The sequence below is a fragment of the Colletes gigas genome, unplaced genomic scaffold (assembly GCF_013123115.1).
Source record: "Colletes gigas isolate AHSC1104 unplaced genomic scaffold, ASM1312311v1 Colletes_gigas_Sc00077, whole genome shotgun sequence".
In the NCBI taxonomy this organism is placed as follows: Eukaryota; Metazoa; Arthropoda; class Insecta; order Hymenoptera; family Colletidae; genus Colletes; species Colletes gigas.
Genome location: NW_025106706.1, coordinates 120,566 through 192,654, shown reverse-complemented (window position 1 = coordinate 192,654; position 72,089 = coordinate 120,566). Strand labels below are relative to the sequence as shown.

General features: G+C 42.1%; 1 protein-coding gene across 1 annotated transcript; it reads left to right on the top strand.

Moving 5' to 3' along the window:
• Nucleotides 1–31,645: 31,645 nt before the first annotated feature.
• On the top strand, nt 31,646–33,961 carry LOC122403828. Its single transcript, XM_043407581.1, has one exon. It carries the CDS (start codon nt 31,724–31,726, stop codon nt 33,959–33,961), a length of 2,238 nt encoding a protein of 745 aa, XP_043263516.1. The 5' UTR covers nt 31,646–31,723.
• Nucleotides 33,962–72,089: the final 38,128 nt, after the last annotated feature.

The following is a 72,089-nucleotide window of genomic DNA, read 5'->3' as shown; positions in this document are numbered from 1 at the left end:
CGCTGAAAGCTGCCAAGCAGAAAGGCCCAGCCTCAACGAGTCAACGCAGCGGCATCACCAGCTGCAGTAGCAGATCTTCCTGGGAAAACAACGGAACGGTAACGTACGCTCAATTTTACTACGATCAAGTGCGTCGTCCTTTCGTTCCATTCCCAAATAATATATAGCTTCATGGCTCCAACCGCGGAAGAACGCATGCGGGCATTAAAATTAAAACGCGCAGCGTTTAGACTCGAACTGCTAATGTTTAAAGAAGCCCTTGACAACTGCCAACCCGAAAGCCACGACGTGGAAATTAAAAATAGATTAGCTGATCTGGCAACGGAATTCGCGTCATTTTCTAAAAACCAAGGCGAATTAGATGCCGCGGATGAAACGGGAGAATCAATGAAAGAGCGTCTCGAGATAAAAAACGCGTATGTGACATACATTTCTCGGGCGCAAAAATTATTGCAAGCGGCACAAGCATCCGCCGCACAACATTTAGGCCATGAACGCGGTATTAACAATACGCCAGCCAGCTTAGAAGCGCTGGAAAACGAGATTAGTTTGCCAAAATTGCATCTTCCACAATTCAGTGGACAATATGAAGAATGGCCCGGATTCGCCGATCAATTCAAATCCGCCGTGCACGAAAACCTCCGTTTGAGTGAATGCAAAAAATTAATGTATTTACGGTCATGTTTGCGTGGTGAGGCGTCGCGCGTTATAGACTCACTAGAAAATTCAGCAACGAACTATCAGCCGGCATGGTCTCTACTAGAGGACCGTTACAATAAGCCCGCGGTAATCGTAACCAATCACGTACGCGCCTTGTTCAATTTACCGCACCTTACGAGAGTAACGCATAGCAATCTGCGACCATTCTTAACAGATTTGGAATCGCATTATCGAGCGCTCAAAACATTAAAACAGCCGTCTGCCGACACGCTTTTAATTTTCATGTGCCTATCGCGTTTAGATCAGGAAACGAACCTGAGATGGAAGGAGCACACGCGCGACAACTCGTTCCCTAGCCTCGACGTGCTATGTAAATTTTTGCACAATCGATGCCAAGATATCGAGCCGTCGGGTCCGGCGTTTAGTACGCGTCAGGCGGACGTTTTCAAAGCATGACCACCACAGCATCAATTCGCGCCGCGGCCCACCCAAAACGTACAACACCAATTCGCGTCGCGGCCCGTAAACAATAATAATTACACGACCCAAAAGGTGCATGTGACGACACAAGTCAGCTGTCCCTTGTGCACCGGACCTCACGCGATTTTCGCGTGCGACGCATTCTGCGCGGCTCCGGTATCCCAGCGGATAAAAATTGCTTCAGATAAACGGCTTTGTTCCAATTGTTTAAAGAAGGGGCATACTGCAGCTACATGCAACAGCAGTGGTTGTAAGGTATGCCACAAAAAACATAACACCTTCTTACACACCGACACACCGGTAGAACCTCAGCCTTCTGCAAGTCGCGTCAATGTCGCTTGCTTAAATCACGCGATAGAAAGTCGCGTCATATTATCCACTGCCGTCATCGAAATTATAGATGAGAATCGACAACCGCATCGCTACCGAGTTCTCCTGGACTTCTGCGCACAATCAAATTTTATAACGCGACAATTTGCCAAGAGACTCAATCTGCCCTTCTCTCAAACTCAAATTCCCGTCACCGGTATGAATAACATGCAATCGGAAATAACGGAATACATAACAGCTCGTATACAGTCGCGCACTACTAATTTCAACGCCCAGATAAAATTCTTAATTGCTAAGCAAATTACCCTACCGTTACCACACGACGCCATAAATATACAAGCACTAGAACTGCCCGAAAACATACCGCTGGCCGATCCGAGTTTCCATAAACCCACAACCGTCGATGGCCTATTAGGGGCACAATTATTCAGGCACCTACTTAGCGTAGGCCAAATTAAATTGGCACAACCAACAGTCATGCTACGTAAAACATTACTAGGGTGGCTAGTTGTTGGTGAAACCCCTAGCCATAAAAATTCTAAGGCGGTAGTTTGTAATCTGGCAATAAACTCGCTAGATGAACAATTGGCCAGATTTTGGGAGCTCGAGGAAACTCCTCGAGAAAAATTACTTTCGAAAGAAGAACAAGCATGCCAAGAGCATTATTCCGTTAACACGCGTCGCGACTCGGCATCTGGACGATACATCGTCAGATTGCCGTGTAACACCAAAATCGAGCAATTGGGTGAATCCTATGCCACAGCTATGAAGCGATTTTTATCCCTGGAAAAGGCCCTTCAGCGTAACCCCGTAGCACGCGAGCAATACGTTAACTTCATGCGCGAATACGTGAGCTTGGGACACATGACTCCGCTTAAATTCTGTTCTAAATCTAATGGCTACTATCTTCCGCATCACGCGGTGCACAAGGAAGATAGCGTGACTTCTAAAATTAGAGTGGTGTTCGATGCATCCGCGAAATCGTCCACGGGTGTATCCTTAAACGACGCGCTAATGATCGGTCCCACCATACAAGAAGACCTATTCGCAATAGTTACCAGATTCCGAGTACATAAGTACGTTTTAACCGCCGACATAGCCAAAATGTACCGCCAAATAAAATTAGCTCCGGAAGATCGGCATTTCCACAAGATACTTTGGCGCGAGAATCCAAATGCCCCCATGTCCACCTACGTGCTAAATACGGTAACCTACGGCACCGCGTCTGCATCCTACCTGGCCATCAAATCATTTCACCAATTAGCGGATGATGCAGGCGCCCAGTTTCCCCGCGCAGCAACTGTACTGAAATCTGATTTTTACGTGGACGACCTTTTAACGGGAGCAGACACGGTAGAGGAGGCTACGCTAGTTCGCGACCAGCTAATCGGTTTAACAAAAAAGGGTGGCTTCGAATTAAGACAATGGTCGTCAAACAATGTAAAACTGCTACAATCCGTAACTGCTTACAATGAAAGCGACTGCACAAACATAATTGCGGACGAATTTAGAAAAACGCTTGGTCTGTACTGGAGCCAGGTACACGACACGCTCGGTTACACGGTGAAAAGGCATGAGCCCCTTAGGCAAGTAACAAAGCGCGCCATACTGTCACGCGTGGCTCAACTTTTCGACCCGTTAGGTTTGTTGGGGCCCATTATCGTCAAGGCCAAAATATTGATGCAAAGGCTCTGGCAAGTAGGCGTGAACTGGGATGAATCCATTCCAGAAACGTTACATACCGAATGGAAAGTTTTTGAATCGCAATTGAAAAACATTCGGGAATTGTCAATACCGCGCAGAATCATCTGCGATAAGCACATCGAGTTGGAACTACACGGGTTCTGCGATGCCAGTGAGAAAGCGTACGGGGCCTGTATATACATGCGTTCCACTAACACATCCGGACATCACTTCGCGTATTTAGTCTGCTCAAAAAGTAGAGTCGCGCCCCTAAAGGTACAATCTTTACCGCGCCTAGAATTATGCGCCGCGGTACTACTTGCAAAGTTATTTAGCGCCGCGGAAAAATCCCTCAAAATAAGAACAAAACAGAAAATTTTTTGGACAGATTCAATGATTGTGTTGTACTGGCTAAAAACCCCTCCTCACACCTTAAAGGTATTCGTAGCGAATCGTGTGAGCGAAATCCAGCAATCAACGGATGAGGGTCAATGGCGTCATGTTCCGTCGCAGGACAATCCAGCTGATTGCTTATCGCGGGGTGTAGAGCCGTCGGAATTAAGAAATATCAATAATTGGTTTTCCGGTCCTCAATGGTTGCGACAAGCAGAGGACAAATGGCCGTTTAACGCGTTGCTACCTGCCGAGGTGCCGGAGCGCCGTACCATAGTGTCCCTGGCTACAGCCACTCCTACCATTACAATCATAAACAGATTTTCGGCCTTGGGGCGATTAGAACGTACCTTTGCATATTGCCTTCGATTTCACCATATTTTAAAGACTAAACAAAGGCAAACGGGACCCCTTAGCTTAGACGAGTTGAAACTCGCGCGGCAAAGAATCCTAAAATCCGTTCAACAAACAGAATTTGCCGATGATATCAAATCACTAATCAAAACACCACATTCATACAAGGGTAAACTTCGAACATTAAACCCGTTTTTGGACGAAAAGGGAATTTTGCGCGTGGGGGGTCGCATCATCAAATCCGATGCTACGTACGATGCAAAGCATCCAATCCTCATACCGGCAAAACACCATCTCACGGCCCTGATCATTCGCCACGAGCACCTGCGGCACTTCCATGCAAGCGTCTTAGGCACCTTAAACGCGGTTCGGCAGAACTATTGGCCAATTAATGGCATACAAGCGGTGAAACGGTGCATTCGTACCTGCGTACCATGCTATCGGGCAAACCCGAAAATAACAAACTACCAAATGGGCAACCTACCCAAAGACCGCATTACGTTTAACCGTCCATTTTCAAGGGCTGGTATCGATTACTGCGGCCCAGTTTTTATAAAGGAAAAGCGCGTACGCAACACCAAAACCGTAAAGGCATACATAGCAGTATTCGTGTGCTTCTCGACGAAGGCGGTACACCTTGAATTGGTCGGCGATCTGTCCACAGATGCATTTTTGGCGGCCCTCAAAAGGTTTTTCGCGAGACGGGGAAAGTCGTCCGATATTTATTCGGACAATACGAAGACGTTCGTCGGTGCTGATCGCGAATTACGCGAAGTGCACAGCTCCTTCAGAGCCTCAAACACCGACAGCGTCATACAACACTACGCTATCAATAATAACATCACGTGGCATTTCATTCCCCCGCGCGCGCCCAACTTTGGTGGATTATGGGAGGCAGCGGTCAAGCAGGTAAAACGCCACTTACTCAGATCCGTCGGGAAAACCCTGCTAACATACGAGACCATGACCACACATCTCGCAGAAATTGAAGCCATACTAAATTCTCGCCCACTCATACCACTAACATCCGATCCGAACGATTTTACCGCCTTTACGCCCGGTCACTTCCTTATCGGCGACTTGATCACCAGTATCAATGAGTCGAACGTTACGGGTGTTCCAACATCCAGACTCACAATGTGGCAGCACGTCCAGCAGATGAAGCAGCATTTCTGGACGCGCTGGCATAAAGATTATCTGCACCACTTGACAGTCCGCAGGAAATGGCACACCAACACCCCCACCGAGGTCAAGGAAGGCACGCTGGTTATCGTGCACGAAGACAATGTGCCGCCTATGTGCTGGCCCCTGGGACCCGTCATCGCAGTCCACCCTGGTGACGACAGCATCACCCGCGTCGCAACGGTAAAAACCATAGCAGGCGAATATAAAAGATCTGTCAAAAGGTTATCGCCGTTGCCGGTGGACTAGTTCATCAACTCCAGAATACCTTCGGCTTAATACAACACCGAAACAATGTATATATATGTATAAAACACAAAAATATAATTAGAATAGTCGAGTCACTAGATGTTAAGTTACATTCACAAGACACTCTGTAAATAGTTACAACTACACACTAAACTTTAAGCTACACTCAGCAATATTATAACACACCTTCTAAACATTTATAAAATATTCACAGACCTCAGCAGTCACACACACGCGTACATACACGCACTTACACAGTGAGACATGCAGACTTACAACCTGCCTCATACAAATTTTGTACAGTATATAGATAAGTTAAATTTTAAGGTTCATCATGTAAAATAATCTTCTGCAAAATCTTTACTTGTTGACCGTAATCGGTCAAGGGGGCCGGTATGTTGCGACGCGAGCAGGACCTCACAATTTAGCCTTTACGGCAGGGTTAGTTGGCGACAGTCAAGGCCCTCGGTCGAGCCGTTGGCCGGGCCTGCAAACGACCCTCAGCCATTTGTTACTCAAGGGTAACCAAGACGGAGTTTTCTAGACAGCTGAAATGCACGTGCGCGCACTTTCACTTGGCTAGCTTTCTCTTAATTATTACTAATATTCAAATTACTAGAAAACTCCGTCCCAACCCCGGAAAGGGCTTCCTCACCAGAGCCTGCCCTTTCCGCCAGTACAGTCAAACCACACCCACACAGAACAACTACACCAATCATTCAGAACCAACGACACTCCTACAACACGACACATTAGTCAATAAGAACATTCCACCATCCATGTAAATACCGACATCAGACCTGAAATAGACATTCCACGTTACACAGTCAAAAAGGTCAACTTCGCTCGTCCAGTACTACATTCATTTCTTCCAACTACTCCGATAGTAATAACTTACTCTTCGGAAAGCGTTCCTTTCGCGGCACTCCAATTTTACCGGTCGCGAGAGTACACGCAACAGGAAGGATGGGTTTGTATATAGATTATGTGAAGCAAGGCTGGGTTTCATCAAACGATGGCAACACAGCTCGTCGTTTTTTTTCAAATTCTCAAGTTGCAGCTGAAATTACAGGAATTGACGTAGAATTAATTAAAAAATTTCACATTATATTACAGGTAATACTCTTTCTAATAAATAGATATTGAAACTTTATAGTTAATTATATGACGTATTCTGCAAGTATATACTTGCTTTTAGTATCAAATAAATTTTAAGAGGCCACAATTATTGTAAGCAAATTTAAAAAAATTCCATTCTTTACTACAGGTCATTTCATCTCCTTACAAAATACACATTGAAAAATTCGAACAATACGCAAAAGATACAGCAAGACATTATATACAATGTTATGGGTGGTATTATATGCCGGCTTCGGTACATAAATTATTAATACATGGGGTAGAAATAATACAAAGGGCAGTATTGCCAATTGGGCAGCTTTCTAAGGAAACTCAAGAAGCCCGACATAAAGATTTTAAAGCAATTAGATATAAAAATACCCGAAAATGTTCACGAACGTTAGCAAATGAAGATATATTGCTTAGACTACTCCTAACGTCCGATCCTTATATATCTAATATACGGATAAAATCACGTACAAAGAAAATTAGAAATTTAGATCAAGAAGCTAAAGAATTAATAATTATGTAACATGAAGTATGTAATAATAAATACAAAGTAAATATTACTAAAATAATTTTTTATGATTTTTTCTTTCACCTATTTGTAACATAATGTTAATATAGAGGCAGCAGAATGTGGAGGCTCCTCTCGGGGGAGTTCGAGACATTTCAGATAGACAGGCACGAGTTCGACAAGGCGCACAACAACGGGTGGATGGTGTTAAAGGTCAACTAGGCACTCGCTGTAATGGGGTCGAGCCTGCGGTGGCAGGTACCGAGTTTAAATCGACAACAAGGACTTTAATGGGCACGGTAAGGACAACGCGTCATGGCACTGTGAAGAAGTAGCCACTGTGAGTGTGATGGACTCACACCACGATGAGAATTGACAGCTGCTGGAGGGCACTGTCTGGGATTTGCTAGAAGTGATAAAACTGGTTTTTCATTTCTGGAAAGTATTTGGCCATTGTGTGCGTGGTGGAGGTCACACCATGACGACCATTAACAGATACTAAGGTCAGTGCCTGGAGGCTGACAGAAGTGACAGAGATGGTTTGTCATTTCTGGAGTGGCTGACACGGGGAACCTTATCTGGAATTTAGCGGAAATGACAAGAGCGGCTTATCATTTCTGGGGAGAATTGGCACAAACGGGACAAGATACAAGGACACCACGCTGACCTCTGGCGGACGCTGAAGGCAGTGTCTGGAGTTCGATGGGAGTGACGGAGAGGGTTCGTCATTTCTAGAGTGGCGACACGGGGAACCGTGTCTAGAATCTAGCGGAGTCGAGAGCAGCTGATCGTTTCTGGGGAAAGTCGACACCAATGGCTAATATACAGGGACGGTATCCGTGAGGGCTCTACACAACCATAGAGTACAGGTAGACTGCCATTCGGCCTCAGGACTGCTGAGGGTGGGCCCAGTGGGGGGACGATGCGTCCGGAGATCGCCCGCATGCGGTACACTGCAACGAGGCTGAAGGAACATATCCCTGATATATATATTAGATATTATTATAGAAACTTTAAAGGTTAGGCTGTGAAGACTGATAAGTCTGTACTTAATGGTATGTGTCCTCCTATGTTTTAGAAACCCACGTAGGTTACCTGCTCAGGGACGAGCAGAGATGCAGGATGGCCGAGTGTAAGGCATCGGGAAAAGGCGAGGTCCCAAGCCGAGGCGATCGTTAAGGGACCGCGTCTGGCCTTCGTCTGTCAGCACTCCCACCCCTACCGATGGGGGAGAAGACTGACGACAAAGGCGAAGGACTAGGCCTAGGACGAGGACATTCGTTTTTCCGACGCTGAAAGAACGGGAATAAAGCATACATACGAATACCCTACGTATTTCTTAATTCCTAATTCCATTCTACGCGTCTGTCTTACATAATAAAGTATTAAATAATCAATAAACGACATTGTTTCATCATTTCAACAGTTTCAAGCTTAGCAAAACTGCGACAGAAACGCTTCAAATGTTACAACAAGCTTATGGCAGTAATTGTTTGTGTCGTAGTGAAGTGTTTAATACGCTCCGGCCAGCCGAGGACGCCAAACACAGCAGAACACCAATTAACTCGATTTGATAAAATAGAAGACAATCTAATCATACAACTGTGTACTTTCCTGGATCTAAGATTTAAACATACCCTTTTTTTACATCACACAATAGAATTAATAAAAACAGAAGTAATAAACAGATTAAATGAATACAGACCCCCTGAAATACAATCTGAAACAAGCATATGTACAGAATCTAACGAGTTATCAATTTGGTACATATTAGATGAAAATATTAGAAAAAATAATTCTCTATTTTTATAATAAAAATGGAGATTCTCTAATCTGGTGGAAGGAACACCAATTTCAGTTTCCATTGTTAATAAAATTAATACATCAACTACTTTGTATAGTTGCGACTTCAGTACCTTGCGAAAGGATATTTTCAAAAGCCGGACTAATTTTAAACGAAAGAAGAAATCGACTAAAACCAACGAAACTATCTACGTTGCTATTTTTAAATAATAGTTTATAATATTAATTCATACACTGTGTATATGTACATATACAGGGTGTTAAAAAAAACCATTTAATATTTATGTGGTATATAGGATACATTGTACTAAGTAAAAAAGCTTTAGTAAACATAGGTCGAAAGGTCAACCGTTTCCGAGATATAAACATTTTTGTTTGCTATTATCATAATTGACTTACTACTGTATTTTCGATGTTTGCAGAAGATTTTCCACGTGTCCACCTTCCATTTCTACACACACTTGGCATCTTCTTTTTACAGAGTCGCGAACTCTCTCGAAAATTCCACATATCTGTCGAATTGTTTGAAAAGCATGGTGGATTCGGTTACGTAATTCTTCTAAGTCATTTATCGGCGAAGAATACACTAGGCTTTTTAAATGTCCCGATAAAATGAAGTCCAAAGGGTTTAAATCAGGGGATTGAGGAGGCCATGCAACTGGTCCACCACGTCCAATCCACCTTTGACCGAACACCATGTTTAAATGGTCTCTCACATTACGCACAAAATGAGGTGGTGCCCCATCATGCATGTACCACATCGATAATCTTTCTGCCAAAGGCATATCACCCAAGTACTGAGGTAATGTATTCACCAAGAAGTTGAAGTAAGCAAGTAAGTCAATCATGATACTAGCAAACAAAAATGTTTATATCTCAGAAACGGTTGACCTTTCGACTTATGTTTACTAAACCCTTTTTATTTAGTACAGTGTATCCAAATACCATATAAATATTAAATGGTTTTTTTTTGAACAGCCTGTATATGTATGTCACTGCCAATTCATCTAATATTTCCTACTTTGCATATTTAAATATATGGCAGGTTTTTACTTATAATAGCTGCTTTAGCTATAATTGGCTCTATTAATAATATAAATCTATCATGTGATATACTCATACGCAAACACAATGATTTTGACTAATTTTTTTTTATATTCTGTTATTCTTACATTATTATAAATATATTTATTATATGTGTAGGGTGTGAACGACTTGTGGTGCGTGCGAGCGGTCGGTGTCATCCCGCGACGGGATGGCACCAGTATGTTTGTGGATTTGAGTGCCTGGGTCTTGAAAACTTTCGTGAGGTATGAATTGGTCATTGTTGCGTGCGTGCGGTCGGTGTCGTCTTGCGTCTGGACGGCGCCGGGATGTTTGGAAAATAGGGTGACTGCGTTTGGAAAATGTCGAGTGGCTGAAAGAATGCGAGGAAGAGTGTTTGGAACTGAGCGACTGGACCGTGAGAATGGAACGATTAGCAAAGCGTGTACGTGACTGCGTGAACCTGGACCATGGATGCGAGGATTTTGGGTGTGAGTGAAAAGGGATGATTGCGTGAGAAAGATAGAGCGACTGAGGGTGAATGCTATAAGTGCGTGAATGTTCGGCGGCGCGGCAGTTGATAGGCGACATTGAATAAGCGAGAGTGCGTTATAGCGAGAGAAGCGATTTGGGTTTTATTATTGTTCTGTTATCGTATTTTTAATAAACTATTGTTATTTGTTTGACGAATCCTCGTCCAAACTTTATTTGCGAACGACCTCTCCTAGCCAACACACTAGTTTCCTACAAACTTGGGGGCTCAGCCGTGATTTGAAAAGAGCCAGTGTAAGTGTTTGAAAATCGTGAGTGCAAAGTACGTGTGAAATTTTATTTGCGAAGAAGTACGATGAACACGCTAACGAAGACCTTGCACGACTTCTCTGCGACGGAGCTGCGAGACAATCTGCGGTCACGAGGACTATCAACAGCTGGGGCGAAAGCGGAACTGTATAATCGGTTGTTGGAGAACGATCCTACGGGCGAATGGATGAGGGAAGCCGAAGTCCCGAAGGATGCGAACCCGCGAGCAACGGAGGCAGCAAACCTGCCGTGCGACATATATAGCGAGAGCATGCGGATGCAGAAGGCGCTGGAACTTCTGCAGCGGGAAAAACTCCTGATGGAGCGCGAGCTCGCGTTGGCGCAGCGCAAGATCGAAACGCTGCGTATCAGTCGATCTGCAGCTAGCGATGGCGATCAAGAAGGGAGTGTGTTGGTGAACGCGAAGTTGTCCATCAAGCAGCTGACGGAACTGCTGGACCACTTCGACGGAAACGATAGTGCCTGCGAAGATTGGGTTGCCAAGGTGACGTACCTGCGCGGGACCCACAAATTAGCGGACGAAGCAGTGAGGGTAATGCTGATTCAGCGAATGCGAGGAAAGGCAGCGGAATGGTTTCACTCGCGGCGTGAACACCTGTCCATGCCGATAGACGAATTATTGGGCGATTTGCGGAAGATGTTCCAGTGCCACACGAGCAAGATGGAACGGAGGAGGCAATTCGAGGAACGACAGTGGAAGCGGGACGAGAAGGTTGCAGATTACTTTCACCATAAGGTAATCCTGGCAAACAGGATAAAAATCGACGAGGATGAACTGGTGGACTATATTATTGCGGGGATTCCTGACCCAACTCTGAGGAACCAGGCGCGGATCCACGGGCACGCGTCTAGGACAACCTTACTGGCGGCGTTCGAGCAGGTGTCGTTACAGGGAAGACACCAGACGAGCGGACCTGCGAGGCCATTCAACGGGGAAGCAAAGGGCAGTAGCAGCAGTTACCCGAAGGTGACAAGCGAGAAGAGAAGCCTAGCTACGCAGCGGAGGTATGACCGGTGCTTTTATTGCGGGGGTCGCGGACACGACGGGTTGAGTTGTCCGTCGAAAGGAAAAGGCAGGAAATGTTTCGAATGCCAACAATTCGGACATATTTCGGCCGAATGCCCCACTAAAAGATCGAGCGTTTCGAAATCGAATTACATAGCGAAAACCCAATATTTTAAGAACTGCAAAATTGTTAGCATCCACGGTATAGCTATGTCGGCGCTAATCGATACCGGAAGCGATATTTCAATAATGCCGTACAAACAGTATAAAATAATCGGTTCACCCAGATTGACACCTACCGAAATGCGATTCCGGGGTGTGGGTGCTCAAGAAAACAGATCTCTGGGGAATTTCACCACGCGTTTAGAAATCGACAATTCCCTGTATAGCATAAGCGTCCATGTAGTACCCGATAACTTAATAGATCACGACGTATTGATCGGCAACGATTTCCTGGACACTGTCTCGGTAAACATAACGAATGGGCATATCAAAATTATAAAAACAGATAAAAGCATGTACACGGAAACGGACGACAAAGACATCCCGGAGGTATACAAAATTGATTGTATATGCGAGCGCGACGAATTAGATTTATCAAATATAGAACAAGCCAAATACCGGAATACAGTGCAAACGTTAATAGAAAACTACGAACCGAAAAAACTCCACGACTCTCCGGTGACGATGAAACTAGTAGTCAAGGACGATGACCCGATTTACCAGCAACCTCGACGTTTGTCTCCTCGCGATCGCGAAGAAGTGAACAGGCACATTGACCAGTGGTTGCGCGAAGGGATAATACAACCATCCCTTTCCGACTACACAAATCCCGTTGTTCTCGTGCAAAAGGAGAACGGTGACACGAGACTCTGCATCGACTACCGTAAACTAAATTGCAAAATAGTAAGGGACCGATACCCCCTCCCGCTAATCGACGATCAAATAGATGCACTTCAAGGCGCGAGTATTTTCAGCACATTAGATCTAAAGAACGAATTTTTTCATGTCCCACTAGATTCAGGAAGCTGGAAGTACACTTCATTTATCATCCCCGACGGTTAATATGAATTTTTAGACGTTCCATTTGGACTATGCAATTCGCCCGCGGTATTCCAAACATTTATTAACGCCATATTTAGAAAATTGATAGACGAAAAAATAGTATTGACTTATATGGACGATCTAGTCATAATTGCGACGTGTTACAATTCTGCAATCGCGCGATTAAAGCAAGTATTACAACTCAGCGCCGAGTTCGGGTTGAACATCAACTGGCAGAAAAGTAGCTTCCTCCAAACGCGTATTGAATTTTTGGGTCACATTGTAGAGAACGGCACAACCCGACCAACGGAAAAGAAAATCGACGCAGTAATAAAATTTCCTCAACCGCGAAATCTTAAAGATATTCAAAGTTTTCTTGGACTTTCGGGATATTTTAGGAAATTTGTTCACAATTATTCACGAATCGCACGACCATTAAGTGACCTTCTAAAAGCGAATACCCCGTTTGCGTTCGGCGAACCGCAAAAATTTGCATTCGAGCAATTAAAAGCAATCCTTTCCACGAGACCGGTACTGAACCTATATCGAGAAAATGCGGACACGGAGTTACACACCGATGCCTCGACACACGGTTACGGTGCGATCCTAATGCAGCGCGACGAAAACCTGAAGTGGCACCCGGTTTATTATGCGAGCGGTAAAACAACCCCGGCCGAAGCGAAGTACTCCAGCTACGAACTCGAGGTCCTGGCGATCGTACGAGCGTTGCGTCGTTTTCGCGTGTACCTGTTAGGCATCCAATTTAGAATTATAACAGACTGCAAAGCGTTTACCCTCACGATGCAGAAAAAAGACCTGTGCGTACGTGTAGCTCGGTGGGCATTGTTGCTAGAAGAATTCCAGTACGAGATCCAACATCGCTCCGCGAAAAGCATGCAACATGTAGACGCCCTTAGCCGTTACCCCCTCCCCACGTGTCTAATCATAGACGAATGCGAAGCCAGCCTTAACGCCCGAATAACCAACGCACAACATAAGGACGCGGAACTAGCGAAAATTATTCCACTGGTCGCGGAAAGAAAATACGACGGCTACGTTATGCGAGGCCGTATATTGTTTAAGGACGATGCCGACGGTATTAAATTAGTTGTACCCCGGTCGATGCAAGCCCAGGTAATACGTAGAGTCCACGATAAGGGGCACTTCGCGGCAGGTAAAACCGAAACCTTACTAAAGAGAGAATATCACTTCAATAATATGCGCCCTAAAATAGAGAAATTAATTTAAAATTGTTTGAGTTGCATTTTGGCGGAAAGAAAAATGGGAAAACAAGAGGGTTGGTTGAAACCCCTCGAAAAGGGCAATACCCCCCTCGATGTCTACCACATCGACCATTTAGGACCGCTCCCATCAACAAAGAAAAACTTTAAACATATCCTGGTGATAGTCGATGCGTTTAGCAAGTTTGTATGGCTGTATGCCACGCGATCGACTACCACCGCGGAGGTCGTGACCATTCTGCGCAAGCAAGCGACATTATTCGGTAACCCTAGGAAAATTATTTCGGATCGCGGAACGGCGTTTACATCGAACGACTTCAACGCATATTGTAAAGGCGAAGGGATCGAGCATTCCCTGATCACTACGGGAATTCCGCGAGGTAATGGCCAAGTTGAACGAATCAATCGCACGTTGATACCAGTTGTGACTAAATTAGCTGCGCCAAAAAGTGAAGAGTGGTACCGTTTCTTGTCGGTGGCTCAGCAATGTTTAAACAGCGTACCGAATCGAAGCATAGGCGTCACACCTTTCCAAATTTTGTTTGGAACATGTATGCGATTAAAAGAAAATTTAGAAGTGCGCGAGCTGATCGAGAAGGAATGGATATTGCTTTTCCAAGAAAATCGCGAAGAACTGCGAGAAAGCGCGAGACAAAATATTGCGAAGGTCCAGCAAGAAAATTCGAAAACATTTAACAAAAAACGGAAAGCGCCTACCTTGTATCGCGAGCGTGACCTTGTAGCTATAAGAAGGACTCAGGTAAGCCCCGGTTCGAAGCTAGCCGCAAAGTACCTAGGGCCTTATGAGGTCACTAAAGTCCTACGGGGCGACCGTTATTTAGTGCGGAAGGTCGGTGACCACGAAGGCCCGACCGAGACATCGTCTGCAGCGGATTTCATGAAGCCCTGGTTACAAAATTATGGCGACCTTGCAGACTGGGACAGCGAGAGCCCAGCTGAGGACAGCTGCTAGTCAGGACGGCCGAGTGTAGGGTGTGAACGATTTGTGGTGCGTGCGAACGGTTGGTGTCATCCCGCGACGGGATGGCACCAGTATGTTTGTGGATTTGAGTGCCTGGGTCTTGAAAACTTTCGTGAGGTATGAATTGGTCATTGTTGCGTGCGTGCGGTCGGTGTCGTCTTGCGTCTGGACGGCGCCGGGATGTTTGGGAAATAGGGTGACTGCGTTTAGAAAATGTCGAGTGGCTGAAAGAATGCGAGGAAGAGTGTTTGGAACTGAGCGACTGAACCGTGAGAATGAAACGATTAGCAAGGCGTGTACGTGACTGCGTGAACCTGGACCATGGATGCGAGGATTTTGGGTGTGAGTGAAAAGGGATGATTGCGTGAGAAAGATAGAGCGACTGAGGGTGAATGCTATAAGTGCGTGAATGTTCGGCGGCGCGGCAGTTGATAGGCGACATTGAATAAGCGAGAGTGCGTTATAGCGAGAGAAGCGATTTGGGTTTTATTATTGTTCTGTTATCCTATTTTTAATAAACTATTGTTATTTGTTTGACGAATCCTCGTCCAAACTTTATTTGCGAACGACCTCTCCTAGCCAACACACTAGTTTCCTACAGTACATAAAAGTGATGGATAAAAATAAATGGTATATGATACTTATTATAATAATGCGCAAGCCTTAAGTACTACCGCGTAATTTGAAATCGCTCGGGAAAACGTACGCGTCTACCTGAACGCGTAACACGTTGCTGTATAACCGGCGCATTGTCAGGTACGTTTGTTTGTGTGACCGGCTGATTTTCTATGCTCACGGGATCCGGTCAGTTTTCTGCTAGCATATAAGCAGGCTTTAGCCTTTCAATTGATATATTTATTTCCTTACCTCTAATGTTTATTGTAAATGTTTTTTCGCCTCGGCGCACTACGGCGTATGGACCTTCATAAGCGGGTTGTAAAATAGTTTTGGCTGAATCTGTTCGGATGAAAACATGTGTTGAACTGCTAAGATCTTTGAAAACGAATGTACGATTAACGGAATGGCGTGATGCATTAGAGGGACTCAATTTAGAAAAATGGTTGCGTAGTCTATTAGTAAAATCGGAAGCATTTTCTGTGCCTTCCGCTGAATGCGAAGACAAGAACTCTCCCGGTAATCTTAATAGCTCGCCATAAACTAATTCCGCTGAGGTAGCGCCGAGGTCTTCTTTCCAGGCGGAACGAATACCGAGTAGAACCGTCGGAAGTATTTCTGCCCACTTGTCGGATCCGTGGCACCTTATAGCCGACTTGAGCTGTCGGTGAAAACGCTCTACCATCCCATTGGCCGCTGGGTGATACGCCGTTGTGCGAAGGCGTGTGGATCCAATTAAATTGTTCAGCGCAAAAAATAATTTGGATTCGAACTGCCTACCCTGATCGGTGGTAATCCGTACGGGAGCACCAAACCGCGCTACCCAACCGTCATAAAAGGTTCGAGCTACGGTTTGGGCCTCCTGATCGACCATGGGGAAGGCTTCCGGCCACCGCGTATATCTGTCTACACAGGTCAGACAATACCTGAAACCTTCGGACACCGGTAAAATTACTATGTCTAAATGAATATGTTCGAATCGCGCAGAAGGTTTAACAAATGTAGCCAATGGTGCAGTCACATGACGGGAAATTTTTATCTTTGGCACGGTATACAGCAACGTGTCCACGTGCGAACATCTCTTTTAATCGACGGCCAAACATAACGTTGCGTTATGAGCTTGATCGTCGCGTTAATACCTGGATGTGATAATACATGTAACATATTAAAAACTGCACGTCGGAAAGGAGGGGTGACATAAGGCCTTACATTCTTAGTCGAAATATCGCAAAAAATTTCGGAAGACGTGCCAGGCAACGAGACTTTGCGTAATTGCAGGCTAGATTCGCTATTCAACAACCGCTGCAACTCCTCATCCTGGGCTTGCGATTTTGCCAATTCTTCGAAATTAATCGAGTGGTTAACCGTTTCCACTCTGGACAGTGCATCGGCAACGACGTTGTCTTTACCGGAAATATGTTGAATATCTGTAGAGAATTGCGCAATGTAATCTAGGTATCGGAATTGTCGAGGAGAGCATTTATCTAATTTCTGTTTGAAAGCGAAAGTTATGGGTTTATGGTCTGTAAAAATCGTGAAATGTCTGCCTTCGAGCATATGTTTGAAATATTTTATTGCTAAATAGATAGAAAGTAGTTCCCGGTCGTAAGCTGAATACTTCTTTTCGGCAGATCCTAATTTCTTAGAAAAGAATGCTAATGGTTGTCGTTCGTTGCCGACGCACTGATGTAAAACAGCTCCTACGGTGTAATCAGAAGCATCGCAGGTAACCGACAATGGAGCGTTGACCGCAGGATGAGAAAGCATTTGCTAAACTATTTTTGGTATTTTCGAAAGCCTGACGCGCTTCCGAAGTCCAGGCTATCGAGGTCTTGCCCTTTAAATTGCCGGCTAGAAGGTCGTTCAAGGGTGCTTGAACGCGAGCGGCATCTGGGATAAAACGGCGGTAAAAATTAAGCATTCCCAAGTACTGCCTCAAATCCTTCGCGTTTTTCGGAAGGGGAAATGACTTTATGGCTTGTACCTTGCCGGGCAAAGGTTGAGTGCCGCTTTCATTTACCCGATAGCCTAGAAATTTAACTTCTTCCTGTCCGAACGTGCATTTATTCGGATTAACAACAATGCCATAATCTTTTAATCGTTTAAATAATAATTCTAAATGGCGCAGGTGATCGGCTTAGGATTCTGAGGCGACCAAAATGTCGTCTATATACGCGTAACAAAAATCGAAACCGCGTAAAATTTCGTCGATAAAGCGCTGAAATGTTTGCGCGGCATTTCGTAACCCGAACGACATGTACGGGAATTCAAAAAGCCCGAACGGCGTTGTAATGGCCGTTTTTCCGACGTCTTCCGACGCAACCGGAATCTGATTATAAGCTCGGACGAGATCTATTGTGGAAAATACCTTTTTGCCACTCAGTTGTTGCGCAAAATCCTCAATGTGACGCACGGGGTATCGGTCGGGAATTGTCCGTGCGTTTAACGCTCTATAGTCACCGCAAGGCCTCCAAGCTTCTTCGCCCTTCTTCGGAACCATATGAAGGGGTGATGACCACGCGCTCTTCGAAGGACAAGCGATGCCCATCTTCACCATCGCGTCGAACTCCTTCTGGGCAGCCCTGAGCCGGTCCGGTGCAAGCCGCCGAGGCTTGCTGGAAACGGGTGGTCCAGGGGTTGTCTCGATGTAATGCACCGTTTGGTGCGTAGTCCTCATCGGGGTGCCGCTAGGCCGTGTAAGTTCCGGCATCTGCATCAGGAGGTGGTGGTAAACGGTAGTCCCTGCTACTGTCTTCACCGACGGCGTTTCATCCTCGGCTCGTGTTCCGCGGACCGTTAACGACGTGGTCCGATCGACGAGGCGACGATTGCGGATGTCCACCATAAGATCGAAGTGATCGAGAAAGTCTACCCCGATTATGGGTTTTGTAACATCCGCAACCACGAATCGCCACACGAAATCCCGTCGTAGGCCGAGGTGCAGGTTTAACGACACTGTCCCGTAGGTGTTAATTACACTCCCAATCGCCGCCGCCAGCTGGTACTCCGATCTTTCTCGCAATCCGCCTAGCAGGCGGCGCGGAAAAACGCACATATCGGCCCCGGTATCCACTAAAAATTCCGTCTTCGAGCTGTTGTCTAAGATGAAGAGGCGGCGTGATGCTGGATTTGTGTCGCTGGCCGCCATCAACGACTCCCCAGGTCGTTTCCCTGATCCGTGGCGTTCCAATTGCACGGTGCAACGCACCTCTGCGCGGCCGGACCGAACCGCCAATGGTACCAGCATTTCCCTTGATGGTCCATTTGTCCTCCCGCGGGCCGCTCTCGCGATCGCGATAGAGATCGTCTGCGGTAGCGCGAGTTTGGATGATTTCGGTGGGTCGACCTGCGACGGGAAGATTGCCCCTGGTCCGCCAAGGATTCACGGATGGCAGAAATTTCCTGCCTCAAGGAAAGAGCCAATTGTGACATCTTAATGTTTAACATGGCCTCGATGCTCGGGCCCGGCGGGGGTATTTGGCAGGATGCAGATACGCCCGTAATCGCGGCCTCCGTGACGTGTACCCGCGGTGTCATCGCATCCGCAACAGCGTCTGCCAACTCTGCCACCTTATCCAGCGGGGTGTCCCGCTGCGTGGCTAAAATCACCTGCATATTAGCAGGTAGTCGGCTCATCCAAAGCGTCCGCAATACACCGTCCGAAAAAGCCATACCGGCCAATCCGCGTAGGTGACGAAGAAATTGGGACGGTTTTCTGTCCCCGATTTCCTCGTGTTCCAATAACCGCCGCGTTTTCTGTTCCTGCGACGCACTAAGCCGGCGAATGAACTCATTTTTTAGCGTCGTGTACGGATCCGCGGCCGGGGAATTCATGATAATGTCTCTTACTTCCGCGGCGTGTCGCGCACTTAACGCGCCGAGAATGTACCCGAATTTCGTGGTCTCCGACGTTACATTGGATACCTCAAAACTTCTCTCTACCATTGAAAACCACATCTCCGGGTCTCCCGGACAAAACTCGAGTATCCGTACAGCGACGCGATCAACTGCCAACGGCACACCCGCGGATGTCCCTGCGTTAACGTTAGGGTCAGTCATTTTACCAGTCTTGGTCACAAAAAAAAATAGTTTCACCGCACACACACACCGCGCTTACTATTTGTCAGACCGTGTCCTTTTCTTATGTCCTTAACACTATACACTTATTTCTCTACCCTAACTAATATTGTCCGTATACGAAAAATGTCCAAATTTTCTTAAAAAAACTTTACTTGCGCGGCGAGATCACGTTGGGGTCACCAATGTGGGATCGGGAAGATAATGACTCCGCTCTGTTCCGTTCCGCACAATTGTATTGTTGCTGTCGTACAACGACGTGACTCGTGGTGCGGGTTACGCTCGACTCTCTGGTACGATCATCGCCACCGTACCAAGAGGCCTTCAAAAACAAAAGACGGTCAGAGACGACGACAACGGCTTTTCGGCTCACGCGGCTCTGGTCGTCTCGTGTGCAACCATCGTCTCGTGTGCAACCATACATTGTAGCGGCTTCGAACGGCTAAGGCGTATGTGGTGCCTTGGCCGCCACGAAAGAAAGCGCGATTGCGCTGTTCGGGATTCTTCGACAGTGTTTTTTTAATACCCGCTGGGACTCAAACGGTTAAGAAATGTCAAAGATTTGTGTAGAGTGCAGAAAAGTCCTTAATAAAGTGCCACGCAGTAATTACCACAAATGTTGCGATGTGTGGTACTGTAAATCATGCTATCAAAGGATGAAGCATGTAGAAGAAGCTACTGCCCCTATAAATGTAGCCGCTCTTTCTAGAGCAGGCGCAAATGTAGTTAGAAATGATACTCATGGTACTTTGGAAAATAACTCTAGAGGAGAGGTCATTCTAGATATTAATCGATCTATTATATCATCGAAATGTGTATTTGGGTGTGAAGCGCAGCGCAGTTTAAGGAGACTAAGCAAAGAAGAATGCCTAAATATATACATTACAACAAATACATTTGTTCACTATGGATCACGTGCATGTTACGTACATGGGATGAGTGATGCCTTTGAAATCCCAAAAGAATTTGCAGGATATAGTAAGGGCATATCATTAAGCGCCGAAGAAGTGGTGGCAGTATTCAATACCTTCAAGTCCATGATTCTGACAGAGAGACATCAGAGATCTTATGTAATACCGTTTTCGGAAATGACAGAAGACCAATTATTATTCGAAACTGGCTTAAATCGTGTAACATTTAATGATATTCTAAAAAACCTACGGGATCTGCTACATATTCATAACACTGAACTAGCGTTAGGAATTTACTTGGCAAGACTACGACGTAATTATTCTTACGAACAATTGGCAATTCGTTGGGACATTACAAGGCAAACAGCAAGCCATTATTGTAAACTAGTCAGGCAGTGTCTTCTCAGTAACTTGTGCAAAGAATACCTTTTGCCACTTCATACTCGCACACTATTATTAAATCATACTACTGAAAATGCAAAACGCCTTCACGCACCCACAGGAGGCCGCGTAATCCTTGTATTCGATGGAACTTATCTTTTTATAGAAAAAAGCAACAACTTTCAATTTCAGCGATCCTCATATTCAGGACACAAACATCGTAACTTAATAAAGCCTATGATGGCTGTCTGCACAAATGGCTACATTGCAGGCGTATGGGGACCTTATCCAGGAAATAAAAATGATGCATCTATATTAAATGAGCTATTACAGACTAACGAATGTGTTCAAACCGATCAACGGTTCTCCCGTGATAAAGTGAGAGAAGTGTCAGTGATTTGCGTTTCGCGAGAGTGTTCTCTCTCCTCCAAGTGCGTCAGAGCTGCCGGCTCTGGTGGGGAGAGAGGCGATCGGCCCCGAGGAGGCTAGCGGCGAAATGTTCCCCCGTATGTGACCGCGCATGCGCTGTGACAGGCACCGAGCCGACCTGCGACGGGAGCGAGCGGACTGATCAGTCCTGTTCTGTGCGTTATTCCAAACGGGGCTCAAACTCAGCTACCTGTTACAGTGAAAACTCGATAAATGTCCTCAAGAGCTGTTCCATAAATGATACATTTTTATCCCCACCACTAGGGGGATCCCCCTTGAACCAGTGAGGCGAAGTGTAACCGGAGACGTAGCGGCTTTCTTTAAAAATCTTTATTGCCTTCGTCATCTTAGTTTAAATGTCCCTGTCAGTGTGACCACACTACTGTACAAGAAGAAAGGTTTTTATTTTTTACTTTTTTTTAATAAAAATTTTACTATCATGTGGGGAAGATTTTTCTAATTAAAATGAGACTAAACACGATATATATCGGCCAATATTTGTTACCATAATATTGAATTAAATATTGTGTACTCGTATCTTCGCAAGGTCAGTGGATTGGTACATTTATCGAACAGTGGTAGCTAACGAAACCCCCTATTTCATAAGTGTTGCAGTTTTTGATCACTTACGAAACGGTGGAACCGTTCCGTTTGAAAATAGCTACCTCCCGTTCGATAAATGTAGCCAGCACCTCGATGCGTCGTTCTTTGATATTTCCGAACATAGAAAAGGACAGCACAAGAAGGATAAATAAAGAGAGAAAGACTCGCAAGTACAATATTTAATTCAATATTATGCTACCAAATATTGACCGATTTATATCGTGTTTAGCCTCATTTTAATCAGAGAAATCTCCCCAACATGATAGTGAAATTTTTATTAACAAAAAGTAAAAAATAAAAAACTTTCTTCTGTGCAGTAGTGTGGTCACACTGACGCGGATATTTAAACTGGGGCGATAAATCCGAGTTTCAGTCCCTCTTTCTTCTTTAGCTACTGACTCTTTCTACGTTCGAAGCGTCGGCAAACTACAATCAAATTCGAAAGACGATTCTCCTATTCCGTAAGTGTTGCTGACCGGACCCGGAGTAGCGACATTTATCGAGTTTTCACTGTAGCTCCTTCTGTTCTGCAGCCTCCTTTTTGGCCTAATCTGAATTTGTCTCGTGGCATTCCGAGGCCAATTCGGACGTCGCTCTTCCTTTTCCTCTCGTGAGTCCGGTGCTTCTGTGTTCCTTTTAGGGATTAGTCTCGTGGTATCCGAGGCCCCCGTTCGAAGGAACACCGAATTTCTTACCAAAGAATCCCGAGCACGTGTGTTCCGTCTCGGGATTTCTCCGCATTTGGGAATTCTTTCCCGTTCTATCGAGGCTGCCTCCCGTCTCTTGTCGGCTCCCTGTAGCGCGGCTCTGATTTGTACGCGAAATTGATTTGTTAATTTACCATATGGCCGTTTTGAGTTTACGCTATTTTGTATTTTCATTGGTACTGCGTGACTGTATGTATGCCGGCGACTATACGCTTCGCAGCTGCTTTCCTTTAAATAAAAGCTGTACCCACTTGCCGGGTACTCTGTGTGTTTGTAAAACCAACAGGTCTCGCGTGATTTTCCCGACTTCACGACTATCCTTCCCCAGCATTCTGTGTGCCACGCCCTGCACGGCACAGAATGGAATCAGTTGATATCAGAGGACGTTTTCCTTGTGGATCGCGCCTTTCGGGATTCACTAGATTGCATTTCACAAAAAGGTTTCATAGCCAAAATGCCATCATTTCCGACTGAAAATAGAAAAACATTGACGACACAGGAAGCAAATCAATCGCGATTAGTCACAAAAAGTAGATACATTGTTGAAGTTATTAATGGTCGGATAAAAAAACGATTTAAGTTTTTTGACAGTACAATTCACAATATTACACTGCCCACGTTATTTGATGATTTCAGAATTGCGTGTACTTTGTTAAATGCTACCTTCAAACCAATAGTTACAACTCAATTAGACCAGCTCATGATTGATAAAATGCTGCAGCAATCAAACGAGCCTAATCGCCTATCTGAATTAGTACGTCGAGAAAACTTAAATGCACGCAGATCACAATTTATACGTATCGAAGTTTGTTAGTAAGACATAAAACGGACACATATGGGACTGTAAGGAAGAATAGAAAACATGTACCAAAATTTATTCAAAACAAAAAATTGAAAAAGTGTGAAATAGTAGCTGCTCGACGTGGACAAGTGATGATAATGAAGTGGCAAGATAAAAGAGATATCTGTTTGCTATCTACAGTAAATAACATCGAAAAGGCAACTACAAACAAAACGGATAAAGACGGTAATGTTATATCTGTTAGCGACAAAATGCTTTTTGAAGCTAAGACACGTGTCGGGCTCGTACACGTGTCTCAGAGGTCACTTGATGTAAGGAATAGCTTTAGGAAATTAGAGAGGATGGCCGATGCAGTTAAGATCGGTGACACCTACGAGTCGCGGATGTTATGATTACGAATCGATAACTAAGAGTCCGATAACCAACCGCCGAATTAGACGCGTGTGGCCGATGACCTAAAGTCATGGCACGTGTATTGAGATAAGGATGTTCGAGAAGGATCTGGCCACGGAGTGGGGAAGGCTTCGCCTTTTGGTATGAGGATTGTGATGAACCCCACGACACTTACCCCAGAACCTTGATCGAACGAACGTCTCGAAATTCTTAAAGTCTTTTCAATTTCTAATATACTCGTCATGGAGAAGTGGCAGGATTTTGTGCCATGACGAGTATATCCGTCATACATAAAAAATAGTGACCATTGGCTATTTAAATTATAATTTTTGTTGAATAATAAAACTTATTTTCCAATTTCAAGATGTTTAGAATATTTTGAGGCCAGTGTTGGAAATTCCGCGCTTTCTCCTTTGAACAAAGGGCACGACGAGAGGCAAGGCGTCGCGTAGAGGAGCGGGTTCCGGCGACGGGCGCCAGGCCCGGTCGTAAACCACCCCCAAAGGCCCTTGAAAGGCCTTCGTCAAGAGAACTGCGTGGGGGCTTTCCGCCAGCATCGACAGGAACATTTTCCGAGGCCGGGAAAGACACTTCCGTCTGAACGACTGACTGCGTCGCATCGTTCGGCGCATAACGGCCACGGATCATCCTTGATTAGTCTAGTTTTCATTGTTTCTCACAAGTCAGAAGTGGGATAAACCACATGTTTTCCCTTATTTCTCGGCATTCGCTCGTGATATCGCGGGTCTACGCTGGTACACAATTGTTAGACGTTTTCACGCGATTGTGACAGTGTATATCCGAGTGGAGTGATTGGTGATTGTGTCCAGTTAAACACCAAACAATGGGCCGACCGAATGGAAAGCAACAGCGCTCGTGTGATTGTTCACGGGGACGTTCGCGCGAACGGGAACAATCAAGGAATCGAGTGAGCGAGAAGTTCAGAGGAAAGGTGCGCGACCGCTCGCAGGATTGTTCGCGAGATCGTTCGCGAGACTATTCGCGGAATCGTTCGCGAGACTATTCGCGGGATCGTTCACGAGACTATTCGCGGGATCGTTCGCGAGACTACTCACGAGATCGTTCGCGAAATCGTTCGCGTGACCGCTCTCGGCGTGAACAGTGCGAAACGGAGAAGGGTCGATTGCGAGACCGACACCGCGGATCGAGCCGGAGCCGCTCTCGTGACCGCGTGCAGGATCGCTCGCACCGACGGGACAGTTCTTCGTCCGAGGACCTGCGCGTCACGGTGAAACGCCTCCAGCGAGTTAGAGATCGTGCGTCATAGATCGCTGGGAGACGATTTTGCGGTTCCGAAATTTGATCCGTCGCGGGACAACGCCGATATCGAACAATGTGTGTGTCAGGTCGACCGACTCGCGCGACGGTACCTACGGAGTGATGAGCACACGGTCATTACCGTTGCCCGTGAACTGAAGGGACACGCGCGTCGCGTATACGACGTAGAGATGAGGGACAACCAGTCGTGGACGATGTTGAAGCGAACCCTGATGCGGCGCTTTAAACGACCACTGCCGTTCGCGCGCTTGTTGAAGGAAGCGGCGAACTACACAGCGAGCCCCGGATAGAAGCTGGGGGATTATTGTTTCGAGAAGCTGTCCAAACTGCAAGCCCTGAAATTGAGCATCCCGGACGCGTGTTTGGAGAACGCCATCATCAACGGTATCGGGGACGAAGCAATCGAGCGGACGATTCGGTCCAACCGATATGACGATGTGAACGAGCTGTACGCTGTCATACAGGAAATGGGATTGATGCTGTGGCAGCCGGTGCAACGGGCACGGCGCCACATAATATAAACACTGGCGCAGAGACGTAAACCTTAAACCGACTCTCTGTCGTCAGCGATACGTGACGCCCTTAAACAACGGCCGTCCTAGGAAAGGAATCTCAAGTGTGATTCCTAGGACGGTCGAACGGCGTACAAGGAGACCCACGACGGGGCCCGACTTGGGCAGTCCGACGCCAACGCCCGAACGACTCGGTCGAATAAAGTTATACCTACAATCACGTCTACGTCTTTCTCCTTCACCCACAATGCCACCAGCGACGGCCCAGAAAGCGGCGGCGTCACGACCGGCGATGCTCCACCGTGGGTTCATGACTAACCCGTCCGAGCCGACAGCTTCTACATCGGCAGGGAAGCCGACAACGCCTTCAACAGGGGAGCCCTCTCAACAGCAGGCAATCACCTGCTTTAATTGCGGGGATGGCGGCCACTACTCCTTCAGTTGCACTAAAGAGGCGACTACCTGTCGACAATGCGGCAAATGAGGACGCCTGGAGCGGTTCTGCGCGCGAGTTAAGCGGGTGAACATGACACGGGTGAGTCCAAATATTATGTATTTATTACCGGCCACGATCAACGGCCATAAAATCATGTGTCTCGTGGACGCGGGAAGCACGTGCACGCTTATTCAACGACCGGTAGCGATTCGGCTAAACGTTGAGATCATTAAAGACGGCGAATTGGAATTGCGAGGTTTCTCCGGATCGGGGGCTGTTAGCGATTCATTCGCTAACGTTATTATTCGAATAATGGAAGCCTCAGCGAAGGTGCGAGCCATCGTTATCGACTCAGAAGCGATGTACTACGAGGCGATTATTGGCCGGGACTTCTTAGATCAGACGCACGTGATGCTGATCAAGAACCGAGACGGCGTCACGATACGGGAGCTGCCGCGAATTGAAAGCATCCAGCGGGATACTGTGGATGTCCACGCGACGGAAGCCGACGGAAAACAAAAACTCAGAGACGTCGGCGAGGACGGAAAGCGACAATGCGAAAAGTTAATAAGGAGGTATGCGGACCAAGTTTCAACGTCGATGCGAACACTTGGAAAAACTAACACCGTACAGATGGAGATTCGTTGCACAACAGATATTCCGGTCTGTTACAACCCGTACCGTATGGCGAAGATCGAACGCGGAATTGCGCGAAACATTATCACGGAATTGATGGACAACGATATCGTGCGGGAATCCGTATCACCATACGCGAGCCCGATTACCCTGATCAAGAAGAAGACGGGCGATTATCGGTTATGCGTGGATTACCGACGCTTGAACGCGGTAACTTTCAGGGATCGGTATCCATTACCCTTAATACCGGACCAGATCGACCGGTTAGGAGGTAATAAATATTTCACCGCGTTGGACTTGGCGTCCGGGTACTATCAGGTACCGATGAGCGCCGAATCGGTAGAGAAAAACGGCCTTTATTACATCGGATGGGCATTACGAATTTCTACGGATGCCGTTCGGGCTCACGAAGGCCCCTGCCGTTTTCCAACGACTGATCAACGCAGTGCTGGGGCCGTTGAGGAATTCTGTAGCCTTCCCATATATCGATGATATCATCATACCGTCGACCACCATCACGGAAGGATTGCAGCGGCAACAATTGACCTACCTGAACCTGGCGCCCGACTTTCAAAAAGTTGATATTTTTCAATTGCATCTAATTCTACGTCGTTTGTACCCGTTTGTACCACCCTTATTTTTGTTTGTACCTTAAGGGATGAAAAGATATTGAGGGGTGAAAAAAGCCCAGAACCCCACTTTAATATTTTTTAATTTTCTCGACGCCATCAGAAACAGAATCGTTTGTACCCGTTTGTACCACCCTTGTTTTCGTTTGTACCCCAAAGGGTTCGGTTGGGCCATGCTTTGAAAAATCGTCAAGAGGTAACTTTCTCATTTTTGAATATTTTTCGAATCTTCTTGCGGGAGCAGTTTCCTTGACGTTTGTACCCGTTTGTACCACCCTTGTTTTCGTTTGTACCCCAAAGGGTTAGGTTCGGCGATGCTTTGAAAAATCGTCAAGAGGTAACTTTCTCATTTTTGAATATTTTTCGAATCTTCTTGCGGGAGCAGTTTCCTTGACGTTTGTACCCGTTTGTACCACCTTTGTTTTCGTTTGTACCCTAAAGGGTTCAATTGAGCCACGTTTTGAAAAATCGTCAAGGGGTAACTTTGTCATTTTTGAATATTTTTCGAATCTTCTTGTGGGAGCAGTTTCCTTGACGTTTGTACCCGTTTGTACCACCCTTGTTTTCGTTTGTACCCCAAAGGGTTAGGTTCGGCGATGCTTTGAAAAATCGTCAAGGGGTAACTTTGCCATTTTTGAATATTTTTCGAATCTTCTTGCGGGAGCAGTTTCCTTGACGTTTGTACCCGTTTGTACCACCCTTGTTTTCGTTTGTACCCTAAAGGGTTCAATTGAGCCACGCTTTGAAAAATCGTCAAGGAGTAACTTTGTCATTTTTGAATATTTTTCGAATCTTCTTGCGAGAGCAGTTTCCTTGACGATTGTACCCGTTTGTACCCGAATATGTTAATTGGTATCAAATTATGTGTTTGAAAAAATGCAGCATCGACATGCATATTTGGTAAGCAGAATATAGCTTTTATTTAATAATAGATTGTATGTATGTAGTACAGTTTTGGTGGTTAAAAAATTGTACTCAAATTTTTGATTATACAAGGTGTTCGGTGGCTTGTGGTGCAAGCGGAAAGGGGGTGATTCTAGATGAAATAATAAGTCTAAGTTATAGAATAAACATGTTTCATGTGAGGCTTTGTTTTCGAGAATACGGCTTTGTATTTTCGTCGGATACGCGTGTTCTTGATCATGTCTTGTTATAACGGACCTCGCTGTAGAGCATTGTCTCGATTGACGTTTATGTTGATAAACACTTCCAGTGTTACGGAATTGTTTATTGTACCTATCAGCTTACTATCTTACCTTTACCGCTAAACGCTATGTTGAGGCCCAACACAGGTAGACAGGGAGTGGTCGTAGGGACCGTCGCATGTTTAGGCAATTAAGAATTTTCGCGACCAGAACCGTCCCCATAAAACTCGATTTCCGTGTGCCTAATTTTCCGTTACGATAAAAACAAATTTAAACTGCAATAATACCCATTGTTGCCGCCACGTGAAGGGTTTCCGCTGCAGTCGACAATGAACAGTGCCGTTTTTGAGGAAGTCACAATTTTTCACGGACAGCATGCAATTTCTAAAGGACTAGGTCTGGCCGGATGCCGGTTTCAGATTTCTCTGGAAACGGTTCCCGGTTAGACCACCCTCAACGGCCATTGATGTATCGCAGACCCTCACGTGCTCGCCACCAGGACTTAGGACAGTCACTAGGACTTTAAGAATAGGATAAAGAATTAGGGTAATAAATTAACCCAGGGATTGTGCAACGTCCTGCAGACCTTGATTTGCAAAATGAAACAAACCAGGCTGTGGGCGTTGCACAATTCAAAAACTAAACAAATTTCGGATTGGGCAGGACAAGGCCCAATCTGGAACATCGACGCCTCCAAGGAGGCACTAAAAGGAAGGTTTTTATATAGGATATGTTTTAAAGAACCGAAAAATAAGATACACGTATTTTTTTATATCGGCCCGTTTTCATATTTAGGGGGTGCACGACTCCCTAAAGTTTCAGCTACAATAGGCTATCTCAAAAACTATCATAGATAAAAGAAAATTTCTTAAGGAAAAGTTTCATGGTTTGTTATATACATATAAATGCTGGTCATCAATTTTGTAACAAATACTTTGTTTATAACATTATTTTGAAAGAAATCACAATTTACATAATAACAAAAAAGAACACAATTTCTTTTCTGAATCCATTGATATATCACATAGTATGTTTGCCTCTTACAATTTCGTGTATTTCAATATTATATATGTGTTGCGCACAAACATCGGATGACGGTCATACCAGATATAACGTATGGTTAATGTTCATTATAATATCTGGTGTTTACTATGTATACTAGGCACTAGTAAAGTTATTTATAGCTTACTATATTAATAAAAATTACTTTAGTTACATATTAATATGCGATACATACATATGGTAAGGAATATAATTAATATAAATTAATTTCCGGTACTACTAACATGATTGGTGCAATTATATTTCAAATGTATGTATACATATGTAGCGACCAGTCGTGCGCACATGGGAAAGTTTTTCTCTCGTGCAAACGGCCCACGTAATTTACGACTCTCGTTCGTCGAAGCTGTTTTTGAGGAAGATATTTTCCAGACTCGCGTATCGAATGCGTTTAGTAAATTCTTTTCCTAAGTCCCTCAACAGCAAATAGAGACCGTCGTAAATTAGGGATTTCCAGAGGACACTCGACGCGTACCCATCGGAGTTTCGCCAAGTGGGCCCAGCGCGGGTGGTCCGAAGGAAATCTTGCAGTGAGGACGCAACGTCGTCCCCCTCAATCACCACGCCGTTTCGAAAACAAGCACGCCGTGGGCGTAAGAAATAGGCGGTGATTTGGGAAAAATAAACGGCCCTGATTGGAAAGGCCCAACGCGTGGGGTTAACCAATCAGGGTTGTTTAACAATTTTGCCAGTGCAACCGAGGGGTCGACATGGAGACGAGCGAAGAAGAACGACACTTGGTTTTGCGCGCTCTAACCGAAAACATCGAAAAATAAAGAAAGATTTGTCACCCCACAAGAAGTGTAGTTCCTACAACAACCTATCCCAACACATAGTATAAATTTATCACCTGAATTTTTTACATAATGTATGAAGTTTATAAAATGATTCACTTAATATTCAAATTTGTTGCAGAAGTGATATTTATGAAAAAAAAGGTTTTAAACAAAATGCTTTTTTACACCAAGAACATCTAACTATCGGTGTTTCATCACAAAGTGCACATTTCATTTGTGCGTTCTGTTCGAAAGCAAAGTCTACAGGATTCACAAAATCTGATTTTTCTTCTGTATACCCACTTTTGTACCAAGCATACTGGATTAGATTTTTATATCTTGGTGAAGACAGTTGATTATGTACAACTGATAGTAATTTAATTACATTATTCCTTAAATGAACTTTAAACCTCGTAATCATGTAACAGTACATCATCGAAAAAACGTCGAACATAATTTTTCCACACCTTAAATCCATAAACATCTAGAGGTTGAATTCGTCCAGTGGTACCCTTTGGTATCGTCTTATAATTTCTTTACCCGTTGGTTTCGCATTACGTACATCTTGCTCACAGTGTCCACTCCAAGAGTTTAATAGCAACACAGACGTTGTTTTAGTATTGGTGAAAAAGACCTCTTCCAACCAGATTTTAAAATGAGCTGTAATATTATATTAAAATCTTTAGTAATTATGCACATGTGTACCGGTAATTTTCAATCAAAGATAATTTTTAGATATTGGTTACCAGAAGTGAGTTTCCCAGTTTTGATGCAGTCACGTATACGTTAGTCGGTTTAAATTGTAAGGAGTGTATGTGTGTGGTTCGGAGAACCGTTGTCGTTGGCGTCGATAGGAGTGTTTAGTCTAAGCTAGAGTAGGTATCGAGTGAGGTGTTTAGGTTTAAGCTAAAATACGTTTTAGGGACTGCGTCTCGAACGCGCTTTTGTTTAGATCATTATTATAAGATAGGAATAAGGAAGGGTCGACTTTGACTGCAGGAACGTCACTCTGTATCGAACGTTAGTCGAGAGCAGTCACAGTTTACGTTTATGATCTTTTACGTTTACGTTTTATGTCTTTCTTTTATGTTCTTTATGTTAAATCGTTAGTAAATATTAAATACTATAATTATATCCTTACGTTTAGTGTTCGCGTATTTGAATCCATCCACACGTCTCTCTGACCATCCTCGACAATCCTTACAGTTTAACGTCAGAAGTGGGATACGGATTCAACGCGGACGTTGTGTTTTATGTGAAAAACTGAGGTTAATTGACATTTTGTGGAACATTCAGTGAGAATTCTTGTGAGACATTTTTGTGAAATTTTTTTCTTGAGACATTTTTTTTAGACATTTTGTAACACATTTAGTGTGGTTTTGTGCAGTTTAAGGAACGAAAATGAGTCAACATTTTACGATTCCCGAATTGAGGAAGTGTTTGAAGCGGCTTGATCTGCCGACGTCAGGATCGAGGAATGATCTTTTATCAAGGTTGAATGCGGCGGATCCGGAAGGTACCTGGATGACTTCTGCAGACGAAAGTGACAATGAGTGTCAAGAAGCAGGTGCGAGTGGAATGGCGGTACAACAGTCTGGTCCAAGTAACGATCACGAAAGGGAATTAGAGTTCGTTCGACGAGAGAGGGATCTGTTACAGCGGGAAATGGAGCTTATGAGACGGGAGAACGAAATTTTAAGAAGTTCACCGAGGTCTGTGCAGAGTTATGGATCAAATGTGAACATGAGAGTGGTGGGCGATATGCTACGCGATTTTGATGGGTCCACTAACACGCTTTCGGTGTGGGAAAAATCTTTAAGATTATTACGAGATACGTACGAATTAGACGAAAAGTCCGTGAAAATTTTGATCGCCACAAAATTAAAGGGGAAAGCATTAGAATGGCTGCACTCAAAACCGGAACATATTGAAATGAGTGTTGAAGTTTTGTTGGCGAGTATGAAGAAAATGTTTGACCATCGCCAAAGTAGATTAGCACTGCGCAGGAAATTTGAAGGAAGAGCGTGGGGAATTTACGAAAATTTTAGTGAGTATCATCACGACAAGATGATTTTGGCCAATCAAGTGGGTATTGACGAAGAGGAATTAATAGAATATATAATCGAGGGAATTCCAGACGATGGGTTACGAAGCCAGGCAAGGATGCATCGCTTTACGGGACCGTCGGAATTGTTGGAAGCCTTCGAAAACATATCGTTAAGGCCCAACGTGAAGAGGAACATCGTTGGAGACAGGGGAATTATGCCCCATCGACCGAGTGGCAATGCAAGTGCTGTGAATCCACCGCAGCCTACGCGGCGGTGCTTTAATTGTTATGGAGAGGGACATCTGGCAAGCTCCTGTCCCAAACCCAAGAGGGAGCGCGGGTCTTGTTTCTCCTGCGGGGAACAAGGACATGGCTACCAGAGGTGTCCAAAAACATCGAGAACGGAGGCAACAACGTCAACGAGCGTGTCGCTGGTGGAGAAGAGTTCGATGACCGAGGAACAGCGGGGGTGTTTACCACTCCAGGGCCCATCCCGAGATTGCTGCGTTTTACTTACGGAAGAGAAAGAAGTTAACTATTTCGTCGAGGCACTGGTAGATTCTGGTAGTGCCATAAATCTTATGACTTATAAGACATTTAAGAATTTTTTCAGCGAGTATGAATTGGTGCAAGGTAAGCCCAACTTTAATTATGGAGGTGTGAACCAATCACCGGTGTCAATTATGGGTTATGTTAACGTTAGAATTAAATTACAATTATTGCCGAATGATATTTTTGACGTCAGATTTATGGTTGTACCTGACACGACAATGACGTACAGCGCTTTATTAGGACGCAAATTTATAACCAGACCCGGGATGACAGTCATTCTCAGCAAAGGAGTACGTATTTATTATGATAGAGAATATAGAGACGAGATATTAAGTATCGAAGCCATAGAAACGAAAGAGAAATTAAATATAGTTCCGGAAAACTTAGATGAGGCACCTCCCATTGAGGTTAAAGAAATTTCGATGAAATCATTAGATAATTATGTGAATTTAGATAACAAGGTAGAACGCGTTAATAGATTTTTAAGATCCATTTTAGCTAAGTTATCTGCAGGAGAATCATGGCTGAAAGCATTAAGTAAAGCTCAATTTACATTGAATAACACGTATCATAAAGCGATAGGAACCGAACCAAGTCTACTTTTATTTGGTTATTTGCAATATGGATTTTCGGATGACGATATCCGAGAATATTTTCGTATTTATAATGAAACCGACGAAGATCGAGATAAGCTTAGAGAAGCAGCCTTTCTACAAAATCGTAGGTTACAAGAGTATAATAAGAGTGTATTTGATAAGAAACATAAGAAACCATATGTATACAAACTCGGAGATTATGTTATGATTAAAAATGTGGTTACGACGCCGGGTATAAATCAAAAACTTTTGCCAAAATATAAAGGGCCTTATGTGATAGACAAAGTGTTGAGAATGGACAGATATTTAATTAAGGACATTGAAGGATTTCAATTGAGTGCGAAACCCTTTTCCGGTGTATTTAGTCCTGACAGAATGAAATTGTGGATAGGTGACAGTGAATGTGAAGTGGAAACAAATTCCCAAGAAGAGGACTTACAATAAACTATGGTCGAGGGCGACCATATTGTCAGGATGGCCGAACTGTAAGGAGTGTATGTGTGTGGTTCGGAGAACCGTTGTCGTTGGCGTCGATAGGAGTGTTTAGTCTAAGCTAGAGTAGGTATCGAGTGAGGTGTTTAGGTTTAAGCTAAAATACGTTTTAGGGACTGCGTCTCGAACGCGCTTTTGTTTAGATCATTATTATAAGATAGGAATAAGGAAGGGTCGACTTTGACTGCAGGAACGTCACTCTGTATCGAACGTTAGTCGAGAGCAGTCACAGTTTACGTTTATGATCTTTTACGTTTACGTTTTATGTCTTTCTTTTATGTTCTTTATGTTAAATCGTTAGTAAATATTAAATACTATAATTATATCCTTACGTTTAGTGTTCGCGTATTTGAATCCATCCACACGTCTCTCTGACCATCCTCGACAATCCTTACAAAATAATGTTTTCTGAATTGTTGGTCCAAATTGTCCATTTGCTTCTTGCAAAACCATAAAAATAGGTCACAGCAATCTTCCATCAGCAGTTATTGTTGGTTGTATTTTGTAACTATGCGATGTTGAAGGTACAGATTGTACAACACAATCTACTTTCTTTTGGTTTTTTCATCGCTAGGGTTCGCCCAGAATATATTTATAATTGAAATCCACTCGGGTCTGAATTGTACAAATTCTCATTCCCGTATCTTGTAATCAAAGGTTTTACTTCATTGACAAAATCTGTAGCTTTAACTTTCAATACTTCATCGTCTTCTATTGTCTTTCGTGTTACAAATTTGATTACTTTTCGAGAAACAATACGATGAGCTTTTTTAAAATTATACAGCCATGTTTTGGAAGCTTTAAATGTCATATAATCGTTACCTTGTTCCTTATATGCTTGTAAAGCCCATCGTCGAATATCTCTATCATACAAAATATAACCGAAATCAATAGCTCTCTTCAAATTTGTTATCACGAACTCGGAAATTTGAGCCAATCTTTCTTTTCTAGTTCCTCTTGCTTCAATTTGATGAGTCCATCTTCGTAATTGTCGTTCAGATGAAACAAGTTTAAAATTATGTTGAACGGTAGTAAGTGTACGTCTTTTTTCTCCACCTTTCCAAAACGCAACTGCATTTCGTTTATAATGAACGTCAACGTCTTCGTCACGCTGCGAACAAACTCCAGTATATGTCTCCCCAAACCAATTTTCGTCTGCATCATCTTCATCAACAGCCTCAACCTCACATTCTTTAAATTGATCCAATAAGTCCAATGATCGTTCTTCAGAAACTTAAATTTCATTAAATTCAAATATGCTATCGAGTAACATTTTTTGAATGGTTTCCTTGAGTTGTACTTCCTCTCTTGTTACAGGAGTATCCATTAAATACATTGTTTGAAATGTTTGCTAATAGCAAATTAATCACATTCATCGGATTGATAATCATTTTTAATCACTGTATTACAAAATGAATGCTGTGATCACGTCGAACGCTCTGATTTGACTTTACAATTAACTAATCGTCGAGGTATATATACAGCACAGCTTCGCAAAAAATAACTCATAATTTGATACACTGCTATTGTTGAGCGTACAAAAATATAAAATGACGTTCCATACGATATAATGACGATAAAAAAGTGCAGAGTGCATGAATGATAGTTTGAAGAATTATATATACATATATGATTAATTGTTTACTGCTTGTTTAGTGCGTAATAAGAACCACTTCTTTATGCATTCACATACCCATTTAGAGTCAAATGATATATCTCATGCTTGGTCGACAGAACTTCCCTGGTCATGTGATATACATATGTATAGATTGTAGTGTGAGAAAGAAAGAAATAAGGTGTAGTTGATCATATATGTTGTTTGCCAAAAAATATCGTCCCAAGAAAGACATCGACCACACTTCATATCTGGTATGACCGCCACCCGATGTTTGTGCGCAACACATATATAATATTGAAATACGCAAAATTGTAAGAGGCAAACATACTATGTGATATATCAATGGATTCAGAAAAGAAATTGTGTTCTTTTTTGTTATTATATAAATTGTGATTTCTTTTAAAATAATGTTATAAACAAATATTACATTTATATGTACATAAAAACCATTGAACATATCCTTAAGAAGTTTTCTTCTTGGTCGCGCAGCGAAATCATTTTTAAGAACGGGATATTTTATAACAACGAATATTTGCGTCCAACGCAGGTAGCTTGGAAAGGGTCGCCGTAAGCAGACCATAGAAGCAAGGCAATTAGCATTTTAGCGACTAAAAACCGTCCCCCATAAACATAGACTCCTCGACAGCTGCACCTCACGTGCAAACACCCCCAATAAACCATACCTGCCCCAACGACAAACATTTTCCCAAAATATTTAAACATTTAAGACACGCCTCAAGAACATTCCGATACACCCTCCTACCAAGCACCACCAATAAGAAGCCATCCATCTCGCCCTTTCCACTAATGAATCCAACCAACCACAACTTCACCGAGTCGAAAAGCGCTAAAAGATACCACTGTTAGACAGATATCAAGCAACGCTCAGTCAGAATACAACTCAAGAGTCTCGTCATCTACTTGTTTCAAAATAAAGACTTAACGAACAACCATCGTCTTTGCTTCTGTAAAGCACCCTAAATACTCACACAATTTTAAGTAGGCGTGTGAGGTATGCGTACAAAAAGGCAAACGCGCAAATAGTTACGCGTACAAACACTTCTATCTATGATAGTTTGTTGAGATAGCCTATTGTAGCTGAAATTTTAGGGGGTCGTTTCACCCCCTAAATATGAAAACGGCTGATATAAAAAAATACGTATATCTTATTTTTCGGTTCCTTAAACATATCTAAAATTCAGAACAATCGGAGGCGGACACCTAAAAAACGTTCTTGTAAGAGGGAGAACGAAGTCTTTCATCAGGACTGCACACTGGACAAATTAGAATATCTTCGATTCTCGAAACACTAGAACGTTTGCGAGAATATCTTAGTCTCTCAAGGCATTTGGAAGCCTGTTTGAACCTGAACATTATAGATGTATCACCTTACAAGTGATAACCCCTCCAAACTTGGACTTTGGTAGATCACCCAAGTGATCAAAGTAATAAATATTTGTTGTTGTTATTAATTTTATAAATTACTCTGATTGTAAATCGAATAAAATTGATTTACTACATATCTAACTCTCAGAACAATTACGGAGTTAACACGTGTTGGGATAGGTTGTTGTAGGAACTACACTTCTTGTGGGGTGACAAATCTTTCTTTATTTTCGATGTTTTCGGTTAGAGCGCGCAAAACCAAGTGTCGTTCTTCTTCGCTCGTCTCCATGTCGACCCCTCGGTTGCACTGGCAAAATTGTTAAACAACCCTGATTGGTTAACCCCACGCGTTGGGCCTTTCCAATCAGGGCCGTTTATTTTTCCCAAATCACCGCCTATTTCTTACGCCCACGGCGTGCTTGTTTTCGAAACGGCGTGGTGATTGAGGGGGACGACGTTGCGTCCTCACTGCAAGATTTCCTTCGGACCACCCGCGCTGGGCCCACTTGGCGAAACTCCGATGGGTACGCGTCGAGTGTCCTCTGGAAATCCCTAATTTACGACGGTCTCTATTTGCTGTTGAGGGACTTAGGAAAAGAATTTACTAAACGCATTCGATACGCGAGTCTGGAAAATATCTTCCTCAAAAACAGCTTCGACGAACGAGAGTCGTAAATTACGTGGGCCGTTTGCACGAGAGAAAAACTTTCCCATGTGCGCACGACCGGTCGCTACACACCCATCGAGACAATGATCTATAGCGAGATCCGCTATAATGAGAGATAGTTAAGTGTACGCATACCCGGCGAAAATTCAAAGTCGATTTTCTCGAAAACAAAGCCTCACATGAAAAATTATTATTTTATGTTTTAGACTTATTTTTTCACGTAGAATCACCCCCTTTTCGCTTGTACCACTTGTTGCGTCGCGGACCCTCGAGCGTCCCGTCGCGACGCAATATAAGATTTATAGTAGGCCTAAGTGTTAGGGTAGGCCCAACCACTTGTTACCAACCTGGTAACCTCTTAACCAACTTTCCTTTTCCAAAACAGCGCTATGCATACCTCCACTCCATTTCCTAGGTCCCAGCCTACATTTTTTCCAACTGGCCAATGCCTGATAAAAGCACACCCAATTTTCCATTCCGATTCCGGGGTCTCCACCCTCTAAAATTACATATGTAACGCAGATTGCGAGCAACGTAAGAGATTCTTGTAAAAATCCGAACATGAATATTGTAAAAATCCGAACAAGAACATTGTATAAATCCGAGCAGAATATTCTAAAGGTCCTCGCCAGGGACTAAATCAATCGCGCTTCACTAATAAATTATTTTATTAAAACAACTAGCATTTTATACTTCGTCGTTAGCCAATCATTTCAACGTTGTCGCGACGTACAGGACACCACCAGTTACCGAACACTCTGTATAATATGTAAGGATATATTAGGCATGCGGCCTGATTAACACGTGTTCGATATTTTGAATTGTAAAGGAAATATCCGGCATCCGGCCCGATTCGCACGTGTGCGGAATTGCCTTATCGCGGGCGGGCCTTTATTCTGCGGTTCATCCGTGGTCTCGCGGAGTAACCGAATCGCTATAGGAAAGAAAAAAGAATCATTCTCTTCCGTGTCGCCAACCAAGTCATACATAAGAACGCATCTCGTACGAATCGCAGCTTGCAATAAACGGCCAGTTTTAACAAAGAGATCATGTTTGGGCTTCGGTGAGTCGACCAGGCTTATGACACAGGCCGCGTTTTAGTCAAGGCCAACGTGGGCAAAAGTTTCGTTAATTGAACAAAGTGTTATAAACTTGGTTGGCGAAGGCAGTCTCAAGTGGTTGCAACCCCAGCGGACTGTCGGATGGTCCACACGTGCTCGGCTTCGCATACGTGGGCCTCCCTTGTTCTCGTAGTTAGTTTTACACGCGGGCCCAGGGACCGATGCGCGCGGTGGAAAATCCCCAGAGTTGTACGCCAAGCTACGTTGGCATCGTGGCACCCCCGCCACGGAAACTTTTGGTGGAAGGGGGTGCAAAAAATTAACGCCTTAGGAAAACGGCGGAACGCCGAAGACTTCGTCTCTAGACATAGAACACTTGGTTTTTGACCAGCAAACCGAACGAACCGAACGAGCAACACTCGACCACAGATCGAACAGAGACTTTATAGTTATAGTATATTATAATTATAGTATATTTGTGCGTCGTAAACGTATATTCTGTACGTAGTGTTTTTAGTGCGTGAAAACGATTCACCATGCCGCGCAAAGCAAAATTAAGTTGCGACGAAATTTTAGAGGCGGTGAAAGATTTAAACTTTTTTAATGAAGAGTATAAATTACATTCTTTATCGAACGATGTTTGGAATGTGGCATGTGGACGTTTAAATGATGTGCTATCAAAAAAACACATATATTTATATATATCACAAAACAGATCTGGTATTCTAGATTCGTTAAAAGTTTTGTGGAGTGTAAACACTGTTGGTGAAAGTGATAGTTTTAGTGACTGTATAGTAACAAACGAATCCAATTGGTCTACCGGCGATTTGGATAATGGCATGCCTCCGCTACGTACCACGGTAACGATCACGAAGGATGAATGGACAAAAATCGCACCTGAAAGTGTTTTGTATAAAAACCGTGAATATTTTATGTTAAAAGACGGTTGGGCCGACGTGATAAATCGGGAAATATGGAAAACGTTAAAGCTTCCATGCTGTTTCGCATTTAAATCAGCTAAATGCAATTTAAATAATGAATTATTTTTGAAATTAATTGCTAAATGCACTGAATGTGGCAATAATTTAAATGGTTATAACCTAAACGGTCCAATTAATAATGAATTGCTATTGCACATTTCCACATGCGATACAAAAGGTATTAGTCATACTAAAAAAAGACAATTACGCGGGGCTACACGTCGAAATGTAGTTAAAGACCTTCAAGGAAAAAGTGCATATGCCTGGGTTAGGGAACAGGCTAACGAAGAAATGGAATTCGGCGACCAAGTACCTGCGCATATTTACAAGCCAGAAGTTTTGTGGAAGGCAAAGCAGTTAGAAGGATACAAGGAATTAGGAGCCGATAGACTGTCTGACCCATTATATAATTTATTAAAAATGAAGGAAGAATATTTAGAAATTATGAGAGCAGTAAGACAGATTGGAGTAAACGATATATTTGTAATGTATTGGAGCCCGGAGCAGGTGTATCTTTATAAACAAATTATAAAAAAGAAGTCATACAAATGTAGGCATTTATGTATCGATGCTACAGGGTCAATTGTTAAAAAAATAAGAAACTCAGATGGTTCTAGTAAAACAATATTGTTATACCAAGCAGTTGTCCCTTTCGAAAATCAAGTTTTTCCAGTATTTCAAATGATTTACGAAAGGCATGATACAAATATGATTACATTTTTCTTGAGAGAATGGCTTCGATCAAGTTTAGTTCAAGTTCCTTCCCACATCATAATAGATTATTCTTCTGCTTTACTCAATGCCGTTAGTATTGGCGTTTAATAATGTGGACGTATCAAGATACGTTGATAATTGTGTACAATATTTAGAAACTAATAATACCTCATTGAAACCAAAAAGTATCATTAAAATAGATATTGCTCATTTTGTTAAAATTATATGTAGATGGAATTGTTTCAAGCATAAACCGAAACGGGTAAAGGATTTTTATGTACGTTGCATTGCCTTATTAACTACATGTGACGATCTAAATTTGTTTCGAACTATATCCCGAGATATAGTTACAGTATCTATATTCCAAACAGAACACGAATTGTGTATTATTTCGCAACAGAGAATAATTAATTTTATAAAAACAAATAAAACAGACATCAAGTATGACAATACGGACGATAATGAGAATAGCGATTATAATGGAAAAACAGATTTTAATATGAATGATAGTAATAGTTTAAATAACTTTTTAAGATTTCTCGAAGTGGAAGATGAGTCTTTAGATCTTAATGTTTCCATCTCTGATAGACTAAATCCGTATTGGTGTCCTGATGTCCTCCCAAACTTTCGGCAAATATGTAAACATTTTCCGCTTTGGACTTCCTTGGTATCTGATCCAAATGATGTCCCAACGTCGGCGTATGTAGAGGAATATTTCAGAGAATTGAAAGAATTAACATTAAAGCACGCAAAAAATATTCGTTTAGATAAATTTATATTGCAACATATTAAATCATTAGCAGGCCATATGAAAATTTTGAATGCTAGTCAGTCACGGGAATCAAAACATAAACAACGTAAAATTCTATCCACTAGTAGTCCGCAAATAGAAACTGAAGCATATGATAAAATTCATTTGATTGATAAAAATAGTTTATTACCTTCCCCCAGTTCTCAACCAATAGATAATAGTTCGATAGATACTATGATACCTGTAGATAATTTTAATTTAAATAAAAAAACAATAGTAGATAAACTAACTTCAAGAAAAAGAAAACTTGATGGAAATAACACTGTAGAAAGTGATGATAATAAGGAAAATATAAATTTTACTAATTCTGATAATATTTTGGAGTCCTCGAAAGAAAGCAAAATTTTAAACGAAACTGAGAACTGGAAAGGAAAAGTAAATGCACCGATCAAAAAGCGAGGAAAGTATTTAAATATTTGTCCGGATATTAAAGACTTACATGCAAAACCGAAATTAAATAAAAATTTGCCTATGTTAGAAAATGGTATTTTATTAGGACCGCAATTAATCGCTGGCAAGCATGTATTAGTGAAAAATACATGTGCATTTGATTCCTTCGTTCAAACGCTGTTAATAGCATACCGAGATTGGTGCTCATATAATACTTATATTAAAGAATCACAAAATGCGTTATTTATATTTATAAAAGAATTATCGGAACTTGGTATTTGCAAAAAAATTTACAAAAAACGGGCTATAATACTTAATAATATATTTAAGTTAGAATCAAGTTATATGGACTGCGCGTGTAATATTAGTAGTTTAATTAACAAACTTTTGTTTGAAAGAGAACATTCATTAAAAATTATACAAGAATGTTCAACATGTAATTATTTTAAGGAAGAATTTAAAGCAGTTATAGATGTAAATGTGACACCGTTTTATACGAATGGAATCGATGCACTAGAAAGTTCATTTCAACAAGTAATTGCTCCTAGAGAAATAAACTATTGTAGCAAATGTAAAAATAACACCGGTAAAATTACAACTGCTCCCGGACAACAACTTATTTTTTATCTTGAGCCGTTACAGTACAAACATTTAGCCGTAGCAGAAAATATTTATGATTGGGAAGGAACTTTCACATTACTACAAGTACCAACAGAAATACTATTTAACAGCACCAAATTTAAATTAGTTTCAGCAATTGAGTATGTAGGAAATATAAATTCCAACAGTGTAGGACATTATGTTTCTCACTGCAGAAGATTAACAGGAAGCTGGGAAATATTTGATGATGTTTCAAAATCAAGAAAAGGTATTATGGCCACATTTAGACAATTATTGAAAAAAAGAAACATCTCCATATTACTGTTGCAATTGTGCTCGTGGATCACACCGCCGATATACACATTTAAAAATGGTAATTTTCGGACACTTCACAAATGAAAAAATGTAAGTATGCAAAAACATAAAAAGTTTATTACTAGTTGCTATATTACTACTTGAATAATATATAAATTTTCGTTTTTTAAAGGTTCCCGCAGTTATGTTTAAAATAAGACGAAGCAATGACTTGCCCACTTTGAAACGAGAAGGACTAATTAGGCCCATTCGTTCGTTGGTCATCCAATGAAAATATGTAAGTATGCAAGAAAATGAAAACTGTAATACTAATTAGTACTTGAATGATATATTAATTTCATTTTTCTTTATAGGTAAATATCACAGGCTTTCCTGCGGGGTTTTTTTACACGAGGGTCGAAGTCCTGTTTTTAATTTACTTATATAGGAAAAACTTATACTTATATTAGGAAAAAATAAAATTCTGACTGTATTGTTTTCATTTGTATCGCAAAGGAATAAACTTTCTAAATATGCCTCCGCTTTTCTTAAAAATTCCGTTTTTTATAATAAAAATCATAATAAATGTTTATTTTAGAAAAATAAGTCTTCGGTCGTAATTCTAAAAATATATGTTATTCCTTCAAAATGTTAACACCGTATTGTACTTAGCATTAGACTAGACAAGAAAAACATCCAAACAATCTCTCGATGTGCCGTACACCCAATAATAATTTACTACCGCGTTCAGTCTTAATCATATATTTCAAAGAATATATTTTTCAAATTGCCCACAATTGAATAAATGTAGTGAAACATTAACAATTAACAACATTTAAGTAATTCCAGTAATTTGAATAATCATTATATTAGGGTGTCCCATAAGTTTCTTCCGCGCCACGCTATGAATGACTTTAGCTGGCTATGTTTATATAAACATGCAGGCTTATCTCTTAGCGGGTTATGGCATCAGTTTCAGTCGTCCCAGAGCTCTTTCAAAGTACGTTTCGTTAGTGACAAAGTCTTTTTTAAAATTGTTTCTGCACCGTTCAATATGGAGAGCCAAAAGAAGCATTTGCGGCATGTTATGCTCCATTGCTTTAAAAAAGGCAATAGTGCAAAGGACACTGCAGACGAGATTTGCACCGTTTACGGGAGTGGTACTACGACTATCAGGACCATTCGCAATTGGTTTAAGAAATTTAGAGCTGGCAATTTCGAGTTGAAAGATGAAGACCGCAGCGGCCGCCCAGCAACGACGGATACGGACCTTATCAATACTAAGCTCGCTGAAAATCCGCGATATACAGGGTGTCCCGTAAATAGTGTAAGAAACGGAAATGGGGGGTAGGTGAGACAATTCTAAGCAACAATTTCCTTTGCAAAAATGTCGGATGGGGCTTCGTTTTTGAATTATTAACGAAAAACACTGACCAATCACGGCGCTCGCCTTCCGCGCGCTCAGGGCCGTCCGACCTCGGAGAGCCACCGCGCCGGGTAGGTAGCAAGATGCGCGTTGAAAATACATCGAGGAACGAGTACAAATAATTAAAAATACTACCACTGCAACTGTTACCTAATTCGTAAATTACTACGTAATTAGTACGTAAATTACTAAATGGAATTTACTTTTTATTAATTATTTGTATTCGCTGTTTCCAAGGAAGAAGGAATAAAATCTCGGAATTTTTAGAAAATTAACCCTTCGCACCCGAGTGACGCTTCTCGCCAGAGTGTTTTAAAATTAAAATAAGAATTATTATCAGAAAATTAAAATAAATGCGGTAAGAACCATTTGTAACCGTTTGTTATTAAAAACTGTACTGAAAAAGCAGACTGGATTTCTGCGTACCGAAACATTCCTCGAATGCAAAGGGTTAATAGAGAAATAATTGAAATTCGACTTACCCATTCATCTGCAAGTTGACCTACTGCGCTGACAATAGGGCCCGGCCAATGCACCGCTGTCGATCACAGCAAGGTCGAAGACCCGAACGAAAATCAGCTGATGGGCCAGCCCGGTCACTGTACCTGCTTCTCACCCCGAAAACACTTCACAGCACGGTCACTAACAATTTTCACTTTCACTTTTCACTTTCGCATACCGATGCGTTCCGTTGCACCCTTCTTCGGTTGTTGCTCCTTCCTGGGTTGATAACGGTGCCTGGATGTTGCTCCCTCCTGAATTGTTACTCCTTCCTGAATTGTTGTTGCTCCCTGAATTGTTGTTCCTTCCTGGATTGTTGCTTCTTCGAACCTTGCTCCCTTCAGGATTGTTGTTCCTTTTCGCTGGGATAATGGGCACGATACGTGCGGGCGGCTTTCTTCGCGTTCCCCTTGGAGTCCGCGAAAACGAAGAACGTACGATAATACTCTGCGTTTACGCGTTCCATCGCGTGCGTCCGCTTCTGTTCAGAAACGCGTAGGTTCTGTGAAAAATTTTGACTGACAAATTGCATTTCCCTCCCCGAAAAAGTTCCAGGTAAGGCAACCTATTGTCGCGCGATTCGGAATTACCTGCGATCGGCGAACGTGCAGACCATGCTTTTGCCGTGTATCGCACAAAGCCAAACGTCTCTTCGGCTAGTTGACCCTGGCGGAGTTATTTTTTTATTACTGCAAAACTGCCGCAAATGTTTGCTGCTAACCGTGCGTTCGACTCTTCTATTCGAATTTTTATGATTCACCGTGAATATTTTTGTACACAAAACATATTTAATTGTACAACAAAAATATTTAACGAAAATATTAAAAAATATTTCTTCTTGGAATTTTTATTTCAGAAATAAAAACTAGAAGAAATATTATTTAATATTTTTGTTAAATATTTTTGTTTTTTGTTGCTCCAATATTTTTTATTATCGCATATTATCTATTATGTAACTGCCTCCTTCTTTGTGGATTATTTTTTATAAACAATACCTTTTTATTTTATACTCTTAAAATTTAAAAGCATGGAATTTTTCATGGTATATTCTTCTTTCTTTTTTACAACAAATTTTCCATGAAAAAATATTCACGGTGAATCTTAAAAATTCTATTAGCAGAGTCGACCGTACGGTTTAGCAGCAAGCATTTGCGACAAACATGGTCTGCACCTTCGCCGATCGCAGGTAACTCCGAATCGCGCGACAATGGGTTGCCTTACCTGGAACTTTTTCGGGGAGGGAAATGCAATTTGTCAGTCAAAATTTTTCACAGAACCTACGCGTTTCTGAACAGAAGCGGACGCACGCGATGGAACGCGTAAACGCAGAGTATTATCGTACGTTCTTCGTTTTCGCGGACTCCAAGGGGAACGCGAAGAAAGCCGCCCGCACGTATCGTGCCCATTATCCCAGCGAAAAGGAACAACAATCCTGAAGGGAGCAAGGTTCGAAGAAGCAACAATCCAGGAAGGAACAACAATTCAGGGAGCAACAACAATTCAGGAAGGAGTAACAATTCAGGAGGGAGCAACATCCAGGCACCGTTATCAACCCAGGAAGGAGCAACAACCGAAGAAGGGTGCAACGGAACGCATCGGTATGCGAAAGTGAAAAGTGAAAGTGAAAATTGTTAGTGACCGTGCTGTGAAGTGTTTTCGGGGTGAGAAGCAGGTACAGCAATCGGGCCATCCCATCAGCTGATTTTCGTTGGGGTTTTTGACCTTGCTGTGACCGACAGCGGTGCATTGGCCGGGCCCTATTGTCAGCGCAGTAGGTCAACTTGCAGATGAATGGGTAAGTCGAATTTCAATTATTTCTCTATTAACCCTTTGCATTCGAGGAATGTTTCGGTACGCAGAAATCCAGTCTGCTTTTTCAGTACAGTTTTTAATAACAAACGGTTACAAATGGTTCTTACCGCATTTATTTCAATTTTCTGATAATAATTCTTATTTTAATTTTAAAACACTCTGGCGAGAAGCGTCACTCGGGTGCGAAGGGTTAATTTTCTAAAAATTCCGAGATTTTATTCCTTCTTCCTTGGAAACAGCGAATACAAATAATTAATAAAAAGTAAATTCCATTTAGTAATTTACGTACTAATTACGTAGTAATTTACGAATTAGGTAACAGTTGCAGTGGTAGTATTTTTAATTATTTGTACTCGTTCCTCGATGTATTTTCAACGCGCATCTTGCTACCTACCCGGCGCGGTGGCTCTCCGAGGTCGGACGGCCCTGAGCGCGCGGAAGGCGAGCGCCGTGATTGGTCAGTGTTTTTCGTTAATAATTCAAAAACGAAGCCCCATCCGACATTTTTGCAAAGGAAATTGTTGCTTAGAATTGTCTCACCTACCCCCCATTTCCGTTTCTTACACTATTTACGGGACACCCTGTAGTGTACGCGAGATAGTGGATGCCACTAATATTCCCAAGACAACGGTACATAAGCATTTAATCAAGATGGGATATGCGTGTCGATATGAGGTTTGGGTTCCACACCTATTGACGGAGACCGGTCTTATGAACCGCGTCTCTACGTGCGATTTGCTTCTTCAGCGACATGAAAGAAATCCTTTCTTAAAGAGTCTTGTCACTGGAGACGAGACTTGGATTGTGTATCAAAATGTGCATCGAAAACGCACTTGGTCTAAGGAAAATAGACCTTCAACTGTTGCGAAGCCTGGACTTCATCCGAAGAAGGTTCTTTTGTGCATTTGGTGGGACTGGAAAGGTGTAGTGTACTACGAGCTCATTCCTCAAGGTGAAACGATCAATGCTGACAAATATTGCAATCAACTCGATCAATTGAAAGCCACCATAGCAGAAAAACGGCCAGAATTGGCAAACCGACGAGGCGTCGTTTTCCATCACGACAATGCAAGACCGCATGTTGCGTTGGTCGTAAGGCAAAAATTATTACAGTTTGATTGGGACGTTCTACCTCATCCTCCGTACTCCCCAGACCTTGCTCCATCCGATTATTACTTGTTCCTCTCCTTAAAAAATTCTCTCCGTGGTAAATCTTTCAAATCCATAAACGAAATAAAAACGCACCTAGATGAATATTTTGCAAGTAAGCCTCAACAATTTTGGAAAGAGGGCATAATGAGGCTTCCTGAGAGATGGAAGAAGGTTATAGAACAGAACGGTTCATATATAACACAATAAATCAAACTTAAACAACAAATATCGTGTATTCATTTCACACCAAAAAAAGGGAAGAAAGTTATGGGACGATAATACAAACTACTACAGTATTGGCTCTTTAACTGTCCATCAAACATTTGCTCTAATTGACCGGGAGTTATCCCCACCACATTGTTAGGTAGTGGAAACCGAATCGCAAAAAAGGTACAATCGGTTTGGCCGTTAAGAAATGAAAATACCAACTTCCGCATTTTTTATCAGAACTTTGCGGAAGTGATATTAATCGAATCCTGATGCTTTTCTGATGAAAATAATGCGAAACACGACATAATTTGAATAATAATTAACGAAATTACATGAAAAATGTTGTTGCATAATTAAAACCTAACTTTGTTAAAAATAGTCCGATTTACGCGATATGAGATATTATTTTCAGTGGTAGAACACCAGGAATCCATTGGTACCACCTTCACATTGATACGATGAAGAACAAACAATTTAATTCTTTTGTTTAATTTAAAGTTATCTTCCATTCAACCCTAGACACCCGAGTGAGCACAGGTATATACGCGCACAGCGAAGAACAAAGGATAGACGCAGTCACTCGTAAAATAATGATCTACGCATAAAATGTTTATATTTTTCATCAGATTCTCATGAAAATAGTAGATATCAGTGGATTCCTTATGTTTTTCCGATGAAAATGAAACCAAACACCACATAATTCAAATAGTTTTTACCTAAAGAACCAGCGAATTTCGGAATTGTCCACAGCCGGTTTCGTTCGGTGAACCGGTCGTGCACAATTGGAGAAAACGTACCACATTTCTGACATTTTACCTTACTTGGCTGTAATTTCAGTGTTTTCAGTAAAAAACATGAAACTTACACGTAGAGCAGAATGTAAGAAATATCCGAATTATGCCGTGTTTAGTACTTCTGCCGTGTTTGGTACTTCTGCACCTCATGTAAGATTTTTATTGTAAAAATTAAAAGAACAGCCAAATAAGGTAAAGTAAATATATCTTTATTTAAAAAGTATGCAATAAAATTTTTGGCCACGAATAAAACCGACCGTGGTGGATCAGAAATTCGATGGTTTTTCAGGTAAAAAGTATCCAAATTATGCGGAGTTTGGTATCATTTTCATCGTAAAACTATCAGGTATCTATTGATGACGCACTGGCAAAGCTCTGATAACAATTGCGGAGATTCGTATTTTCATATCATAATAGCAAAAGCGGTTGTGTTCCTTTATCACTCCACCGGACTGAAGCATTAAGTTATAAAACCCAGGGAGGCTTGAAATCGGAGGTGTCAGATTCATCTCCATTTTTCCCCCATTATCCATGACCGGTCCTCAGCAATGAGCAATTAGAGACCCAACACTATACTATTTAAATAATTTAAGTAATCATTAATTACTAATTTTAAAAATTATGAAAAGAATTATTAATATGAGAACAACACAAGCAGTCTTGTCTACTACAAACGACAACAAGGGTGGTACAAACGGGTACAAACGTCAAGGAAACTGCTCCCGCATGAAGATTCGAAAAATATTCAAAAATGAGAAAGTTACCTCTTGACGATTTTTCAAAGCATCGCCGAACAGAACCCTTTGGGGTACAAACGAAAACAAGGGTGGTACAAACGGGTACAAACGTCAAGGAAACTGCTCCCGCAAGAAGATTCGAAAAATATTCAAAAACGAGAAAGTTACCCCTTGACGATTTTTCAAAGCATCGCCGAACCTAACTCTTTAGGGTACAAACGAAAACAAGGGTGGTACAAACGGGTACAAACGTCATGGAAACTGCTCCAGCAAGAAGATTCGAAAAATATTCAAAAATGGCAAAGTTACCCCTTGACGATTTTTCAAAGCATCGCCGAACCTAACCCTTTGGGGTACAAACGAAAACGCGGGTGGTACAAACGGGTACAAACGACAAGGAAACTGCTACCGCAAGAAGATTCGAAAAATATTCAAAAACGAGAAAGTTACCCCTTGACGATTTTTCAAAGCATCGCCGAACCTAACCCTTTAGGGTACAAACGAAAACAAGGGTGGTACAAACGGGTACAAACGACAAGGAAACTGCTCCCGCAAGAAGATTCGAAAAATATTCAAAAACGAGAAAGTTACCCCTTGACGATTTTTCAAAGCATCGCCGAACCTAACTCTTTAGGGTACAAACGAAAACAAGGGTGGTACAAACGGGTACAAACGACAAGGAAACTGCTCCCGCAAGAAGATTCGAAAAATATTCAAAAATGAGAAAGTTACCTCTTGACGATTTTTCAAAGGGTGGCCCAACCGAACCCTTTGGGGTACAAACGAAAACAAGGGTGGTACAAACGGGTACAAACGATTCTGTTTCTGATGGCGTCGAGAAAATTAAAAAATATTAAAGTGGGGTTCTGGGCTTTTTTCACCCCTCAATATCTTTTCATCCCTTAAGGTACAAACGAAAATAATGGTGGTACAAACGGGTACAAACGACGTAGAATTAGATGCAATTGAAAAATATCAACTTTTTGAAAGTCGGGCGCCAGGTTCAGGTAGGTCCATCATCGCGCATCCAGTTTCTGGTAGACACAGGCGCGGATGTGTTGGTCCTTCCGAGAGCGTTTGGAGGTAAGAAGCCGGAGGCTGACGTTTTCAAATTGTACGCTGCAAACGAGGCAGTCATAGATACATACGGCAAGAAGTTGTTGTCACTAGATTTAGGGCTGCGTCGTGATTTTTCCTGGCGATTCGTGCTGGCAAACGTCGCCAAGCCAATTATAGGGGCAGATTTCCTCCATTTTTACTACTTATTAGTAGATTTACGAAATAAAAAGTTATTGGACGGAAACACAGGTATGTTTAGGAGAATTACAATGACAAAAAGTAACGTGTCCACAATATCAACTGTTCGTGCGGTTTGCGTTCGGGCGGGCTGTTCGGTGAGCTACGACTTTCGGAAGACGGTTGGTGACCGCTGCCTGACAACAAGGCATCCGCGCGAGCTGACGGCACAGCGAATGAAAGAAAAAACGCCAAATACACGTGACCGTTATTGAGCGTTGATACTCACCGGGCCGTTTGCTCGAAAATTCGAACCGAACTGCGAGCGATTGCTCCCCACTCTGACCCCCCGCGCTGTAAACTATAAAAGGCCACGCGTCGCGGAGTCTACGAGAAAATTCTGGCAGTTTAACGCGTCCATCACGCGCCACTTTTGGATTCCGAACCGCGCCTGCCGATATTCGGCCCTCCGTGTTCGGGAGTTTCTTGGGCCCTCGCCCACGCCTACCGAGGCTACAGTGGCTGTAGTTGTCTCAGGCTACTGCCTGCTTGTGTCGTTCAACTGTAACGTGAATTTATGTATGTTTGTGAATAAAAGTTGACTAGCCGCAAGGCCAAAAACAATTTGTTGCGAACTCATTCGCGCCTAAACGACCGGCCATCCCGTTCCCGTGGAGCGTGCGAACATCAACCATAGATCGAAATAATATCTTTAATAATTTATTAAAGAAATTTGTAGATGTTACAAGGCCGGCCACCAGGAAAAATATACTACACGATTATTTAATCGATAATCCTGTCAGATTCCAAAGTATCATTCCAATCGTTACAGGATGAGCGAAACAAAACATCACTTAGCCGCTTCCGGTTTGGATCTTGAAGCTGGTGAACCGTTTGAGGACGACATAGACATTGAAAGCGACCCAGAAATAATGAACCCACTTCAATGTGGGGGACTAATATGCAAGCACTGCACTGCGACTTCTGGTGAGTGCTTATGTACGATCCCCTGTAGTGAACCCGGGCCTCCTCCGCATCTTCCCAAAACTCCGAATGTGGTGGTTTGTATTGTCTCCCAGGAGGAATAAATATGCAAACTGCTGCACTGAATAAAACTCTTTTTTTCCGTGCTACACGTCTTTCACTAACTGACGATACCGAGAGGAATAATTGAACAACGCTTCCTTTTGTTTCTCGCGAGGCGCGCGTCTTATTATCTAGCCTTACCAACTACTTATTCTAAAATCCCTAACCTGTGACTAGAAACTAACTAACCTAAATTAACCTAGTTGACATAAGATGGCGCGTCGACCGCCGGCAACACTGGCCGCTGGTCGCTACACTACTCTCCCTCGAGTGAGTTACAAATTCTTAACTCACGAATCTTACTTTTTTTGTATATGTCTTTGGTTCACTAGTTGTGGCGTTATCAAGTGTATTTTCACAAAACGCTGGTTTTAATCTTTCAACAGAAACGTTTATGTCCCTATCCTTATACCTAATTCTAAAAACATGGTCGGTAATTCGCTCCAAAACCTCAAACGGACCTTCGTAAGGCGGTTCCAGGGACGTCCTTACGGTGTCCACTCTTACAAAAACATGCGAACAAGAATGTAATGACTTGTGAATGAATGTATGAGGTTTTCCATGGTGCGAAATTTGGCGAGGTTTGATCTGTCTAATATGCTGCCTGAATCTTTCTATAAAAATCTGTGGATTAATTTCTTCCTCCACATTTACAAAAAATTCTCCAGGCAGTCTGATCGGTGCGCCATATAACATTTCGACCGCAGACGCCTTTAAATCTTCCTTATAACTAGTTCGGAGTCCCAGCAACACCGTCGGAACAATTTCGATCCAGTTCTTGGTCTCATAGCACATTATCGCAGCTTTTAATGACCTGTGCCACCTCTCAATCATCCCATTCGATAGGTTTTGTCACAACCTATCAATCTATCCGAACATGGATGATGGAGAATTAGTGCGACTTGTTGACGAGTTACATATAGCTGAAGAACAGGTTGACAGTGATGACCAATTATTATTTGCGCCAAGCCGTCGGTGTAATCGCAGGATATATAGCGACAGTGAATCCAGCGAAGAAGAATCAGAGGATGAAGATGACGAGAGTGACAGTGATGAATCTCTCACGAATTTCAGGGAAGTATATGTGGATAACGATAGCCAACACTGTTCTACAAATTAAATTTTGTTTTCTGTTTTTCAATATCCACTAGGTAATTCTTATAGAGCTTCGTACCCTAAACACGAATCTGTAAACGGAATTGCTGTATCACCCTCAGTTTTCGAAAAACACGAGTTTTTGTGAAAACGTTCAATTTTGGGTAAAAACGAGGTATTACGCGAAAATTAAAAACATCACACAGTTCCACTTAATCTTAAAAGATAGAGGAGAGATTCCTGAATATGCTAACATCGATAGTTATAATATTTTGTGCTTTTGAACGGTTGTAAATGATCGCCAAAGTTTGAAAAAGTGTCGAAGTACGTACTTTATACACAATACTTTTGCATATTTACGAAAAGTTCTTTACCTGACACGAAATTTATACACAGGATCTGATTCATCAGACATTTCTGAAGAAGAAACTGTCCAACAGAAGTGTAGAAGCCGTTCTCAATTGTCACAGGTCGAGAAAATGTGTATTGGCAACACGTGCACGGCGTTTTACCGCCACGCGGCCATCGCTAGCCTACCTCGGCTCGGCTTGTGCTATTTTCCAGCGGGAGATTGAAAAAGTTCTGCAGGGGTGTAACGGAACCATCAGTTTCCTAGACGATATACTAGTGACAGGTCGTAATAAAAAGGAGCATATTGACAACGTAAGAGAGGTGCTCAGTCGGTTGTCTAGAGCGGGATTAAAAGTGAACAAGGGCAAATGCCATTTTTTTAGTTCCGAAATTAGTCATTTAGGGCATATAATTAGTGCGGAAGGATGGCATAAAAACGCTAATAAAGTAGAGGCAATTGTAAAGGCACCGACACTGATTTCTAAGACCCAGGTAAGGGCGTTCGCAGAGTTAGTGAATTATTATGCGCGTTTCGCACCTAACTTATCAGCAATTTTGCGCCCTATGTATAATTTATTGAAAGATGGTGTTAAGTTCGTTTGGACACAAGAATGTGAAAAGGCTTTTCATGCGGCGAAGGAGTTGTTAGTGTCAGATAAGTTTTAATGCATTTTTTTTAATGCATTTTGTGCCGTGCTATCGCATGTTTTCCCTGGTGGTAGCGAGCGTCCCATAGCTTTTGCCTCACGTGTTTTGACAAACTATAAGGAGGGCTACTCGACAATTGATAGAGAGGTTTTAGCGATTTTCTTTGGGGTTAGGAAATTTGAAAATTATTTAGTTGGGTTACCGTTCACGTTAGAGACGGATCATAAGCCGTTGCAGGGTATTTTTGGAGAAAAGAAAGGACTTCCAGTATTTGCAGCAAGTAGATTGCAGCGTTGGGCGGTTTATTTGTCTAGGTTTAATTATACGGTTAAGTATGTTAATGGGGTTGAAAATGGTAGGGCGGATTGCCTGTTAAGGTTGTCAATCAGAGGGAGACCCGGTGGGGAAGAAACGAGGAATTACTTAAATTTTATTTATGAGCAAGCAGCCATGACGGTAGATGCAGGCCGCATTAGGATTGAGACTAGGCGTGATCTAACTAGACCTAGGAGGTACTAAGTAGACTGTTAGAGCGGGTCAGTACAGGATGGGGAAGCTATGTAGCGGTCCTGCCGCTATGAGACAGGGCGACTGCCGGGGCCGCGGATGGGCGTAAAGCGCGGGCACGGGGAGGATACCGGTAGTATGTTTAGAGCGATTTCCGGTATCTTCCCAAATCGTGCGGAAGGGTCACCGTGGGGTTTTTAGTGGGTAGGTCCCGCGGCCGTTATAATGGGCGTGGGGAATTCCACACACCCCTCCCGCCTCTCCCCAAAGTGGTGGGAGGGAGTCTTTCGAAGATTTTCCCCCGCGACAAGAAAAGCTTTGTAGCGACGGGGAACGATTGCTTACGTGTGTATTACACAAGGTGAGATGAGTTAACGGTAGAGAGTGGGATTGTAATGTGGGGCTATCGCGTAATTGTTCCGGAAAAGTTAACAGTTCACGTTTTAGAGGAGCTGCATAGTACTCACTTAGGAATTATTAAGATGAAGAGTTTAGCTAGGTCAGTATGTTGGTGGCCAGGGTTAGATAAGGACATAGAAAGTCTAGTCCAAGGATGCGGAGCATGCAATTTAACCCTATCGGATCCTAAAAAGGCTAAATTAAGCCTCTGCCCGCAAGCGAAGGAAAGTTTTGAAAGAGTCCATATTGACCTGTTCGGACCGGTGGCGAGTAGAAATTTTTTTATTCTTGTGGATGCGTATAGCAAGTGGATTGAAGTGTGGCGGCCAAGGCACCACATACGCCTTAGCCGTTCGAAGCCGCTACAATGTATGGTTGCACACGAGACGATGGTTGCACACGAGACGATGGTTGCACACGAGACGACCAGAGCCGCGTGAGCCGAAAAGCCGTTGTCGTCGTCTCTGACCGTCTTTTGTTTTTGAAGGCCTCTTGGTACGGTGGCGATGATCGTACCAGAGAGTCGAGCGTAACCCGCACCACGAGTCACGTCGTTGTACGACAGCAACTATACAATTGTGCGGAACGGAACAGGGCGGAGTCATTACCTTCCCGATCCCACATTGGTGACCCCGACGTGATCTCGCCGCGCAAGTAAAGTTTTTTTAAGAAAATTTGGACATTTTTTGTATACGGACAATATTAGTTAGTGTAGAGAAATAAGTGTATAGTGTTAAGAACATAAGGAAAGGACACGGTCTGACAAATAGTAGGCGCGGTGTGTGTGTGCGGTGAAATTAATCTTTTGTGACCAAGACTGGTAAAATGACTGACCCTACCGTTAACGCGGGACATCCGGGAGTGTGCCGTTGGCAGTTGATCGCGTCGCTGTACGAATACCCGAGTTTTGTCCGGGAGACCCGGAGATGTGGTTTTCGATGGTAGAGAGAAGTTTTGAGGTATCCAATGTAACGTCGGAGACCACGAAATTCGGGTACATTCTCGGCGCGTTAAGTGCGCGACACGCCGCGGAAGTAAGAGACATTATCATGAATCCCCCGGCCACGGATCCGTACACGACGCTAAAAAATGAGTTCATTCGCCGGCTTAGTGCGTCGCAGGAACAGAAAACGCGGCGGTTATTGGAACACGAGGAAATCGGGGACAGAAAACCGTCCCAATTTCTTCGTCACCTGCGCGGATTGGCCGGTACGGCTTTTTCGGACGGTGTATTGCGGACGCTTTGGATGGGCCGACTACCTGCTAATATGCAGGTGATTTTAGCCACGCAGCGGGACACCCCGCTGGATAAGGTGGCAGAGTTGGCAGACGCTGTTGCGGATACGATGACACCGCGGGTACACGTCACGGAGGCCGCGATTACGGGCGTGTCTGCATCCTGCCAAATACCCCCGCCGGGCCCGAGCATCGAGGCCATGTTAAACATTAAGATGTCACAATTGGCTCTTTCCTTGAGGCAGGAAATTTCTGCCATCCGTGAATCCTTGGTGGACCAGGGGCAATCTTCCCGTCGCAGGTGGACCCACCGAAATCATCCAAACTCGCGCTACCGCAGACGATCTCTATCGCGATCGCGAGAGCGGCCCGCGGGAGGACAAATGGACCATCAAGGGAAATGCTGGTACCATTGGCGGTTCGGTCCGGCCGCGCAGAGGTGCGTTGCACCGTGCAATTGGAACGCCACGGATCAGGGAAACGACCTGGGGAGTCGTTGATGGCGGCCAGCGACACAAATCCAGCATCACGCCGCCTCTTCATCTTAGACAACAGCTCGAAGACGGAATTTTTAGTGGATACCGGGGCCGATTTGTGCGTTTTTCCGCGCCGCCTGCTAGGCGGATTGCGAGAAAGATCGGAGTACCAGCTGGCGGCGGCGAATGGGAGTGTAATTAACACCTACGGGACAGTGTCGTTAAACCTGCACCTCGGCCTACGACGGGATTTCGTGTGGCGATTCGTGGTTGCGGATGTTACAAAACCCATAATCGGGGTAGACTTTCTCGATCACTTCGATCTTATGGTGGACATCCGCAATCGTCGCCTCGTCGATCGGACCACGTCGTTAACGGTCCGCGGAACACGAGCCGAGGATGAAACGCCGTCGGTGAAGACAGTAGCACGGACTACCGTTTACCACCAGCTCCTGATGCAGATGCCGGAACTTACACGGCCTAGCGGCACCCCGATGAGGACTACGCACCAAACGGTGCATTACATCGAGACAACCCCTGGACCACCCGTTTCCAGCAAGCCGCGGCGGCTTGCACCGGACCGGCTCAGGGCTGCCCAGAAGGAGTTCGACGCGATGGTGAAGATGGGCATCGCTTGTCCTTCGAAGAGCGCGTGGTCAGCACCCCTTCATATGGTTCCGAAGAAGGGCGAAGAAGCTTGGAGGCCTTGCGGTGACTATAGAGCGTTAAACGCACGGACAATTCCCGACCGATACCCCGTGCGTCACATTGAGGATTTTGCGCAACAACTGAGTGGCAAAAAGGTATTTTCCACAATAGATCTCGTCCGAGCTTATAATCAGATTCCGGTTGCGTCGGAAGACGTCGGAAAAACGGCCATTACAACGCCGTTCGGGCTTTTTGAATTCCCGTACATGTCGTTCGGGTTACGAAATGCCGCGCAAACATTTCAGCGCTTTATCGACGAAATTTTACGCGGTTTCGATTTTTGTTACGCGTATATAGACGACATTTTGGTCGCCTCAGAATCCCAAGCCGATCACCTGCGCCATTTAGAATTATTATTTAAACGATTAAAAGATTATGGCATTGTTGTTAATCCGAATAAATGCACGTTCGGACAGGAAGAAGTTAAATTTCTAGGCTATCGGGTAAATGAAAGCGGCACTCAACCTTTGCCCGGCAAGGTACAAGCCATAAAGTCATTTCCCCTTCCGAAAAACGCGAAGGATTTGAGGCAGTACTTGGGAATGCTTAATTTTTACCGCCGTTTTATCCCAGATGCCGCTCGCTTTCAAGCACCCTTGAACGACCTTCTAGCCGGCAATTTAAAGGGCAAGACCCCGATAGCCTGGACTTCGGAAGCGCGTCAGGCTTTCGAAAATACCAAAAATAGTTTAGCAAACGCAACCCTGCTTTCTCATCCTGCGGTCAACGCTCCATTGTCGGTTACCTGCGATGCTTCTGATTACACCGTAGGAGCTGTTTTACATCAGTACGTCGGCAACGAACGACAACCATTAGCATTCTTTTCTAAGAAATTAGGATCTGCCGAAAAGAAGTATTCAGCTTACGACCGGGAACTACTTTCTATCTATTTAGCAATAAAACATTTCAAACATATGCTCGAAGGCAGACATTTCACGATTTTTACAGACCATAAACCCATAACTTTCGCTTTCAAACAGAAATTAGATAAATGCTCTCCTCGACAATTCCGATACCTAGATTACATTGCGCAATTCTCTACAGATATTCAACATATTTCCGGTAAAGACAACGTCGTTGCCGATGCACTGTCCAGAGTGGAAACGGTTAACCACTCGATTAATTTCGAAGAATTGGCAAAATCGCAAGCCCAGGATGAGGAGTTGCAGCGGTTGTTGAATAGCGAATCTAGCCTGCAATTACGCAAAGTCTCGTTGCCTGGCACGTCTTCCGAAATTTTTTGCGATATTTCGACTAAGAATGTAAGACCTTATGTCACCCCTCCTTTCCGACGTGCAGTTTTTAATATGTTACATGTATTATCACATCCAGGTATTAACGCGACGATCAAGCTCATAACGCAACGTTATGTTTGGCCGTCGATTAAAAGAGATGTTCGCACGTGGACACGTTGCTGTATACCGTGCCAAAGATCAAAAATTTCCCGTCATGTGACTGCACCATTGGCTACATTTGTTAAACCTTCTGCGCGATTCGAACACATTCATTTAGACATAGTAATTTTACCGGTGTCCGAAGGTTTCAGGTATTGTCTGACCTGTGTAGACAGATATACGCGGTGGCCGGAAGCCTTCCCCATGGTCGATCAGGAGGCCCAAACCGTAGCTCGAACCTTTTATGACGGTTGGGTAGCGCGGTTTGGTGCTCCCGTACGGATTACCACCGATCAGGGTAGGCAGTTCGAATCCAAATTATTTTTTGCGCTGAACAATTTAATTGGATCCACACGCCTTCGCACAACGGCGTATCACCCAGCGGCCAATGGGATGGTAGAGCGTTTTCACCGACAGCTCAAGTCGGCTATAAGGTGCCACGGATCCGACAAGTGGACAGAAATACTTCCGACGGTTCTACTCGGTATTCGTTCCGCCTGGAAAGAAGACCTCGGCGCTACCTCAGCGGAATTAGTTTATGGCGAGCCATTAAGATTACCGGGAGAGTTCTTGTCTTCGCATTCAGCGGAAGGCACAGAAAATGCTTCCGATTTTACTAATAGACTACGCAACCATTTTTCTAAATTGAGTCCCTCTAATGCATCACGCCATTCCGTTAATCGTACATTCGTTTTCAAAGATCTTAGCAGTTCAACACATGTTTTCATCCGAACAGATTCAGCCAAAACTATTTTACAACCCGCTTATGAAGGTCCATACGCCGTAGTGCGCCGAGGCGAAAAAACATTTACAATAAACATTAGAGGTAAGGAAATAAATATATCAATTGAAAGGCTAAAGCCTGCTTATATGCTAGCAGAAAACAGACCGGATCCCGTGAGCATAGAAAATCAGCCGGTCACACAAACAAACGTACCTGACAATGCGCCGGTTATACAGCAACGTGTTACGCGTTCAGGTAGACGCGTACGTTTTCCCGAGCGATTTCAAATTACGCGGTAGTACTTAAGGCTTGCGCATTATTATAATAAGTATCATATACCATTTATTTTTTTCCATCACTTTTATGTACTTTCATGTATTTTTAGGTATTACGTATTATATATTAAACTCCATGTAAATTCCTTTTTTTTTCAACTCTGTTCAAATACTGTAATGTAAATCTTAGTTAGGATAACGTATTTTATATAATAGAGTAAATGGTAGTGGTAATGTAGTCGGTCAATTTTTCGTAATTGTGCCAATTACTGGCAGGGGGGTAGTGTGGCGGCCAAGGCACCACATACGCCTTAGCCGTTCGAAGCCGCTACAATGTATGGTTGCACACGAGACGATGGTTGCACACGAGACGATGGTTGCACACGAGACGACCAGAGCCGCGTGAGCCGAAAAGCCGTTGTCGTCGTCTCTGACCGTCTTTTGTTTTTGAAGGCCTCTTGGTACGGTGGCGATGATCGTACCAGAGAGTCGAGCGTAACCCGCACCACGAGTCACGTCGTTGTACGACAGCAACTATACAATTGTGCGGAACGGAACAGGGCGGAGTCATTACCTTCCCGATCCCACAGAAGTATTTGAAATAAGTTCGACGGATAGTAAGCATGTGTTAAACAAGTTGAGAGAAACTTTTGCTCGTTTCGGCATTCCAAAGATCATTGTAAGCGACAATGGACGTCAGTTTGTATCTTTTGAGTTTGAAAATTTTTGTAAGCGGAACGGTATCGTGCATAGGACGTCTGTGCCTTATCATCCAGAGACAGATGGTGCGGCGGAGAATGCGGTGGGCGTGATTAAAAGGGGCCTGACTAAGATGTTAAATGACGTGAGGAACGGTCAAGACGTGGGCACACTTTTGAGTAGATATTTGTTAGCATTGTTACGAGCGCGAGCGCGAGATCCTGGATTCGGTTGAGGGCAGTACTCGACCGGTGGTTTTGGGTATGGTTAGGAAAAAGAAAGGAGGTCCGGACGAACCAGGGATTCTATACCCTGGGAGCCGTAGGTGGAGGTTACGTGGACGAACCAGGGGCTTTATAACTTGGGAGCCACGGGGTTAGATTTATAGGAAAAATGTAAGGTTTCACGGACGAACCAGGGGCTCTATACCCTGGGAGCCGCTAGTAGGAGTGAACGAACCAGGGGCTTTATACCCTGGGAGCCACGTAGGTTTTTAGAATGTTTTAGGATCTTGCTCTGTCGTAATGATACACCTCGAGTGGTAAAGGTGTACTGGGTTCGTGAGGTACCCCTAGCCTTACAGTTAATATGGTTCAGGGTTGAATTAAGTGAATAATACAAGTGAGGAATACTACTTGAATATATTCTTATCGATGCTCAAGTACAGTGATAGATTTACAAAACTGGTACTATTGCTAAGTTGCCTTGACGGCGAAAGATCTATATCGGCTTTTACGCGGCGCGTTCGCGGGAGCTACTTCTCGATTAGTTTAATGGGCACTCACTAATAAAACCGCTAAGGTAGGTACGTTGCTTGATAGGGATTATAGCCCGATCTTGACTCGAGTGTCAAAGTAACGTCGTGTCGAGAGTTTTAGAAAAAACTGAGCTCCCAGAGTGAGAGAACGCGGCCCTTATATAGTTGAAAATGCTCTGTACTGTGGCGGGGCATTACCATATAAGGTAGTGGAAATTGGGCCGGGTGCTCACATACGGCATGAGTCAACCCCGTTCAAGGGGTTGTACGCTAGATGCTCGGGCCAACGCCCAAGTCACCAAACGTTTTAATCCCATCACGAATGATATGTAACAGCATATAGGAGATCGATACACGGGGGTATCTCCGGCGTTTTCAATGTTAAACAGGCGTGTGCGCACTAGATTAGATATGTTAAGACCCGATGGTCAGAGTACCAGGAATATTGTGGCGGAGGAGCAGGTTAAGAATCATAAAGGGAATAGGATGCAGACTTTTGCCGGTGGAGAGAGGGTTTACGTGCGGGAGACCTAACCCAGACCATTTTCGCGTTTTCACTCCGTGCATGCACGACTTCGGTGCTTAGGGTCATTATCCTCCTGAAGCACTCACAAGCTGTTATCTGAGCCAAACCATCTTCCAGCAGACTTTAATAAACAATGTTGATATATTTTGATCATCTTTTGGGCATTAAGATTGTCCGTAAACAGGTACAAAACTCCAAATCCTTGTCTACAGAAGCAACCCCAGACATGCACCTTTACCGGGTGCTTCACTGTGCGCTGGATAACGGGAACTGCACGAGGTGACCACGCATGCCTTCTTGTACCCCGGGCCCAAAAAGAGGATTCATCCGTAAAGATAATGTTGGAGAAATCACGGTCGATATTAGCCCTCGCCCACAACAGACGCTTTTCAACATGCTTTTCGGTCAAAAATGGTTTCAACTTTGTGCACCACCACCCACAGTTAGCATCATGTAATTGACGTCAAATTGGGATTCAACAGGATTTTTTTTAAAGATTCTTAAAATTGCTTTTTCGTTCTTTTCTGACGTTGGGAGACGCTTGCCACGTTCGGGCAGGTCGTCAACATTTTTAACTTCCTCATACCTTTTCACCCACTTCTTAATAAAGGACACTGACTTGCCTATGTAGCGACTGGCCGCTGCGAACAACATTTTGGGTCCTTTTGGATGATTACAGAGAAACACCGCTTCGAAGTGACTAGCGTACGCTGCACTCATTGTTATTTTTGTCACCTTCAACGCAGATAACAGCTCACACTACTGATTTAACCTCAAAGCATCGAAGCCAAGTGTTTAAACAGTTGTATTAACCAATTGTTAAACAGATGCGTCGTCTAGTGACAAAATTAGGAACGACACGCTCTTGTGGAACTGAGTGTATGTTTGTAAGCAGTTACAGATACGGTATTTCACGAATCTGTTCAGTATTTACAGTCGCATTTTGATTATTACCTTGGCATCAGTGATTATTGACTACCTTATTACAAGTCCTTAAAATGAAGTTATATACATTTTTGGACATATGCAATGATTATAACAGATTGGTCGATTTCTTAATTACACGAAAAGTGATCCACGGTGCTATCAATTGCATTAAGTGTGGGAAAGAAATGAAACTTGACTGAGAAAACTTGATATTTTCATGTCATTCAACATCTTATATTAAAAACGGAAATAAAAAACATCTTAAAATACAGTGCAATTTAAAGATTAGCGCATACAAAAATTCTTGGTTTGAACAATCGCACCTTCCTGTTCAAAATGTCTGCCGTTATATTGGATATCATCTGATGCTTAGACCACCGCAACAAGTTTTTCTTGAAAATGAATTTGATCTATCATCAAAAACAGTTGTCGACTGGGCAAGTTTTTGCTGAGAATTATGCGTTTTATGGATGGAAAAAACCTTAGTCCAAGTCGGAGGTGAAAATGTAATAGTTGAAATTGACGAGGCAAAAATCGGAATATATAGAGTCTCGCTTGAGCCGTCACAGCGGTAGGACGTACTTGTTTACACTCGTGCCAACGAGTTTTCCATTCGATTCGATTATATAGTGAACCTATTACGGTAAAATAAGTTTCTCTGCTTTCTGTGTTCGTCTTTCCTCCGAACACAGTTTCTCTGTGTTCGGAAGTACTTTTCGTGGAAGGGGTATCAGCATAAATGAGTGCCTCCAATATTGGAGGTGCCCATTCTCAACGTTTTGTAAACTACACTGAAGTAAAACCAACAATGTCTACAACAATGTCTACATCAAAAGTTTCGTATGCTCAAGTTACCCAAAATGTTTTTGTTCCGAAAAAGGATCATGCCATTGTAGTCGATGCAGTAGAAGGAATCACGATCAAAGAATACACCATGTCCATTGGAAAATTAGTCGGTCCAACTAATATACGATTCAGATCCAGAATTTCTCACGGCAGAGTATGTCTATATTTGAGCAGTCAAACTATCGTTGACATTCTCCTCAGTACCCACAAAAATGTAAACATTAGCGGTCACATTCTTGAAATACGTCCGCTTGTTTCTCCTGCTAAACGTATAATATTGTCTAATGTATGCCCAACAATACCGAACAATATTATCGAAAATAAATTGATAGAACTGAATATATCTAGAAAATCTCAAATATCGTATATTCGAGCAGGAATGACTGAACCTGGATACAGTCATATTCTGAGTTTCAGAAGACAAGTGTATATTGATCCAGATGATATTAATAAACTACCAGATGCTATGCAAATAAACTATGATAACACATTATACTGGATTTACATTTCAACTGTAAAATTGGCGTGTTTCATTTGTAAAGCCGAAGGTCATCTCGCCAAGCACTGTAAAAATAGTGGCACTGTCAATCAAGAATCTTCAGTTACCGTTCAGCAGGAAGATCATACTTCTTTCACTCCAATGGTCGACCTTGAGAAGGAATCCAGTAATGATATAACTACTTACAGTCAAGTGAGGAATGACATATCTGATAATAACAACCTTTCTCAAGAAATTCATCAGGATAAACAAGCATCAAACGAAGAAAACAATTCATTCAAAATTCCTCTTGTACTCAGTATCAAACGTCCTCATTCAGACACCAGTTCGGTCTACAACTCCTCTAATTTAAGTGAAATTCCAAGTACTACGGACATCGAAATTAAAAAAACCATATGCAAAAACATAAAAAAAAATAAGAAGTCTAAGACAGATAGCTTTTCAGACGAATTTAAAGAACAATTCGACCTTATAAAATCACTCATTAAGAGTACGACACAAAACCCTCCTCTCAGTGTTGAGAATTTATCCAATTTTATTGTGGAAAGTTTTAACAACTCAGATATACAAGGACTTGCTTCTAAATTCACCAACGACACTCCAACACTTATCGAAATGTTAAAACAAACGCAAAAACACATCAAAAAGAAAAATATAAGGCTCTGACTTCCAGTATTATTAAAAAGTTACTATCAAATAAGAAAGACACTTCTAGTGAGGATTTTAGCTCTTCAGAAGACCAATGAATAATTCAAATTTGTTATTTCAATCGCAATCTCCCTCCTATTCTACTCAACGTAGTCGCTCCTCCTCAAATTTACGTCTGTTCTTCTGGAATGCAAGAAGCATCATACAACGGAAAGAAGAAGTTGAAGTCTTGTTAAAAAATTTAGACATATTTGTGTGTGTGGAAACGTGGTTGACTCCCGAAAAAGACTTAAAGTTTCCAAGCTTTAATGCATATAGACGTGATAGATTACATTCTCGCGGAGGCGGCATTATTTTTCTTATACGTAAGTCCATTGCGTTTTCAGAGATAAATCATTTAATTTCAGTTCATGACTCCATCGAAATTGGTGGCGTAAATTTAACTAATATTAATCCCTCTTTAAAGATCATATCCTGTTATAGAACTCCAGGTTCTGTTCTTTCCCAATCTCAATGGGATCAACTAGTTAGTAATATTGGAAGAAATGACAATTGTATTTTCATGGGGGACTTTAACTCCCACCATAGGATATGGAATTGTTCCAATACTGACCAGAATGGTGAAAGGCTTTTGCAGGCTATTGATAATAATGATTTATTTCTGCATAACCCAAATTCATTCACTCATATCGATCTTTATAGGAATAATAAGTCTAATATTGACCTCATCCTATCATCTATGAATATTGCAGATAAAATTAACATTAAGGTTTATGATGAAACTCTAGGTTCTGACCATTATCCTATCTTTTTTGACATTTCGGTCGAAAAAAATTATTATTATAGAAAATCCTTTAAAATTGATTCTGTTCGCACTGATTGGGACGGTGCCCTATCATACCTAGATATTCATTATGTTGATTTTTTTGATCCTCTTTATGACACTTTAACTGCTAGTGAAAAATATAAATTTTTTATTAATGTACTAACGAATTCCATTAAGCACAACACTCCTGAAAGGAAAAGAGTAAATCTTCGTAGACATAGAAATCCTGTCCCTTGGTGGGACTTGGAATGTGATAAGTTCAAAAGACTAAGAAGAGCTGCATATAAAAAATGGGAATATTCTCATAACCTAACTGATTTAATTAACTATAAGAAAATTGCAGCTCAAACAAAGAAATTATTTAAAAAAAAAGAAGAATAGTTTTAGGGAATTCGCTGAAAAAATCAACATTCATACTGATACAAAATTTGCTTGGAACAGAATTAGAATTTTAAAAATAATTGGGTTAAAATTAACCCAAAGAGCATAACTGAGAATCTCCAAAATGAAAATCTAATTTTGTCTTCTCTGGACAAGATTAGTCCTCCATGGGTTCCTACCGATCCTACCTATATACCAAACGGTAATGTCAATGAGTTTTTTGATGTATGCTTCAATCCAACCGAATTTAACGCTGCCTTAGCCTCACGATATTCTGGCTCGGCTCCGGGTCTTGACGGGATCAATTATCTAGTTATCAAAACATTATCTGTACAATATAAACTATTACTTCTAGATATTTATAACGAAATTTACTTATCAAATGACTACCCTCAGGAATGGAATCAATATTACATTCATTTCATTGAAAAATCAGACAAAAAAAGCGTCCGTCCTATAGCCCTTTCCTCTTGCTTCTGTAAACTGTTTGAAACGCTTATAAAAAATAGGTTACAATGGTGGATTGAACACCAAAATCTACTTCCAGCTAGCCAAACGGGTTTTCGTAAAGGACAATCATGTATAGATAATGCCACCAAGCTAATGTTATACATTCAGGAAGGATTTTATAAGAGAAAGGACACCTTGGCAGCCTTTTTGGATGTCCAAGGTGCTTTTGATAACGTAAATAGTGATATTTTGTTGAACAAACTGGCCTCTGTAGGTTGCACTGACCGTTTAATTCGATTTGTTAAATTTTTAACATACAAAAGAGAAATATTCACAAGTTTGACAGGCGACGAAGTTAGATTTGTCTTCAAAGGTGTCCCCCAAGGAGGTGTATTAAGTCCACTTCTTTATCTAATATATGTTTCAAAAATTACTGAAAATTTGCCCAAAAATATTTGTGTATCTCAATTCGCAGATGACATTGCAGTTTATTCAAAAATCTCTCCACTAAGAAAATGTAAACATCTTATAGAAAGATCTATTTTCATTATAAAGTGTAACCTTCTTTTATTAGGTTTGGAACTTAGCCCACAGAAAACAGCCTTCCTGCACTTTAACAACAAAAGATCCTTCCTGGACAAACTGAAATTAAAGTAAATGATTGCATTATCAAATCTAGCTGCTCCACTCGGTTCTTAGGAATAATTTTTGATTATGAACTATCTTTCAAGATTCATTTATCTTATGTTCAAAACAAATGTATGAGAGCCTTAAATATCGTTAAATTTCTATGCGGAACATGGTGGGGCTCAGACCCAACAACATTATTAATTCTTTACAAAAGTTTTGTTCGTTCAAATATTGATTATGGATGCTTCATTTATTTTCCTACACGTAAAGATCTAGACTACAAACTAGAAAAAATTCAATTTTCTGCCATTAGATCGGCTTTAGGTTATCGTATATCTACTCCTACCAACATTCTATTGGCTGAGTCAAAGCTCCCGTTAATAAGAGATCGTGTAAAATTCTTATGTAATAGCTACTTGAGTAAAGTTATTTCCAATACTTCCATCCTGGTCAACAATGAAATACATCAATATTATTCCAAGACCAGGAATTTTAAACGCAAGAGGAAAAGACTTATACATCAATGTATTGATGATATCCCTATCATAAAAAGAAATTTAAGAATCAGTAACTGTTATGATATTTATCGTCTGGATTATAATGTTATTAGTAATACGATTCCAATAAATACTGAACTTGGTCATGATCTTAAAATATGTGACCATCCAAATTCCATATTACATAATTGGCTTTCAAACTGGGACTCATACGCAATTTTTACTGATGGTAGTAAAATTCCAGGTTCTAACTCTGTTGGATCTGGATGCATTTGTAAGGATTTAAATATATCTACCAAAAAAAGCATCCCATCTAGTTCTTCTATATTTACGGCTGAATGCATTGCTTTAATTGATGCTCTTGACATTGCTCTTTTGGACACAAACCAAAATTATAAAATACTTACCGATTCTCTCAGTGCCCTGCTATGTCTACAAAGGTCAAAGATTAATATAATGACCAACTTCTATATTTATGAAATTAAGGAGAAATACTTTAGGTTCAAGAAAAGCACATCAAATAATAGCAGTATAGAATTTGTTTGGATTCCGTCCCATTCAGGCATTGTTGGAAATGATGAGGCTGACGCCTTAGCTAAGTCGGCTACACTAGAACGAGCTAATAAGAGTATTGTCATTCCATTTTCTGATTTACGGGAATTTTTTAAACACAAATGTAGACAAAGTACTAGGGATTTCACAATGCAGCAGGGTCAATTTAAAGGCAAGGAATATTTTCAGTATTATGTTAGGGATGTGACTGCACCATGGTTCTCGGGTAGAGGTTTATCACGGCAATTTATTGTCACATTCAATCGTTGTAGATCAGATCATTATCATCTTGCAGCATCTCTTTCACGACTACACATAATAGATGATCCCAAATGTAACTGCGGTAATGAGGTTCAAGATCTTAACCATATCATTTGGCAATGTACCTTGTTTGAGTCACAAAGAGTTGATCTCATGAAAAAATTAAAGAAGCTCAAACTGTTTCCACCCTTAAATATCAGATCGTTACTTTATGAACCGAATATTCAGGCATGTTATTTTCTTTTCAATTTTTTCAAGCAATGTAATTTGAAGATTTAAAGTTATGTACTTATGTGTTTTATACCTAATGTGTCCCACGGTTCCGATATTATTAATGTTTAACAGTAAGATGTACATATATTACTAATGTATAGCTTTATAACCCCCTATGGGGGGTTTCAATTAAGCTTTCAATATAATAAAATCGGAATACGTAAATATAACAAAGGACGTCTTCTTACTGGACAGTGGATTTTTGGTGGCTTCGAATGAACGACGAAACGTTTATTTATTGAATCAGTTCCGAATAGATCGTCCGAGACTTTATTTCGGGTAATTAAAAAATGGATTAAACCAGGTTCAACAATTATGTCAGATCGATGGAAAGCTTATAATTGTCTCAGTGAAGAAGGATATAAACATTTAATTGTAAACCATAAGATGAATTTCATCGATCCACATAGTGGTGCACATACTCAGAACATCGAACGTTGTTGGCGTGAAACAAGAGCGAATATTCCACGATATGGTACCCGGAAAGAGCATTATGTCGGTTACATTGCTGAATTCTTGTTTGGACGACAATATGATTTTAATACATGAATACCTGCATGTTTTGATAAAATGGCAGACATTTTTACAATTTCTGTTAATAATAACGATAATAATAAAAAATAGTAAAGAATAAAGTTTAACATTTTATCTCCAACTCAACCAGAGGCTAATTCAGACATAAAATTATTTTTGCAAATATCTCGAAAACAAAGGGCAAGCGGCGGTAACATGTATAAAGAAAAAATCTTCATAACAGTGATCTTGACAACATATTTCAAGGTCATCGAAATTGGTGAGGAATCGCGAAAGTAAATAATTACCAGTGTGTGTTAATGGAGGCCTTGGACTTGATTCTGTCTCATTTCTTCAATACTTAGATGAAATGAGATATTGCGATGGGATAGTGCCTGTAGGAAGAGAGTTGAGACTGCCTTGCACACTGAAAATCGGGAGAATACTCCCCAGAGAACCGGAGTTTGAATATGCATATGAATATGATCTATACGCATCTTCTGAAGCGAGGAGTAAGTATGTTGATTGGAAGAGGACAAAGAACGAGATACGGAGAGTTTGGCTAGGAAATGATGAGGACGAGGTGGCGGAGTTTGATGAAATATGCAGACTAATAAAGTGCAAAGATCACGCAGGAGAAGGCTTAATAAATATGGAATTAGCCAAGGGGTATTTCGCATATGAGTGGACTGATGAGCGCTTGAGCTTGTACGTTTGTTCGCACGTAGCTCAGTCAAATAAAAACATCCTTAGATGAGTGTTTGCAGATGTTTACTGCTGCTCTAGCCGCAAGGTGTCCAAGCATCCGATTGACTGTTCAACCCCAAGGGGATACATCAGAGATGGAGTCATCGAAGGACTAGCAGAAATGGATATGAGGGGGTTATCAGGGTACACATGTGTCAATGAGGCTAGAGAGTTTTATACAATACATACGATGATGGATGGAAGATTAGCCGGGATTAGAAAAGTTATAAACCCAATTGCGCCCACTAACATACCATATGTATGCGCCGATTGCAATATTAATGTTGGAACTACTCAGGAGAGTTTAGAATCAATGAATGAGAACGTCAACCGCGTTGAATCCAAGAGAGAGCAAGTGAGATGACCCACAATTCATCCATTCATAATAGAACATTACACTGATGGGAGTCTTGTATCGGCTGTTGTCAAGTGAGGAAGTGTTTCAGTCGCGAGGATGTAAACATATCCGACCGCGAGTGTTTTTCTTTCTACGTTCTGTACGAAAATTCCTTCACTATACAGTGACTCGCATTAATATTCGGACACCATGCTGTGTGCGAGATTATTGCTGTATATATTTGTTTACAATAGTGTTATTGAATTGTTTTTTTCGTAATATATTAAAATACTTATTGTAGTTAATAGAAACATAAACTTTATTTATTTCACACACATAGTTTTTTGCAAAATAAGTGATAAAGTCAAGAATGTCGAAATTTAACATCGCAAAAATATTCGGACACAACAGTTTACTGGCTGTAGTAAGTCGTTGGATCCAGTCGGTTATTTTGCTAGTGTACATTGTTTGTAAACATAACGTCTAGCGTGCATCCAAGAGTCAGTACTGTTATTGACTTCGTTAAAAGTAGACGTATTATTAGTGAATATGGGACGAAAAGGCAAAAATACATCCTTTGAAATTCGACAACTGGTTATTTACCACAAAGAAAAGGGAAAATCATATCGAGAAATAGCCAAATTGCTAAATGTAAGCAAGAGTACTGTAGCAGATATTGTACACAGGTATATTCATGAAGATCGAATCGATTCAATTCGGCAAAAGGGACGTCCAAAATTATTAGATTCTCGCGAAGAACGCAAGATTGTTAGAAAAATAAAGAATGATCCTAAAGAAAGTGCTATAAAACTAGCTGCCGAATTATTCCAAGAATCTGGAAAGAAAGTGCATCCCGACACAGTGCGTCGGGTATTAAAAAACCATGGATACAACGGCAGGGTTCCACGAAGAAAACCATATATAAACGAAGTGAATCGTAAGAAACGATTAAATTTTGCTAAAGACTACGTTTCTAAAGACCAAACATGGTGGAATAATGTAATATTTGCGGATGAAAGCAAATTTAATCTTTTTGAGTCAGATGGACGAAGAACGATATGGCGTAAAGTCAACGAAGAATTGAAATTAAAAAATTTGAGAGCAACAGTGAAACACGGCGGCGGCAGTGTAATGGTGTGGGGTTGCATTTCAACTGCAGGTGTTGGTGAACTAGTTTTTATCGACGGCATTTTAGATAAGATGAAATATTTAGACTTATTGAAACAAAATTTAATCAAAAGTGCTGTTAATATGAACATACGCAATAGTTTTAAGTTTTATCAGGACAACGATCCTAAGCACAAATCGAGAATCGTACAGGAATACTTACTATATACCTGCCCTAAAGTGTTACACCCTCCGCCTCAATCGCCAGATTTAAATCCTATTGAGAATTTATGGGATCAATTGGATCGTAAAATTCGAACAACACCCATAAAAACAATAAAAGAATTAAAAGAACGTTTATTACAAGAATGGAAATGTATAACACAGGAATATTTAAATAAAATTATATCCAATATGCCCAAACGATTACAGGAAGTAATAAGACAAAAGGGTCAACCTACGAAATATTAATACTGTTCAAAAAATATGTATATTTTATATAAAATTTATGTAAGTTATTCACTGTCCGAATATTTTTGCGATGTTAAATTTCGACATTCTTGACTTTATCACTTATTTTGCAAAAAACTATGTGTGTGAAATAAATAAAGTTTATGTTTCTACTAACTACGATAAGTGTTTTAATATATTACGAAAAAAACAATTCAATAACACTATTGTAAACAAATATATAGAGCAATAATCTCGCACACAGCATGGTGTCCGAATATTAATGCGAGTCACTGTACAAGTCGTGTGTAATATTTCGTGCATATTAATACAGTTAAACATACGAAGTGTTGCTTCACAGCAACAATACCAGAATGACCTCTGACTACAGGAGTCATTCTCTAACGCCAGTACTCCAAAGTTCCAGTGCTGAAAATACCAACAAAGCTAGTTACGCTTCAGTTACACAAAATAATATGTTTCCAAAGAAAGAACAGGCTATCATCCTGGAAGCTAAAGATGGGATCGAACTTAAAGAATACATTAGAGCAATTGGAAGCCTAACTAATCCGACCAACATTCGATTTGCCTCTAGAATATCTAATAATAGAATTTGTATTTTCTTGGCTACCAAGGACATCGCCGAAGAACTAACTAGCAAACATACAAGAATTAATGTCGCAAACCAATCAATTGAAATTCGCCCCTTGCTAGTCAAACACAAACGACTCATTTTTTCAAACGTTTATCCTACGATTCCCCATACAGTAATCGAAGAACTACTTGACAAACTTAATATTAGGAGAGAATCACCAGTGTCATTTTTAAGAGCTGGTTTGTCGGAACAAGGCTATTCCTATATCCTT

What these genes read in the sequence shown, in the direction of transcription:
- LOC122403828 (XM_043407581.1), top strand. Translation starts at nt 31,724, where the DNA reads ATGAGTCAACATTTTACGATTCCCGAATTGAGGAAGTGTTTGAAGCGG.